Source organism: Grampus griseus, assembly GCF_964374135.1.
Source record: "Grampus griseus genome assembly, chromosome: 5".
Classification (NCBI taxonomy): domain Eukaryota; kingdom Metazoa; phylum Chordata; class Mammalia; order Artiodactyla; family Delphinidae; genus Grampus; species Grampus griseus.
In genome coordinates, this window is record NC_138998.1 from 59,403,064 (window position 1) to 59,475,152 (window position 72,089).

A 72,089-nucleotide genomic window follows, 5' to 3' on the forward strand; every position below is an offset into this window, starting at 1 on the left:
TGCTACCAACACCAAGTTCTATCAACTATAAAGTATTTTACTTATGAATTTTTAAATGTTCTTTATTCTCCCTTTAAACATTTTCAAATCTGGGCATTGGACAGACCACCCAAAACATCAGGAAGTGTGCCATTTGAGCGAGCAAGAGGAATCTGTCATTGGCTCTAAGGACACCCTGGAATAGGATGCCCAGTGTTTCCTGTAGCAGTTTCAAATGGCATCAGGTGCAGAGGCTCCAGGCAACACAGAAACATCAATCATCATTTGTGGTCCACTACAGATTATCTGTTAAGGAGATAATACATTTAGGCTTCCTCAGGCCAGGCCCAAAGAGGCCTCAGGCTACCATCAAGAAGGAAAGAACCCCTAAAAGGCATCCAGGTGGGTCACTGTGAGCTGGAGAACCTATGTATGAGGTACACTGTGGGTATCTTGGTTACTTTCCTTCATTAGCACAAATCTTCAGTATTTACTCTTCTTTTTAACTGCCCTGTACCTTTACGAATACTAGAGACTGAAAAACAGTCACTTTGTTCAGCCCTTCAAACTGTGGATGGGTGTGTTCTCAGAAAATTTTTCATCAAATATAAATTGAGGGCTTCCCTGGTGGTGCAGTGGTTGAGAGTCTGCCTGCCGATGCAGAGGACACGGGTTCATGCCCCGGTCCGGGAAGATCCCACATGCCGCGGAGCGGCTGGGCCCATGAGCCATGGCCGCTGAGCCTGTGCGTCCGGAGCCTGTGCTCCGCAACGGGAGAGGCCACAACAGTGAGAGGCCCGCGTACCGCAAATAAATAAATAAAATAAATTGAACTGATCAACAGTGAAGTTCATGTCACTATGTAGAGGAAAAGGAATTTATTAGGAGAATGGGATGTAGGAGATGAACTGGACAACACAAATGGTGTGTCTATGGATTTGGCAAAGCAGAAAATTCCTGAGAGCCGCCCTGTAAGTACAACTGAGTTCTTATTTGGAGGAAGATGAGGTCTTAGAGAAAAGAGGCATTGCCAGTGGTTGCTTTGAAGCCCTGCTTATAGGTTTAAGCAGTGAGGATCACAAGTCTTTGAGCCCAACTGCAACCATCCAGATTTGCCCATTACTTTATTTTTTAACCTGACTCAACAAGAAAAATGTGGTCATGAGAATGGGGAGGGGTGAAAAGATGAATCATACTCTTTGTATTCTGTTCCATCATTTGCCGCATTTCTAAAATACCAATATTCCCAGTCTCAAGAGGATGCATGAATCTTTTGCTCTATTCATCTTTCAACAAAAAAACTGATCATTTCCAATGGCTGAATAATTGCTGAAAAGGACTTCCAGTTTCTTGCACTTGTATCTTTATAAACTAACAACAGATGGAGTTCACTGACCCAGAAACTTGGATACTATTCCAAACTGTGCCACCCTGAGTGGCACAGAACATCTCTGTGTCTGTTTCCTTATCTGTAGAATCATGATATTATCTCACCTGCCAAATTCACAAGGTTGTTCAGAAGAATTAAGTGAGTTCATGACTATGAAAATGCCTTCAAAACTATGAAGCAAAAAATTAATTTAAAAAATTTTTTTAATTAAAAAAAATATGAAGCACCATAACAAATTCAAGGAACAGTGGCAATTGTGAAGGTGATAACGATGACAAGAGAGAATGCAGGTGGAAATTGTGTACATTTATGAAATTATGGCTTAATATTTGTCTTGTGGGTATTTTAATATTTGGGGGCATCCAAGATGCAGATGCCAATAAGTTTATAAGCACAATGGTGATACTTGAATGAAACATTCTAAATATACAATGTATACTTGTCAAAAGACAATTAATGATATGCATATTTCTATATTTACTAGCACTACCAAAGGTAACAAAGATGCTAATGCAAAGTGCTTAACATTTTGCAGCTTCTGGAAGTTATCTTTCCTTGCTTTGCCTACATGATCACACCTCCTCTTGAATAATGCTTGGGAAGACCTGGTGAGGATAATTTTTAGACAGTTAGTCTGACTGAAATACTATTCTGTCCTATTCAAGTCCTGGGGTTTCTGTCAGAGGGGGAAATAAGCATGCATCTCAGTATTATCACCCAAGAGATTCTACTTTTGACCCTCTGGTTCTGCCTCAGGTGGCTACTAAGTGATGGAAGGATGAAAAAGAGGAAGACTGTATAATAGTGAAAGCTAAAAATATGCCCTAACAGAAACTATAGTTTTCCTAGGATGAGGATAAAGATTTAACCTTGCAATATCAATTGCTAACCTATTAAACATGCAACCGCACTATAAAAACTTTGTCTTTCTGGATATCTGCACAAATCTCTGTCCACAGTACCCTCCCATCATTATCTAAGGTAAAGGAAAAGGACATAGATTTTTCTGCAAACTTCCATACTTTTAAGTTGCCTACCTGGAAATCTGCTATTTAAATAGGAAGCTATGTCCAGTTTAAGTAGCTGAAGTTGCCAGCAGAGCTTTAATGGATAAGACATTCAAGGACCAAAAGCACTGCCATTTGCCACATTTCTGAAATATTACGATTCCTAGTCTGGAGAGGATGCACGAATCTTTTCCATGTCCCAAATCTTGTTGTGCTGCTCTGAGATGAATGACAATGAATAACAATTATTTATACTCCACTTTCCTACTTAAGACACTCAAAATAAGGCTGGAGCAAGAAGAGCAATGCTATTCACTGAGAAATGAGAATTATAGCATTCTGGATGGATAGATATTTATTATCCCTATTTTCAGATAATTAAACAGAGGACAAGAGTACTCAGCTTACTCTGCAAATGGAGGGCAGGAGAAAGCCTGTACCCTAGTTTTCTTGTCCACCTTCAACATCCTGTCCTAGGATTTCAAGTGTTCTTGCTTTCCTCCTTTTGCCCATTATATTCCTTGTCTACAGGGGGCATTTTCAGCTCTGCCAGTAGTGCCTGTGAATCTGTGCTCTGGATGTCAGGACCCTGTCGAAGAAGTTTGCTAATTATCTTAACTCCCCCTGCTGGAGGGTTTAACTACAACCAAAGTCAAAACCCTCCTGTCATTTGAACACAGTTAACTGTTAAAAAATATTTGTCAAGTTAATCCACATAATAAAAGAAGCAGCATGAACTTTACATGAGAATGTAACTCACTATATTATAAATAAATTGGAGGCTTGATATTATTTTTAAAACTAGCCTTTGTGATTAGATTTGTAGAATATAAAATAGATACATTGGTCTAATTTTTCCTTTATTCTCCTTTTGTTCCCACACTCCTCATTTTGTGGTTTGCAATATTTCCCTTTATCTCTAAGCTCTAGACTTCTACTTAATAAGTACCAATAAAGATTGGATGTTATCCTTAAACAGTGGTAGCATTCCCACCTGCTAATTGCTTTATTTGTACTTACTGTTTCCGCCCTCTCATCAACAGGGGCTTTAGCATAAAGGGCAATGAAGTAGAACGTGATGAAGTCAACAGGAGCCAGCCGAATGAATGCTTCTATAATTACACAATAGCCTGGAGTAGCTCTTCTCAAATCAAATTATGAGCCTGGATTACCTAAAACTCTCAGGACACAGCCAAGGTTTTCATTTGTCTGCAGCCCTCTTTCCTCTTGCCTTTATTCTTCATAGACATTATCAAAGCTCCAACTCCAATGCAATACTCCAAAAGCAATGAGACATTGTGGAGAATGCCAGTTTTTTTAATGGTTTGTCTGACCCCATGTGTTTTATAACTGATTTTAAAATTTTTTAAAGAAAGAAATTTTTTTTTCATGTTTACAACCACCCCTGTCATTTGCATATCAAAGTTTATTCCAAGCTGAGCTTATTCATGATTCTTTGGCAAATATTTGCTCTTTGTCACTGTCCCAATCACCCATAAGGCAACCAGAACAAGAGTCACTGAGCCTTGGCAATGTTTGGATTCTTGTTTGAACACCTGACCATCCCCTTGGAGATGTACACTGCACTGGAAATAATATAGAATAAGAGGACCAGACTTGAGGTTAGGCCATCTAGAAGAAGAACTCAAATCTGCTGTTGACTAGCTGGGGGGCCTTGAACCAGTCTATTAACTTCTCATTTTCTCCATCTGAAACCCAAGGAAACTGAACTAGATAATCGCTAAGGTTCATTCTAGTTCTGTGGTTTCAGATATTCATAGTACTACATGGATGATATACACAAGAGACTTAGTACATATTTGATTACAGTAGCCAAGCAAAGCAAGATAATCTATTTCTAAAATGGTTTAATGTTTATTAAATCGAGATTTGGTGCACCCAAGATCAGGTCAAAAAGTGAACAAAACGTGGTAAGCGTTGGCTGGTTGATGGCTCCTGGAGCCTTCAAGGCTTAGCTTCAAGGCTTCGCTAAGATTCAAGGCTTAGCTCTGCCCAGCTCTATGTGGTGTTGGGTCAGTCCACCAAAACTTCTAAGAGCAGTGGGGTAGATGATCTCTAAGTCTTTTCCAACACTGAAATTATGGCTCAAACAGAAAAAAATCAAATTGCCACATTCCTATATGTAATATTCAGTGTATTTTACTATATATTCTTGAAGAGAATGGATATTGGTCTGAATAATTATGAAACATTCTCTGTTCCATATTACTCTGTATTGAAGAATTTACAGCTGGTTTGCAAATATGTATTTATAGTGGGCATCCTGATGGGTAGACAGGTAAGATTATAACCATCACAAAGGTAAGGGAATTTTTAGATATGGTCGTCATAGCAATGTGTTCAAGACTGAAACACCCAACCAGTAAGATATCAATAGAGCCACTCAATGCATGAAATGGCAATGGCCCCAATATGGACAAGGTCCTTGTGCTGGACCACTACTGTCTTCCGTGAAGTTAACTGAGATGGGAGGTAAAAGAACACCATTTGGGAATGCATTAGATTCACAGATTATGAAATAATTTAAAGCTTTCAAGTGCACAAATTATATACGAGGTAACAGGAATTTGATTTATGTACTCCAAGTCAAAGCTGAAGCCCTCATTCCAGAATTTTTCTGAAACACGTAAAGAACTTTTAAACCTACTTTGCAAACTTTGTAAACCTAGTTTACAAAAATATTAAGGTTAGCCCATTTGGGGTTTGCTCTTAACCATTGTTTCTCTCTTCTACCTGTTGTTGAAGCAGGTAAGGAAATAAATTTTACCAGGAGTTAATTATATAGTATTTGCTATTCTCCAATTATAATAGCCTCTCCTTTCTCACTCATCTACTTGCCATAAACAACACTACATATGACTTGTTGGCTTCATAAAGGTAGAAATTTACGTGTGTGTGTATATACACATGTAATATTTATACATATTTATACACATGTAATATTTATTTCACATACATACATACACACACATACAGCACACAAAAGGAAGTATTGCTTGGTTCAGGCTGTTCTTTTTTTTAAAATTTTTATTGGAGTGTAGTTGCTTTACAATGTTGTGTGAGTTTCTGCTGTACAATGAAGTGAATCAGCTATATGTATACATATAGCCCCTCTTCTTTGGATTTCCTTCCCACTTAGGTCACCAAAGAGGATTGAGTAGAGTTTCCTGTGCTATACAGTAGGTTCTCATTAGTTATCTATTTTATACATAGTAGTGTATATATGTCAATCCCAATCTCCCAATTCATCCCACCCCTCCTCTCCCCCTTGGTATCCATACCTTTGTTCTCTACGTCTGTGTCTCTATTTCTGCTTTGCAAATAAATTCATCTGTATCATTTCTCTAGATTCCACATATAAGCAATATTATACGATATTTGTTTTTCTCTTTTTCTCTTTCTGACTTACTTCACACTCTGTATGATAGTATCTAGGTCCATCTACATCTCTGCAAATGGCACAATTTTGTTCCTTTTTATGGCTGAGTAATATTCCATTGTCTATATGTAGCACATCTTCTTTATCCATTCCTCTGTAGATGGACATTTAGGTTGCTTCCATGACCTGGCTATTGTAAATAGTGCTGTAATGAACATTGCGGTGCATGTGTCTTTTCAAATTATGGTTTTCTCTGGGTATATGCCCAGAAGTGGGATTGCTGGGTCATATGGTAGTTCTATTTTTAGTTTTTTGAGGAACCTCCATACTGTTCTCCAGAGTGGCTGTATCAGTTTACATTCCCACCAACTCAGGCTGTCTTTTTTAAAAAAACAATGTATTGCTTTTTGTGCCTTCATTTCTAATTAGCAATTTACTCTCACAACTCTCTCCTAAGTAATCCTATAAAATTTTCTTGTATGGAATAATGATTAGACACTCACTATCTGAAGCCAGGCTATGGTTGAAATCTTGGTTCTATTTTTCCTTATCTGATAATCTTAGAAAATTGCTTAACCTCACTGTGCCTCAGTTTCATCATCCATAAAGTGGAGATAATAATGGCATCTACTTTGTAGGATTGTTTTGAGGATTAAATGAGTTTATATATGAAACAAATTTAGAATAGTACCTACCACATAAGAAGTATTAGACAATTGATATTATTACTACTATTAGTCTAGTTTATACTACAGAAACATATCTGCAGTTAAACTACTCTCCTCATTAAAAATCATCCAAGTATATAAGGTCTTCAAAATATAAAATCTCATATTCTATCTTCCCCTTTACCCCCACCATTCTCCATTAAAGTAGAAGTTTTATTACTGTTATTTTCCATGAATACTTATGTCAAGGAAAATTCTCAACTTAATTATTGACAGATACTGTCCAATAGAAGTTTCTTTGATGATGGAAACATTGTATATCTGCCTTGTCTAATACAGTAGTTACTAGCCCCGTACAGCTAATGAGCATTTGAAATGTGGCTAGTTTGACTAAGGAACTGAATATTTAATTATATTTAATTTGAATTTGAGTTAAAAGAGCCATATGGCTAATAGGGTTACTATGTTGGACAGTACCATTATGAACCATTTTGGAATCACACCTAGACTTGAATGCATGGTCCTGACACTTCCTACCTCTATGACATTTAATCTCCGGTTCAGTTTCTCAATATATAAAATAGAAGAGTAATATCTATCACCTAAAATAAATGTAATAATATTTGTAAAGGGCCTGGTGTAATACAGTTTATAAATATTAGTTTTCCTGATTATCTGCCCTCCTTTAGGTTGGTATGATTTGGAACAACTCTTAACAGGACCAGGCACAAAGCAGAGAGAACCTTTTAGCTCTTTTCAGACTTCAAAACACCATCCGCTCAATGTTCTCACTTGCTCCATTGTAACTGTTAATCTTGAGTAAAAATATGATGTTCTGTTTTGACAGAGACCCCTGAAAGTGCCTGAGCATCTCTCAAAAGGTATGAAACTAAAAGAATCCTCAGGACCCTCTCACACTCATAGAATCCCAGCAGGCTGTGGTCATGGAGAGCCCATTTATACATATTCCCCCGGATGGTGGCCACAATCCAGGTTGCCTCTTGTTGCCTCTGTCCAAAAGTAATCACTGTGGTCCAATGTGCCAATAATCTTGTGATCTGGCATCAATATTTTCATCATCAAAAAGAAAAAAAAAAAAACTCATCTCAAATAGTTGAGGGCTCCCAGGAGAACTTCCTTATATTGAAAACTCCTCACAATTACATTTCTATAAGGTGGCAGAAGAAATTTTCATGTACCACAGAAATAAAAGCACAGTCTCTTTCAGCACCTTCAAGGACATGGTCATCAGGGTCTGGAATACACAACCTCAGGGCCTCAGCCCTTTTCTAAGGTTGTCCTCTCTGGTAAGAAAAACTTTTCCTATCAAACCTTTTATTTGATGCTTTAAAGGTTTTAGCCAAGCTGGCTCCTTATGAGGCCCTGAGCATTAAGACTTTCTAGACATCCATTGCTTCATGAGACTAATGTATCCTGATTGTAATCCAAAAATAGGAAAGACTACATATCTACTCAACCATTATAACTTGTACGCCAGGTAAGTTGTGGTGAGGAGGAATTCACTGATGAGAAATATTGATTTCATCCAACTCTGGGCTACTATATATCTAAAGGGAAGAGAACCAAAACAAGCAAACAAACAAAAAGTCTAAATTATGTGACACAGTGCGGTGCTATGGCAAAAGCAATGGCTTGGTGTCATAAGGACCCAACTCCTCATCACTCAGTGACTGTGGGATCGGGATCTAGATACTTGATTTGTCAAGCCTTGGTGTCTGTAACATGGGGATAATATGACTTTATTTTGAAGATTATAAGGAGTAATTAGACAATTTTTAGAGGGCTTAGCACAATAACTACCATAGGATGGACAGTCAAAAAAGATTTGTCTTCTTCCCTCCTTCAATATTTGAAAATGCTATTATAATCATTCCATTGAGTGTCCGCAGTTAGCCCAGTCTATCCGAAAGTGTTTACTTAAATTTTTACCCAAATTTCAAAAATGAAATAACCATATATTAAGCCAGGATACCAATTTCAGCAAACTTTGATGAAGATTTAGGATTTAGTACTCCTAGGTCTCAAATAAATAAAGGTCAGGTAATAAGGATTTGATTTTTCCCTGATGCATGAATTAGACGAACAAGACATCCATAATATAGGCCTTGGGCATCACTTGCCTGCCTTACCACAATTTCTTCCTCACTGAGCAGCCTTTTATCATTGTCACAAAGAGTTCTCCACTATGGATCTTTTTTTTTTTTTTTTTTTTTTGCGGTACATGGGCCTCTCACTGTTGTGGCCTCTCCCGTTGAGGAGCACAGGCTCCGGACGCACAGGCTCAGCGGCCATGGCTCACGGGCCCAGCCGCTCCGCAGCACGTGGGATCTTCCCAGACCGGGGCATGAACCCATGTCTCCTGCATCATCAGGCGGACTCACCACTGTGCCACCAGGGAAGCCCTCCACTATGGATTTTGACTACATTAACCCTTTTCTCCTCTAAGACTTATTGCAAATAAGAAACAAGACCCTTGTGAATGGCTTCTAAAACCTCTTCTGGGTCACAATTACATCCAAGAAGACCTCACTTCCCGTGTTTCCATCTGCACCCCTTGACTGGCTCATCTCATACCAGCTTGACCATCATCTTATTCCTCTACTACACAAACGCACCTCTAAGCAGGCCTCAATGTTTTAGACAGAATTAAACATTGAATGTGAAGAATTGAAAGAAAACTATTTTTCAGGCCCATTTCAACTTTGCAATGTTTGATTTTAAAATCAATAAATTCAACTTTCTAAATCATCACATTCTCCCCCTCCCATCATAGCCATTCTATTACTTTCAGCAAGTGCTAAAAAGAGAATGCACACCCTCCATCCCCCATACACTTGCCTGCACAAAGTCTTAAACAGAATAGAAAGTAAACCTCTTCAGTTTCTCGTTACTTAAAACTGTGATTTGTAAGAAGTCTTCCTGATCCTTAGCCACTTCACTTGTAGAGCACCCAAGCCCAGTGAAGAACATGTAATTAGCACACCAGAAACACCTGTTAATTGATTGACAATGTTAATATTATTCATTCTTTTCATTTCACATACTTGTTCAGTGTTTTACCTGTTGTCTATTTATCCTCTTTTCCTACCTCCATTGTTGTTTTCTCTAAAACTACAACCTGCAAAGTGTAGGAGCCACGTTTCTTTGACTCACTGTGGATAATGGGCTGTAGAGAGACTCTTAAACAGGCTTTTCAATTGATTGATTAATAGAACGATTGATGGATGGATGGAGGAAAGGGTGAATGCATTACAGCATTCTCCATTTGCTATTACAACAGGCTAAATTTACCAAAGGGGTCCGTTCTTCCCCTGCTGCCTGAACAAAGCGCCAGAGGTAGGTGAGTGAGAGGGGTCAAGGAACAGATATCCCTACTGCACACAATAGACAAGGGCGTCTTACAGAGGATAGGACTGCTTCTTCTGCTAATTGCTGCAAAACATCTTTTGAGGCAAGGTGGTTATTTTCTATTATTTCTTGGTTATTTTCTTAGGATAACTTGTATTTTTTAAGTTATAAAAGGAAAGAAATCCAACTAACAAGCACTACACTTCTTTTTTTAACCCTACACTTTTTAACTTTGAGTCTCACTAAATGCAACTGATTCTCCTGCCATCAATAACTTATTTATTCGTTTTCTAGGCCAGAATACATTCAGTCTACAAATGGACTTTGTTTCATAAACCTAAACATGGACAAAAGAGATACACAAAATATTTAAATCTTTACAATGCCAGATTTAATTTAGAATGCATGTTAATTTTAAGTCCAAATTAATGATCTTGGGGCTCAAAAGTGTAATTTTTTTGGGGGGGCAAGATTGTTTTAGCCAGATAGAGGATCAGGTAGGACTAGACACATGGAAGCAAGCAATAGATCTCAGGGTTTTCATGAATTCTGGCTAGAATAGAGCTGTCTCTGCTTATGCTTATTTCTACCAGTACCACAGGTGACATGCAAGAGGGAACAGTTCCCTCAAGAGCTATGCCCTGTGATTACTTCCAGGACACTAACTAAAAATCCATCATTCTCTCTGCCACTAAAGAAAACACATCAGAATCTAATACGTGAATAAACTAGAATATAGTCAAATTACCTTTTAACTGTTCATTCATTCATTCAAAAATATGTATTGAGTACCCATTACATGCCAGGTATGGTTCTGGGCACTGCAGATATATAGGTGAGAAGATATACAAGTTCTCTGCTCTCATGAAGCTTACGTTCACACAGTTTTGTCCCTTCTTTGCTAATAATTAATTAATTGGATATAGTGCACCACTGGTACACTCATTCTGTTCTAAGGACTGTGGAGAGAACAAACAGAAGGAGAATCTGAGCTAATGGAGGGATATAACTCAATCCTCAACAAATCTTCAATGTCCTCTATGTAGGAGGGACTGGCCAGGATGGTACCTGTGGCCTCCCCTTTAGCACTGGGATCATCACAGTAATATGGCTCTATAATAACTCTAGAAATCTGCATTAACCATGAATGGTTAATGGAGACTTGTGGCTCTCAGTAGAAGCTGTCATAATATACCATTGCAGAAGAATATTCTATTTCACAATAAATTTATGTTAGATTGTTAATTTAAAAAGTAGTTTATAAAACACATGCAGTACAACACAATTTTGTTAAAACAGAAAGAGTAACTATGCAAGAAAAAGATGGCTAGAATACATAGCAACATGTTGGCCATTGATAGCTCTGGTTAGGATTGTGTGTACTGTACATGTGTGAATGCATGCAAATGTATGTGTGCTGGTGCTTTTCAATGTTTTCTAAATTTTCTACAGTGAAAGAGTTTACTAAATTCTCTACATAGGGAGACAATTTTTACCCCTCCTTCCAAAAAACTACATCAGATATTACTGCAACAGAAGGTGGGCTCTAATGACAGAGAAGCCAGCCTCCTGTCTAGGCAGCCTCCATTCGTAGCTTATGAGGTAATGTTGTTTGGCCTCGTCCACACTTGGAATAAAGCTCTTAAGTTTTTCTTGTCAAATTTAATTTGGGCCTCCTGGCCAGCAGCAACCTAGTGACCATGATTTTTTAAACCCTGCTATTAGGTATTTTATCACCTATGAATAGTCAGTAATTTTCACAATAGCACTTATTCTACTGAAATAAATTTTACATTCTTCACAATGTCATCAAAAGAAACTCATTACAATGGTATCAAACATAAGACATTTCAACAAATAAAAACTTTGTTAAAGGTGGGGGGGATTTCTAAATTAACCAAGGTGCTATCCTCACTTTAGGTAGATAGATAGATAGATAGACAGACAGACAGACAGATAGATAGATAGATAGATAGATAGATATAAAAAGCCTGCTATATATATATGTGGCCTGATAAAACAAAAGCAATGACATGGCATACCTTTTTCCATTTTAGTCTGTTTCTTCCAAACTGAATCATTCCCTCCACCCTCTCCTTGGGGAAAGTACAAGGCCATTCACCAGTGAAGAGAAAATAAATGTGTAAACTCAGAGAATCGGCTTGTCACAAATTGGCAAATACAGTTAATGGTTAATTATCTGCAAAGACTTCAGTCTTGTCACTTTTCAATTTTCTGGTCAGCATTTAAAAAAAGGAACCAACTCTAATTAGTAAAATAATTTTTCAGGTCTTTATAGAGCTGATTTTCTAGAAAGCTCTTGGAAAAGCTTGCTTTTGTGTTGTTTTCTTTTAAAGTAATATAATTCCCTTACTCCTATATGAGAGCTAACAGCACTGGCATGTTCAACCCATCCCCTAACCAGGAAAATATTTTTTAAAAGATAACTAATTTTTTAAGCACAGATCTAGGTGCTCCGAGTTTCTGCTGCCACTCATCTGTAAACCTGAATGGAAAAAAGAGAACGTAAACCTCCCAGAAAGAAAGTTGTATTTGAGAGTTAGTGTGAGATTTGCTTCCCCCATGTGAATGATCTCGGGATAATAACAGAGCCAGAGAAAATGATATGTATAGCTAACAGAGTCAAAACTATAGAAATATATGTGGATAGCCCAAATTAACTACTGGTTCCATTTAGAAAAGAATCGCCTCCCGAGACAAGAGAGGTTGAGTTCATCTCCCTGCCCCTCACTTCCTTACCCTTGAGCTTTTGGGGCCAGAAACGCTAACCTTAATTAATGGAAGATCCACTAGACTCCAGCCAAGGGTTTGGGTCCCAGGCCTGGGTCTCCTCCTGCGCCCCTCCCGGGAGTAACGAGCAAGCGGCCTTCATTACTGGCAGCTGAGGGGAAGGGTCACTGGGAATGGATTTGCAGGGCCCTCATTGAGCGATCACTCCATGCTGAGAGGAGCTGGCCATGCTCTCGGACACCTGGTCATTAACATTGCTAATTAGCAGCCATTAATCAGGGCGCTTGCTTTTTTTTGTTGTTGTTGCATGTCACCGGCTCAGAGGAACCAAGTGAATAAGAAGATTGTTTCATTACCTCCACAAGAGGTGGAATGAAAGCAGTTCCCATCAGCTCAAGATGAGATGGATTAAGGGAAAGGTTAGACAACAGTTTGAGATGAGGTGGGGGGGGGAGGTGGGGGGGGAGGTGGGGGAGGTAGGGATGGGGGGAACGGGGGTGGGGGCAGGGGGGGCGAGACCTGAGCTGTCTGCTAAGGGAAAACCAGTCACCTATAATTAATGAAATCTTCTGCAACCTAATTCTAATCACTGTGTGAGCGTTCCTCCAACAACCAAATTTTTGAACTTTAAGAGCTTTATTTTCTTCTGTTGGTGCAGGGAATTATCTTTAAGTCATTTTAATTCTGTCTGGAACTCAGTAAGTTCGATATTTCTGCCTTCCCATTCTAAAGTCTTTTTTTCCTTCTAAAAGATTACGACATAATTTAAAACTTTAAGTAGTTATAACTAAAGCACTTTTAGAATATCTTCATTATTTTACCCAAATGGTACACTCCAACCAAGAGTCAAAGGGTAATCAAAAAATAATAATTCTACAGTTTTTAGAATGGAAATAATAAAAAATAAGTAGTTTATTCTTACTCCTAAGTGCCCTAAAAGGCAAGAGGGAATGAAAAGACTCTATATTGATTTGTATATAATGACACTGAGAAGAATTAGCATGTCATTGAAAAGGGCTAAAGATTGTATGCGCCTGTGTGTAAATTGTTTTCTGTTGTTAATTCAAATGCAATATGATGAACATGTTAATGGAGCATTTTCTCTTCTGGAATGTGGGGCATCATGTGTGTATAGCGCATTATCTTAATTTCTGGGAAATGGAAACCTTGGTAACAGGTTGTGTGTCCCAGTGTTGTAGTTGTCACAATAATTTTTTATCTAGGAAAAAAATACTGTGAGAATACATATTTAATTAGCAGTTAGTTAGCTACTATGAATTCATTATTTATTAAAGTGTGCTCATCCAAGAGCTGCAAAGCAGATTTCCTTGACTTATGGGGGAAGTTCTCTTTATTAAACAGTGAGTACTTCATCCAGCTTTTTGCTATGTTTCTGCTCTGAGTCTCTCTGTGGTGGGTTACAGAATGTGGTTTTCAGTGGCACTAAGCAACTAGGAAGCAGAGATTGCCTAAGTATTTATTAGCACTGTGGCCTCATTTGGACACGTCTAATAAATATACATTTGCGCATATAATATGTACCCCTGCACTTTCAAAGCAAAATTATTCGTTTAATGTTTCCTACATTTCCAAACAATAAAAGGCGAAATCTCTTTTTGTACTAATTTGCTCTGTTTACGAAGAACTATGAAGTTGTTGGGGGAAAGAAGCAAGTATGTAAAGCTAATCTGAAGAGCATTTCAATTGGGTTGGAAATCCATAATATGATTTCTAGGACTTCATGGGAAAGTTGAACGCTCAAGGGGAAATTACACAAAGAACAGCTGAGAAAAAGTTGCATTCTGGCACAGAATCATGCAAATGGGGCACATTCTTCAGTTTTCTCATGACGGATTGCCTCTGAAACCTCTGAGCCAAGCTGCAGCAATGCTAATGAGGGAGATGCATCAATGAACAGTGTCATCCCAGGGGCTTCCAAAGGGGACAGGGGGGATGGAGAGGGGGCCCAAGAGGGAGCTGGAGGAGGAAGAAGGAAGAAAGAAAGAAAAAGGAAAAAGGGGGTGGGCGGAGGGGGGTTAGAAAAAGAAAAAGAAGGGAGAGCAGTTGAACTTTGAAGTATCTGTGCTAAACCATTAAAAAACAAAATTTCGCAGGTAGAGATGGAAGGTACAAAATGAACAGCACTACAATTTTATCCCTTTAAGATTTGAGAGAGTTTAAGAAATAAACTAGGATGGGAGACAGAAAACTTTTTAAACTATCTGCCTGTTGGACTAAAACCAAAATTAAAGTTGGGAGCTAAAATGCTGTACTAGAGAATAGCTTGTGGTTTCTTTATTAAGGACTCTAGACTATAATGGAAAAGACTGGGGACCATCTATGCCAGAAAAAAAAAAAAGTAGCACTTTTAAGACTTAACTTCTTTGTGGTTGCAGAGTTCTCATTTGAATATTGAAGAAAAATTGTAAATGCATACATTTGTAGCTCATTTACCACAAACGAAAGACAGTTTGCTTGTCATTCCAATTGTTTGGAAAGATTATTTTCTTTAAATGCATATACACAAAGATAATTTTTTAAGAATATTTCTCTTGAGATTAATAAATGATTGCTTTCGTTTCAGAGATCTATGAGCAGATTTCTCTTTCTTCAGTGGCTAAATCCATACATACCACTTGCTTCCATCTCCACCTACTGAATGCAAAATTATTACTAATTTACTTTGCGTTTTCCTTCCATTCTGGGCTTCCAATGCACTGCATTTCTCATGGAAATCAAATCAATAGCTATTTATTGAGCACTTATTATATTTAAGGCACTTTAAGTTACTTTTATAAAGAAACCTATAAATATATATGTAATACTGTTAAGTTTCAGCCCTTTTAAAGTGGTGTTAAGTTTCCAAACATGATGAATAACTCCCTTTATAATAATCCCACAATGAACACAGCCAATTTGGTATTGATGTCAATTGTGTGCTACACTTCCAAAATGTCCCACTAAAACTTACCCAGTGCTGGTTTAATCAAAGTATGGTTAAAATGTATTATATTTTTCCTTTCATTAGTTTATTTTATTAGCGTATGGTTTTAAAAATGTAAACAGCCGACAGTGCCCCTGTTTGCAAGCACCGTCATGTCAGTTCCTTTAGTTAAGTACATAAACAACTCAAATAGAAAAGAAATGGCTGCAGTTAAGTTTAAACTCTCTAATCAATAGGTATATAAGGAGCTCTGCATCAATACAGATTGATGCTAAGATCAGGTTCCCTTTATTCTTTTGCTCGATTTCAACCAATAGGAACTGCAAGATTCAAAATTAAAGCTGAAAAAAAAAATCCCTAACTCACTCTATTGTGTATTACAGTTCATATGGTATAGTTTCCAAGACCACCCACAGTTCTGAGACTGCTTAATGGAAGATTGCATCAGCTGCTGCACCTAATGACAACTAGATGAGTTAAGAATGAAGTGTTAGTATTCACAGTACTTGTGAGCATAAGACAGATTATTCACATCATTTCAAAGATAACCTTTGTAGCAAAATGCATTCATTCAAGTAACACATTTCTAACTAATCAGATACATTTTCTATTGAAATTAGCTTAAAAAATCAAATTTCTCAGAGAAAAAATTTAAATCTATTCCATTATAGGATCTGTTAACAGGTATTTAGACAATTTTAAATTATATATTAATGGAAAAAGCGTGTTTCTGGCATCTCACAGTGTCATTTAACAGAATAATTATGAACAATGCTACTAATTGGTAGTTCACTATTGTCCGTCATACACCTAAGAGAAGCCAGAGTGTCTCAAAAAATTTCCCTCTGAAAAATCTGTAAAGGCAGAGAGAACACATTTGAACCAAGACATCGGGGAGTAAAGAGTGAGACAGACCCTCTTCTTGCTCCCTGCCTTCTTTTCTAAAAAGGGACATTTCTTTGAAGTTTCTTGTTTTATTTATTAAATCCCTATGATTTTTACTCCACAATATAGCCATGTTCATTTTAATATAAAAAGGATTTAAATTATGAACTATTTAGTTTGCTTGCTTGCTTTTAAATCTTAGAGCAAAACTGATACTCCAGGAAGATGCACCATATTAATCCCCTGAAATACTGTTATCCAGGGTGAGATGGTACAGCAATCAATGAGCCTTCCTTGGGGCTAAAGACTCTGATTCTAAGCCCTACTCTATACTCACTGTGTGGCTTTGGGCATGTAAGTCCCTTAGTTGCTTCGGTCCTCTGATTCCTCGTGGAAAATGAGGAGGGTAGACTAGGTGTTGGTCTTTAAACTCTTTTCACTTTGGGGATGCTATAATAATTCTGGTAATGCATTTTGTTTTTTCAATGGAGAATAATGACTACTTAAAGATTAGTGTAGATTAATTCTGTGAGTCTTTTCCAATACAAGAATTTTAAGAAAGTATGGCCTCCGTATGTAAAATATAAAAAGAAAAACCTACTTACTCTTTTGGCAAATTTACTCCAAAACTTTAAACACCAAAACCGGGAAAAAATGACCTGTTTGTTTTTCCCTTTGTTTTTGTTTGTTCAATAAAACCATGGTTAACTGAGAATGAGTAATCATAACCCTTTATTAATTAAAGCTTTTTTTCTGGGAGTGTAATTCCAAAAGAAAGATGCCAAAAGAAACCTTGTAACAAATTTTCCTTTCATTAAAAAATGTCTACACACAGTTTTGTACAAAGTTATTCACTAGACTCAGTGTGCAACATACTCTACATCCTTAACTGTGGCGTTTTGGTTTTGAGCTCAGGCTCTGGAATCAACCCTGGGATGAAATCCTACCTCCACCATTTAGTTATGGCATTACTTATCCTCTCTAAGCCTCGTTGCTCTCATCTGTAAGATGAAGATGATAATAACATGTCATGTTTGAGGGGCAGGGATTAAATGAGATAATATATATCAAGTGCTCAGCCCAGTGTTTGGCCCCAAGTAAGTACTCCATTAATGTGATCATTTATTAATACTACTACCAGATGATTAGAATCAATGTTCCCCTTTACATTAAAGGCCCACTTCAAGGTAAGACAAGTACATGAAGCACACTGGAAATAAGAAAGTAATCGTAGTGGGAAGTAGCCACATGGCACAGGGAGATCAGCTTTTTGCTTTGTGACCACCTAGAGGGGTGGGATAGGGAGGGTGGGAGGGAGATGCAAGAGAGAGGAGATATGGGGATATATGTATAGCTGATTCACTTTGTTATACAGCAGAAACTAACACACCACTGTAAAGCAATTATACTCCAATAAAGATGTTAAGTAAAAATATATAAAATAAAATAAAATAACATCTAGGGAACAACAGAGCTACTGAAATAAATAAATAAATAAATAAAAATAAAAACCATAGCTTTCCAAAAAAAAAAAAGAAAGTAATTTTAACTTAGCCAAATAGTGTCCAGATTATCTTCCAAAAATACCTCCTTCAATCAAAACCAAAATGATTTCCATGAGTGCTACCCCTCTCCTCTGCATGATCCCACTCCCAAGCCACTACTATGGCGCTCAGCCAGTATTGAACAGTCCTCTCTGCTGGCCCAGTCACGACCTGCACATTCAGAATCAGTCGCTAGAGATCATTGCAAGGTTACCTCCCATCCTAGGTGACAAATGTAATCCACTCACCTGTACCCTCAGGCTCCGCCTGGCCCGGTTCAACCTCACCTTTGTACCATTACTTATGTGCCCACTCCACCCAGCACAGTCTCTTTCTTCCCACGTTTCAGTTTGTGCTTTTCACTCCTTCAGTAGCTCCCTATTTCATTCAGCATCAAGCCTAAATTCCACATTGCCCTCCAGACCCTTCTTCACTTCTTCAGCCTCAATTTCCATCTCTGCCCTCCATTCACCACCCAACCTCCAGCTATGCTGAACTACTGGAAGTTCTCAAAACTGCCCACATTAATTTTCACCTCCAGGTCTTCAGGGGTTCTCTTTCTTTTTGTATAGTCTTTCTCTTTCTCCCAGAACCTCTCCCTTCAGACTCCCCATAGCTAATTACTCTTTAGTATTAAGTTCTCAGCTTATATGGGAGCCTTTCCTGACTGGGGAAGATTTGGTTAGGGGCTGCTCATGTTTCCATGACATTCCAATCCTTACCCTTATCAGAATTTTTATCAAATATCATAGCAATAGGCTATGTCCTTGTTTGTCCTACTCCAAATAAAAAAATTCCTTGACAGCGCGGGCTGGTTTACCACTCTCAGGCCTGAGCACGGAGCCTTTCACATATTAAGTCCTTAGAAAATATCTGTCAAATAGATTTCTTTTATATCTATCATAGTACTTTATCTAATCATCTGCAGTGTCCAATATAAAACAGGTTATATGTCATGTTGATTGATTATAAAAGTCATTTTTAATAAATTGCATCAACATTAGAAACTGCCATTAACCAGCCAACCACAGAAGGGATATGGCCCTGATGAAACACGCCAACACTCACCTTCTCACCATACTGTCCTGGAGAATAAATAAAAACATGGACATTGCAGAGAGGTCCTTGAAGGTCTACTAAACTTAGATTGAAGAAATATTCGCTAGATGATTTATGCATCTTCAAGGCTGTCCTTTCCAACCTAAAGGCTGGAGAATGGGGTCAGGGGGTGGGGTGGGCGGTAGAGTTGTGGGGAGATAAAGAGCACAGAACCACTCAGAATAACTGGGAAGATTTACATCCTGAAATCATAATTGGTTGTATGGAAGAGTTTGGGACATAAACCTCTCAAAAATATTTTGTTTATAATTAAGAAAAATTGTGAGGTTTTCCAACCCCTGTACCTCTGTAGAGTGTGGGTGGGTGTGTGGAGGTGAGATGGGCAGTCCTCTTCATTGTCTTATGACTCACACTAATTCTTTAAGAAGTGCTTTTCTTTATAGCCTCAACTCTGATTTTAGCTGGGGTTTTTACCCAGCCAGACCCTCTCGTACATCACATGCCAGCAAAGGAAAATCTCAGCTACCTCAGCTCTCATCACAAACACTTTTTTCTGGAACATCCATCTCACTTCACTTTTGACCTTATGCCCATTCCACTTTGTCCAGACTTTCGATCCTATCTTGGCTTCCATTTCTGGCTCCCATTACGGATCCTGGAACTTGGTTTTTCTTAAGTTTTCCCCCTTGATGTTCTTTTAGAACTTTGGTTCCTTATGCTCAATGTTTCATTAATCCAGTAGTAGACACAAATTCCCCTTAAAGAGTAGGGTTTCTTGTCACTCTTTTACTAGAAATATATATTTCATATACATCAAGAGCCAACTTAAATAATAGTCCTCCTAGAACCAAATATCCATAATGGATTTTGGACCACCTGAGCCCTCAGCCCCCAATGGGCTGGTATTTCCCAAAGTGCAGGGCATGTGCTGTGCGTGGGTACGCTGCCGGAGACGAGCAGATGCGGGTGGTACACTGGCATGGCCTTGAATACCAGTAGTGCACACAGTGAGCGGGAAAGTTATTCTCCTGTTGGTTCTCTTTCGATCCTTCTGATTACAGTAAGAATAAAAAGGCCCAGTGCTAATCCTGAACACCTTTCCTGTACTATGCAATACCTCTAACACAAATGAACTTAACAGTTTCCACTTTTTTACTTTAACAGTTATGTTTGTATGGCTTATCACATGAATTTACTATTTATAGTAGTGGTATATTATAGTTTCCTTTGCTAGTAAACTACATTTAAAAGGTAAGTCCATATAAAGAAAATATTATTTAAATAATAGTACAGGTAGTGTGTAACCATAAAAAAAAAATGACAGTGGTCATGAATTGCTGAATTTGGTAAACCATAAAAAATACACCAAAGTTGTAGATCAAAATTAAATTTAGGCATTAGTAATAGTTTGTATATCTTTGAACCTCAAAGTACCAGGTTTTCTTTAAATTGGCAATAAAAACACTTTCATTAATTCTCTAAGCATTTCTTAAGGGAATTAAAAAAAATAAAATCTCTTCATACTTTCATCCCTGGCCCTTTCTTCCTCAAAACCATGAAATGATTGTTCCATAGACTACAGCACTCATGGGTCAACCAAAAAAGAAAAAAGAACCTTTAGTCCCATAATTACCAAAGGAATAAGCAGAACCTTGAGAAAACAAGCTGGTGTTCAAGAAAATAATTTTCATTGCCAGCATCTAACCACTGGCCTCTTTCTTAAGAAGAGGATGAGGCCCACAGGATAATAAAAGGCCTATAGAATCACATAAAAGTTCCACATGTGCTACTCCCTAAGTGGCCTCTAAGGGGGTAAGGCCTGGAAGGGGGTAGGGGAACAGGGCTAAGAGCAAGACAAAAAAAAAAAAAATCTTGCTTCTAGAGAAGCAGCTCATCTTACACAAAAACCTAATTAACATGACAGGTTCCTGTTTGCAGAAGAGCTTGTTATCAGTGAAAAACAACAACAACAACAATAATAATAATCGTAATAATAATAATAAGATGAGCCCTAGCAGTCGGGGTTTCTGCAATTACAGTGTGAATTGCATGAGAGGATTATATGAAGTGCTCTTGGCTTAGAAGGGGGAAGTAAAACGCTTCAGCTTGCGAGGCACAAGCAGCTGCTTGGGGGCCGTGCACCTGCCGTTTCCAAGGCTGTTTTCACCTCGAGAGGAAAACAGGCCCCTTCTCTTTTCCTTTCACAGCCCCCAATCCAAAAACCACCTCTAAGAAGTGGGGAGAATAAAATGGAGAGGAGAGAAAGGCGGAAGAAAATAAAACTGAAAAAGTTCGTCCATAACGGCAAGTGCGGCTCCCCCACTTAGAAAATCGCGGAGCTGGAGAGCACAGGGAAAGGTTGGGGGTGGGAGGGAGGAGGGTGACAAGTGGGAGGGAATGACTTCATTTTAATGCAGCAACAGACAGCGCGCGATCTGATATTGGCAAAGTTTCAAGGAAAATGGGGGGCGAGGGGGCGGGAGAAGAAGAAAGGACTCTTTTACTGTTTCAGGCGGCTAAGTCTTCCCGAGGAGCATAAGCTCAGCTCGACATTCTGGGAATAGCAATGAGGCACACACAACAATCAAAACACACTATAAATCTGTTTGATGATTCAAACACATCATGCATCTGCACCCACAAAATAGAGCTTCAATTAAATAACCTTGCAGATTTGAACAGGAAAAGAAGGGAGAGCGTGAGGATTTTTAATTAGTAACTCCCAATACAAGCAGTTCTGTAAAAATTAGGTGTTTGCAGTACACTTTATTCTAAACTGAGTTGTAAGCGTGTTTGCTGCTAGAGAGCACCGGACAGCTCCTCCCTAACGTTGGCTCGAAGCTGTGTTTTCCTTCCTTAGCAAGACTAGAGGAAGTTGCTTCAAGGAGGCCTTTACCAAAGGAGTGAAAAGAGCCTACATGAGGCTTTTTCATACTCATTCACACAGATACATGCATCTCCACAGACCTTTTCCAGTATTTCAGGAAAACTCCATATGGTTTATTAAAACAAAACAAAACACACACACACACAAAAGAGAAAAGGAATAAAAGCCCACGTCTCACATCAGGTCGTTATACAAACTACAACTTCTGTTCCCCAGAATTTTTACTTACAGGATTTCTCTTTCTATGGTAGGGATAAATTATTCCACTACACAATTACTACTTGGTTTATGAGCACGTGACCTATCATATATGTTTGTATCCACACTATAGAATAACACACAGTTAGCTGTGAATGATGTGCTTGAGTGCCCCAGAAAAGGCCTTTTTTTGTTGTTAGAGAGACCCAGATTCATTTATTTCCGACTGACTTCCAAATAAGCTTGGCCTGGTCTCTGCTTGCTTTAAAAAATCAAAAGGAAATAATTCATATTGAAAAGTAGGAAAGCATTTGTGAGGCTCTCTCTTTGGAACCTTAGAAACACTTCTTTCATTTATTGAAAATGTATTCTACCTGTCAGCCTAAGCAGAAATTCAGAGGAATGGCAACAAGTTTTTGAAAATTCCTAGACTATACTCCCCACCCTCCATGAAAGGATCCAAATGTATCAGTTATCTGACAAAATATAAATAAAATCTATTTGAAATACAAGCATTTTTCTCAACATGAATCTCTGAGGTTAATACAAAAACTAGTAGAACAAGAAAGCCAAATGTACAAATTAGTAAAACATGAAAATTAATTAAATCATTCTTTAGGGTCTGAAAATATAAATGAATCACAGAAAGGGAGACTAGAGTTCAAGAGTAGGAGCATGAAACTAAAAATGTCTCACCACACTTATATTTTCAAAGAGTAATTTAAGCAGTTGGGGGGCTTGAACCATAGTGGCAGTTATACTGCTTAGAAAGCATCCAACTTTGGGGCAAAATCAGAGTTCTAAAGGAATGCAAGGCAGGGACATTGGGTATACCACCCATCAGTCCCAGTGAAAACAATGCCCCTTTTAAAAGCCTGCAAGCCTTAGGTAAAACACGAAATAAAGGATGGACAATTGTTTTCATCACGGAAGTGGGAATTACCTGCATGTAATCTGTAGAATCAGCAAAGTACGGGGGCTCTACCTACGACCCCTCTGTCAGTTTCCCCTCAGTAAATGGGGAAAGCTTTGCCTCCCACTCAGAATGAGGCGAGATTCGGGGCAAATTCTTCCCTAGTGGAAATGAGGAAGGGACTGGGAGGCAAGGGACCTGGAAGGCAAGAGTCTCAACCCCAAATCAGTGTGGCCTTGAGGACATAACTTGCTCTCTCGGGCCTCAGCATGTTCATCTATGAAAGGAGAAAGCTGAATCATTAGATAGTCTCGAAGATGTCATCTGATTCCAAACTCCTGTGATTCCACGGGTAGAACCAGACAAGACTGACAATACATTTTGCACTAAGTGGTAGACAAGGAGATTTCGATTCCTCTCCCACTGCCAAGATTAAAATTCCTAAAGAGGTGAATCCCAATAACTCACAGCTTCAATGGAAGCTCTTCAGTTAGGCTGAGTAACCTCAACAGAGTCTAAAAGAATAAAAGGAGGGCTTCCCTGCTGGCGCAGTGGTTAAGAATCTGCCTGCCAATACAGGGGGCACGGGTTCGAGTCCTTGTCCGGGAAGATCCCATATGCCGCGGAGCAACTAAGCCCGTGTGCCACAATTGCTGAGCCTGTGCTCTGGAGCCCACGAGCCACAACTACTGAGCCCAAGTGCCACAACTACTGAAGCCTGTGCACCTAGAGCCTATGCTCCACAACAAGAGAAGCCACCAGAGTGAGAAGCCCGTGCACCGCAACAAAGAGTAGCCCCTGCTCGCCACAACTGGAGAAAGCCCACACACAGCAACAAAGATCCAATACAGCCAAAAATAAATAAATAAATTTATAAAAAAGAAAAAAAAAAGAATAAAAGGAAATTGTCTGTTATGGAGTCCCTGGAAGTTCTGACCACTCACCCATCTTTAAAGCCACCGTATTTTTCAAGGCGCATCATGTGAGGCTAGGGTCAGAATAACAGTGGAAAATGGGTGAGAGCCAAGTTTTTGGACTGTTCATTACCCCTCCCCCCAAACTCAAATTCACATTCCACAGTGAGACACTGCTATTAACGGGAGTGTTTCCTATCAGGTGCTAGGAGACAAAACAGTGAAACACTACAGCGTTACCTTACCTCCCACCTAGCCAGACTTCATCCATCCCTCAAGCTTCCGTTTTCCTTCAAGAAGATTTTGCAGACCATTTCACGTTAATCTTTCTCCTTTACAAATTGGTACCATACATAGTATAGAATTCATCTGACATTAATTATGCCTTGTGACATCTCATATTTTTATTTTAACTTTTAAAGCAGCACTTCCTCAAATATGATATTACTTCAGTGCTCCTCAGTATGATTCTGTGGTCAGAATCTGTTACATGCTAGATAAAACAAAGTTGAGCAAATTTTACAGCAAAATGTCTCAGGGCAATTAATTAATTAATTGATGTGCATCGTGACACTCCAAGTGGTACAGACAGCATGTGGTCTTCCCAAGCTTACTTTAAAATAAAATGCCTTTATTGGAACCCTCCTACACTGTTGGCACTGTTGGTGGGAATGCAAACTGGTGCAGCCACTATGGGAAACAGTCTGGAGGTTTCTTAAACAGGACTTCCATATGATCCAGCAACTTCACTCCTGGGCATATATCCAGAAAAGATGACAACTCTAATTCAAAAAGGTACGTGCACCCCAATGTTCATGGCAGCACTATTTACAATAGCCAAGACATGGAAGCTAAGTGACCATCAACAGATGAATGGATAAAGAAGATGTGGCATATAAATATATATACACAATAGAATACTAGCCATAAAAAAGAACGAAATATTGCCATTTGCAGCAACATGGATGGACCTAGATTTATCATACTAAGTGAAGTAAGTCAGACAGAGAAAGATAAGTATTATGTGATATTACTTATATGTGGAATCTAAAAAAATAATACAAATGAACTTATTTACAAAACAGAACCAGACTTCCAGACAAAGAAAAAAACTTACGGTTACCAAAGGGAAAGTGGGAGTGGGGGATAAATTAGGAGTATGGGATTAACAGATACACACTACTACAGATACTGAAACAGATAATCAACAAGGATTTACTATATAGCACAGGGAACTATATTCAATATCTTGTAATAACCTATAATGGAAAAGAATCTGAAAAAGAATTTATATATATAACTGAATCACTTTGCTGTACACCTGAAACTAACACAATATTGTAAATCAACTATACTTCAATTTTTTAAAAAATCTTTATCAGAAATATTGCCCAATCTCTATAATAAGATTTCATTTAAGAATTAAGATTCAAAAGTTCAGTTATTCATTAATGCCACAAATATTTACTGAGTACCCACCTGGTAGGAGAAAAAACGGTTAGGAATTTAGAAAGCTTTCTCCATGGGGTGACATCAGAAGTGAGGATGGGAGGGTGTTATCGAATTACTGACATACGTATAACAATTCACAATTTATCAAGTTTTTTCTCGTATACTTTTTTATATATATTCTCATATACATTTTATACCACTGCCACATATTACATATCTCAAATTTATTTCTGCTTTAATTTGCCCTTCTGAGAAAGTACATTTCCTTTAGAGTTTTCCCATACACTTTTCCTATCTGTGAAATACTTCTATCCCAAGCTCAGATGATAGTGAAAGGCAAATGAAGTTTGGGCCTCCTATATGTGTCTTTTTTTTTTCCATATATTCCTTAGGGCAAAACTGATTAAGCAGTATCTATGAACTTCTCAAGATAAGAACAGGTAATCTTTTTCAAATTCGTGTGATTTAAACATTGAAAGCGCTGTGATCAGTACAAATCACATGAAGGAACTTTTTGTTTGTGGCTGGTAAAGGTTTGAAGTGGGATTCCTCGGTGGAATAACAACAGAGAGACCTTGGACCCTGGAAAGAAGCCAGCTTGACAAAGACAAGGTAGTTTTTCCTGATGAAAACCCTTAAAGACGCTGCCACTGAAGCTCGCCTCGTTGGCTAGTGGGTATTGCTAATCTTTCAGCCTACGTGATAAGATAAGTTACAGCACATTCTGAACATAGACCATCCAAATGCATTTGATAAAAACCTGTGGTTTATTGGGATTCTGTAATATTTATGCCATTATCAGTTCCCACCCATATATAAACATGATGGGTCACCTACATGGGACACACCTCTGATTGCTCGTTTAAAATAGAAATAAAATAGCCTGCATTCTTCCTTTCTAGGATAATTTATGAGAAAGAATATAAGGTAGGTCCTTCCCGTCCCTACCAGGTACAGGAAAGTAGGATCCTTCCTCCTCTCCCATTCCTTCCTACCTAGCTATACAGAGAAATTTTCTTTGGATTTTTAAAATCAAGCATAGGAAACCTGGTGGCGGGAGGTGGTGGGAGGATGGGACGGGGGAAGGGAGGGGCAGTGTGGGGGAAACATAGCTGCTGTGCATGTGGCAGGCTCCCCAGTCATTCTGTAGTGAAGAGAGCGCTAAACTAGTAGTCAAACAACCTGGCCCAGCTCGACCTCTTACTAACTGTGTGACACTTTCCTTGTCTTCAAATGGAATAATAATGTCCTTCCAGTGTCATCCCCAGGGTGCTTAAGAGGTTCAAATGAATTGAAACAGGTGAAAGCCTAAAGCACCAAGAGCAGTATCCACAGCCTCTCCTCACTATGTATGCCATTTGGTCAAGAGCTTGGGCCCAGAGTCCACCTGAGTTAGAATCCTGCATCTGCCTGATAGCAGCTGTATGACCCTGGGCAAGTTCCACTCTCTGAGCCTCATGTTCTTCATCTATAAAGTGGGGAGTACTAATCCTCAAAGCATTGTGAGGATTTAATGAGATCATAAATGTCGCACTCTGACGGTGTCTGGAATAGAGGTCTCTCAATGAGCACAGGCTCATATCATTAGTGAAGAGCTACTGCCATGTGGATCACCTTACTGCTACAGTGTGGGAGAATGAGACTCATCAAGTGTGCTTGGCACCCCCATCAGATACAAAATTCGTATGTCACTTCCTCCTTAGAGCCTTTCCTCACTACCCCACCCCTGTCCAAGTTCATTAGCCGCTCTCCCATAGCACCTGTTTCAAATATTCTATTATACCTTCTAAGCACCATTTTGTAATGTATTTACTTACACGTGTCCTCTATTAGATTGTAAGAAACTTGATGGCAGGACTCTGCCCTATTCAACTCAGAATCCCCTGTGCCTAAGACAGCGCCTACATCATACACAGTAAGCACTTAATAAATGCTTATGGAATTGGAAATATGAATATATAATGTTCTGCTGCAAGTCAACCCCCAAATAAGTGATGGAGACACAAACACAGAGATGACATGATACAGGGTAAGAAAGAGCAACATACTGGGGGTGTAGGACAGCCTTAGCTCTTGCATTCTCTTCCATTCACTCTGTTGTATTAACTTATGCAGATCTGGTGCCTCTGCTACTCAGTTCAAGCAAATACTCATAACTCAGTTGTTTTACTGGCCTTGTAAGGCCAATAAAAATGAAGTGTAACAGTCTGGGAAGTAAATTTTTAAAATTCAGTTAATTCCACCTTTCTCCAGGTTCTGCATCCTTAATACAATGTCACAAAATCCTGTACTCCAAACCGACAAGAACAAACATAAACTGTCTCAGAATCAGGAGATTAAAGCAGGGACTAGGACTAGATGAAGTTGATGGCTTCCCATCAACAAATAGTATGATTTCCAGATAGAACTGCAAGACCCTCAAAAATGTTTACCCATAAATCTTTCCCTCCTTCCAAACTAGCTTGAAATTCTTGCCATTGTAAGTTTATGCACATGTGTGTGGTGGGTGTAAGTGTGGGCTGGACACGGCATCTTCAGAAAACCCTTGCAAAAATACCTGTTATCTTTTCACTTGCCTTTTCTCATTAGCATATTAGCATCATGCATGGGAATATTCCTTGTAAATCATAAAAAATTATCATTATTAACACAATAATTTATCAGGTCAACTTTCTGGACCCACTGAAGACAACCTGGCCTCAGGGAAAGAGAAATTGGAAAGGATTTTAGTCACAGGCATCAGATTGCTGTGGGACTGGAACCAGGGGAAGCCTGGAGAAGGTAGACCAGGGAGAAGTGACTTAATTAGAGCCTGGCGCTGGGCAGCTGGGGAGGAAGAGTAATAATGGAAATCAATGTCAGCATTCAATCCTGTTGTCCCAGAGTCTACTCATTGTTCCTTTTGTTGTTGTTGTTTTTAAGTAAGGCTTAGTGAGTACTGAGAATGTGCTAGCACTAGGACAGGTATTGGTATACAGTGGTGTGAATGCAGATAAAGTACCTCCCCTTACGATGCACACAATCCTAGTGTGAGAGACAAACATTACACAAGCAGGCATACTGACTAATACTTCATTTTAAAACATGCTAAGAGCTAAAAGGGAAAAGAACAGTGGATTATGAGAGAATGAGGTAGTCTACCTTTTGGATTGAATGCAAAAGTAAATTTACCCTGAAACGAATGAAGTTTAAGCTTGAAATCCTCTTAGTTACATGGGCTCCGTCCAAGACTTTAGAGATGGTGGGAAGGGAAGCCTACAGTGTGCTCATATAGCTGTATGTTTTTGTAAATTTTGCAAATGTGAGATATTTTAACTGCAATCAGTTAAGACCTCTGTCTCTTTCCATTCTGATTTCCTCTGTCATATTTCCCCTTACATTGTGTGAAGATGGGCATCTGGGGAATCTAGTTAGGGGAAAAATTGAGATGGGGGGCACATCTCAATTGGGTTTGATGGGACATGTTAAAAAAGTGTAGTTAAGTTACTGCAAGCATCTCAGTATAAGAAAGGTTTCCAGGAACAGTCCTCCTAGCCTTTTCACTAATTCATACAGCAGGATGACACAAGCATGCAGGCCTAGAGGGTGTCCCCTGATATGACTGTGTCCTCCACTGCCTGGCACCAGAAGTAGATAGGTAGTGAGGGAGAAACCAGATATGAAATGCAGGGAGCAAGATAGAGCTTTTGCCCTGTGTGAAAATATTACTACTAAACATTTGCATACCATTACTAATAAAAATGTTATGAAGCTGAAATAAACTTTTCTAAACCGTCAATAATAAAAAGCAAAACTTGATTACTATGGAGGAAAACTAAACTTTCTATTCTCACCATAGAAAATATTACAGTATCATTGTCATATGGAAGGACAATCAAAAGATAGGTAGCCATGTCAATTATGTCTCAGTAAAAAAAAAAAATGTAGCCAAAGAATGTAGGGAAAAAACAATTAAAGCATTATTTATGGTACTACTTCCTTTTTTTTTTTTTTTTTTTGCAGTACGCGGGCCTCTCACTGTTGTGGCCTCTCCTGTTGCGGAGCACGGGCTCCGGACGCGCAGGCTCAGCGGCCATGGCTCACGGGCCCAGCCGTTCCACAGCATGTGGGATATTCCCGGACCAGGGCACGAACCCGTGTCCCCTGCATCGGCAGGCAGACTCTCAACCACTGCGCCACCAGGGAAGCCCCTACTTACATTTTTTAATTCATCATTTTTTGTGATGTCTTTTCTTATCTAAATAAACATTCACTTTTGAGAATAAATTTCTATTCATAATTTTTTTTCCTTAAGAAAAATTCCCAAATTATATAAGCTTCAGGCCCCACAAAATCTGCCCCTGGTCACAGCTTCTCGGTGGAGATGACATTTCAGCTGACACCCAAGGAAAGTGAAGAAAACATCCACAAGGAAAGAAAATCCAGGGCCATGGAAAGAGCATGTGGAAAGGCCTGGGGATAGGATGAGCTTACAGAGTTCACACGTAAGACCACAAATCCTATTTATTTCCAACAACACTTGTTTTATTATAAAAATAATGCATGTTCATTGTAGTAAATTAGAAAAGCTCAGAGAAGCACAAAGAAGAAAAAAAAGAACCACCAGACGCATACCAATTTTTTACTGGAAAAACAAGATTGCTCCAGTTATACCACAAGGCTGTGAATCACAAAGGATGGCTCTAGAATGATCTGGAACCTGACAGATTTTTAGAGCATGGTGCGAATATAAAGAATCTGGTCATTCTCACCATCATCATGACCATCATCATCATTATCAATGCCCAGTCAGGAAAACACATTAAAAATACCCTCTTTTAAATGTTTTGCCAAGGTCATCTGGCTACGGAAATATACATAGCACCTTTGTGGCAGTAAAGACATAGGTGAAGGGGGGTCCCTTGGGATTCCTAATTAAGTGAATACTTATTGTTCTGCTGCCCAGCACCCTCCCTTATTCTAGAAACAGCCCCTCTTCTTTTAGGGAATTGACCCTACTACTGCTTCAATCTTATGACTCTGATAGAAAGTGATGATCACTGCTTCTCCTCCCAACTCCCAACCTTAATTAATGAGCTTGGGAATGAGCACAGATTTGGGCCAATCTGAATTCGAACCCATGATCTTCTAGCTGGAGCTCAGAGAGGACTGGCCCCCTCTGTGACGGTACAGATGGGAGATGTGGGCCTGAGAGCAGCAGAAGGCCATGTTTCAAGCCAAACAAAAGTTGGTCTGAGAAAATAAGGCTGAGGATCTGGGAGAGGAGCAGAGAAGAAAAATGAAAAATGTCCTGGTGACCATACCCAGAGCGTTTCTGTTTCTAGGCATCTCTGAGACCAAGCTGCCCTTACCTGCTGATTGGCTAGGTGAAATAGTAAATCTCCCTCTTGCTCAAGTTAGTTCAAGTTGTGTACCTGCCACTTGGAACCAAATTATCCCCAATATGCTAAATGTGAATGCCTCCTGTGGCTCTTTATCATGTATAAGTCACTAGGCTGGATTCAGGGTTACTAATAAAGTAGAAAGGGGCAAGAACTAACATATACTGAGTGCCCAGTGCATTTCAGGAACTATATACAAATTACTTAATTTCATCCTTACAGCAACTCTAGGAAGTATTTGCTTTTATGAAATTGAGTTTTAGTGTGGTTGGCAACTTGTTCACGTACTCACAAGAAGTAACAGAGGCAAAATTTGAACTTAGACCTGACTGCATATCCCAGTTTTATTCCTCTTCTACATGTTGCCCGTTATGGGACCTTATAACACAATTTAGAAGAGAAATAATTCATACAAATAAGATAACGAGATATGAGCAGATACAAACAAGGAGTGGCAAAAGAGAGAAGGATTGAGTATGGACTGACCCACGGTCCAAAGGACCACCCAGTTCTAGGTACCAAATTGGAATCTTGAAGCCCTATTACTGCTTTTAAATCCTGTCCTTGCCATGAACCTAAAAATGTCATTGTTACTAGATAAGTGCTCCTCACTTAAATATGTTCAGATCTATAAGCTGGAGGTAGAAAATAAAATCTTCAAAGACTTGGCAATTTTACTGGAGTAATGTTTAACTAAGTCTATAATAAAATGTGGAAGGATCAGCAAAATACAGCCATCCAAAGACACGGCAGGGAAAATGGGTCTGAACCACAGCAGAAATTACTTAAGTCCTTTATATGGGGAAACTGTTAGCTGATAGTAAGGGCTGTTAAACAATGAAATGGGTTACCAGGGCAAGCTCAGGAATCTCCTCATCTACAGGCCTTTAAAATAGTAAAATTTTCTTGGTCTGAATGGCTTTACGTGTGGTCTTCCTTGAAGCAGGGTGGGATTAGGGAGCTACAGAGGGAGGGATGACCCTCTAATTCCCTTCCCAAGGTCTGGGATTCTCCCTACCTGACTGTCGTCACCTGGAGGAAGGGGCTCAGCCATTCGATAACCTGCCCCCTCTCTCCTAGTTCTTGCCTACCTTAGTAATGCACTCATTCACAACTGCTGTAGAAATGATTGAAATATTTAGACATAATGGAGGAAGTTTAATAGGGTCCAGTGGGAAACCCAGGTGTTTAGATCAGCTTAAAAATAATAACCACCTCCCCTGCCGGGGGCCTTCTATTCACAATCAGCTCTGCTTTTATTCTTAACCATAAAGGCTACCTCAGACAGGAAATTATTCACGTGATTGGTCTTTACAAGTGCTGTTGGGTTTAAACTGAGGGCTGTAGAGGTCATTAGTGGGCAGCCATGTGATTAACCTTTGCTAGCCCGTTGCTTTTCACACTTTGTTAACAGCTTCCATTATTGCCCCTCTGAGTCTTGAGGAAGCTGTTTATTGACAGTATTAAAAATACATAGCTACAAATTCTTAAGAGCCTTGTGTTAAAGGAAAAAAAAAAAATAGCCCTCCCAACATCTTATAGCCAGCTGACTGGGGAAATGGGAAACCTCTAATTTGCCATCAAGGTTTATCAAGAACTGCATTAGCTCAATGGTATTCCCTGATACTGCTCCTTTCTTTCATATTTATACATGTGATGGTGACACCAGAGAATTTTAAAATTTGAGGAGGAAGCTGTAAAACCTCTGGATGTATTTGAGGTTTGGACTCTGTTATTTCTGAGGAAATTAGGTTATATGTGTTTGGGGAGGAGAAAAGGAAAGGGGTTGATAAGAAAAAATGTCTCTCCTAAGGCAAAGTCAAGCCCTCACCCATGTAAAATGACCAAGAGTTTCAGAAAGGATTTTTGTGTGTGATTCAGTTCTCATTCTGATGGGAATAAATGATGGCTGTTTCAGTTCTCACCCCTTTCCTCACCCCCACCCTGGGCTGTAAAATAAATGTCTTGGGAGGCATTTCCTAGAATTGTTTATGCAAGAAAGACCATATTGATGTCTCTCAACCAGTGATATGCCTAAACCCTACTTAAAGGATGGCATTCTTCAAATGATCCTCAGTCTATGACCCCTCCCACTGCCCCCATGACCTTCCTGCGAGAATTGAATGGCCTTTCTATGACCCCTCACCTCAGCATAAGAATTCTTCCCAAGCACTTTCTTTTTACTTTCTGAATTCCAATGAAGAATTTAACTCCCTGATTCAGAAGTATCTAAGGCTTTCCCTCTCCTAGGTCAGAATTCACATTCAAGGGGGGAAAAGGCCCAGAAGATGATTCTTCAAGAGATTTATTCCCTGGTTATATATATGCATATATAGTACATTATATATATATATATACACACACACACAATGCATAATACATATGACATATGTGTGTGTATATGTGTGTGTATATACATAAAATAAATGAGTAGGAAAGGAAATCATTAGAATTCCATATAAAATTTCTGTGCTCAAGAGATTACGAGAAAGGGACAATGTACAAAAAGAGAGATGATTCTCCTTCAATTGCCTTGAATTTTTGTTTGTTTATTTCTATTTTGATGCTATTGCTCAAACTTATTCAGATGCTGTTTAAAATGTGCAGCTATAGACCCAAACTCTTTTTCTGAGAATAATCACAGGGCAAGTATTATTTCTCTCAAAGAAAAATATGAATTAATTAACATTCCAATTAAAAGAAAACAAGCATAGTAAGTGGGACTACTGCCTTCTCCCAGAACTGTTACATGCTATAATGATCTCTGATGTCTGTGTGAATTGTTCTGAAGCTAGACTTTAGTTCCTGCATATACACTGGTCAAAAAACAAACAAAAAGCGTTCGATTTCCTTTTTTAAATACCTTTATAACTTTTAAAACTAAAAGACCACACATTCCTATATTTCATGATGGAAGGGTAGAGAGGAAATTGTTGCTAGGATAAGACTTTGTATTTTATGTCAAATTGTATCTGGAAGCTCATTTTAAAAGTGGAATTATAACCCGCCCACCCCACCCCCCCACCAAAAGCAGGGATTTGAGATGAAAATGCCAAAATAACTTTAATTATAGGTTTGTTGGGGGGTGTGACATTAAAATATCAGTCAGTGGAAAACTTCACATTGTTAACGTGTCACTCAAAAGATTTGAAATTTGTGTTATACCATTACTATTTATTTGTACCTCTTGCTAGATAAGAGCCCAAATCACTGTAACAGTGGTCCAACATTTTCAAATTTCTTTTAAAATCATAGTTAAATATAAATCACTGTAGGCTCTTAATGTAAAACCTTGGTTCCACTTATTACAGATTTTCAAAATTGGGCTGAATCACATGATTTTTTAATATAGAAAAATAACAAAATTCAATTTGACCTACAATCTATTTTTTTTTCCACAAAATTCAAAATAATATTATGGCACTAAGGAAAACACATATAATAGCCTCTAACATCAAGCTAGTATTTCTTAACCTAGACTTATTGTAGACAATAATTGGTTTTCTCTGCTCCCTTTCCCAAGCTGCATGAGAAAGGAAACCATGGAAACTGGGCCACCATAAAGCAATGTTTTCTAACCTCGGCCAAGCTCTCACTGATCCTCAGGAATGGTTTTACACATCCCTTGTTGACTAATGATTATAAGAAACCACAATGGCTGTTTGAAACATCCATCCTCAAGGGCCCGCCCCTTGACTCCCTTCAACTTAATCTCACTCATGGGGGATGACCTTCAGTCCTACTTCACTGAGGAAGGTCAGGCAGCATGAGCCCCTTGCACTGGTCCTTGACCAAACTAGACCCAGGCCTTGACCTGCCTGGCTGGCCTAGCTGGGCCCAGCCTGTGCAGTTCTCTTAAGTTCTCTCCACCCCTGCCCTCCACCCTCACAAGGCAACGCCAACTTGACAGTTCATCTTTAAGGCCTAGGTGTTGCTGCCTGGTCCCAGCTAACCTTGATCTGGAGTCTATTACAACTCTTAACAGCATCTTCTATCTCTTCTGCCAATGGCCCCACCCCTATGTCTGAGAACACGGCCAGCTCTCCCTTATTCTTATAAATTTCCTTTGAGAGCTCTCCTTCTACCACCATTTCCACTTCTCCAAGGCTTTATCCTTGGCCTTCGTCCTTAGTTCTCTCTTTTACAATCTCTCTTCGCTGTCTTCTTTGGTAATCTCATCAAATCCAGAGCTTCTACTCTGATCTTTAAGCAATGAATTCCTCAATCCCTATACTTACTTTTTTTTTGGCTGTGTTGGGTCTTCGTTGTTGCACGCAGGCTTTCTCTAGCTGCGGCGAGCGGGGGGCCACTCTTCGTTGCAGCGCGCGGGCTTCTCATTGCTGTGGCTTCTCTTGTTGTGGAGCATGGGCTCTAGGCTCGCGGGCCTCAGTAGTCATGGCACGTGAGCTCAGTAGTCATGTCTCACAGGCTCTAGAGCGCAGGCTCAGTAGTTTTGGCGCACAGGCTTAGTTGTTCCGTGGCATGTGGGATCTTCCCGGACCAGGGCTCGAACCCATGTCCCCTGCATTGGCAGGAGGATTCTTTACCGCTGCGCCACCAGGGGAGTCCCCTATACTCACATTTTTAACTTTCAGAGCCATTGATTAATTCCTCAAACTAAAATCCTCCTTCCCCATCAAATTAGCCCTTCTATTCAACTTCCTCATTTCAATAGATATGTCATTAACGTCACAGAGCCATGGGTGTTTCTTCTCTCTCCATGGCAAATGAATTGTCATGACACATACAATGAAACTATAAGTATTACATCCTTTCCATGGCCAAAAATTTTCTATGTAATCTCTGTGACATTGCACCCCTATATTCTCCCCTGGCTCACCATGATTTAGCCATTCTGCCCTTCTTTCTGCTTCTCAAACCCACCAAGTTTGTTCTCTCCTTGGAGTTTTATGCATTATCTTGTCTACTCCTGGAAATTTCTACCCCCCCAGATCATTCCAGGCTGGCTCTGTCATCAGGCCAAAATGTCACTTCATCAAAGAGATGGTCCCAGAAACGCTGTCATATCACACTGTTTATATTTTTCCCATAACAACTTTCATGACTGTTCAATCAGTTAGGATTAAAAAATGATGAGTAGCTAAACTACAGTAGTGACAATAGACGAAAGAAAGGACAGGCTTGAGAAGTGATTAAGAAGCAAAACGAAGAGAATTTGATGACATTTATAGAAGTAGCAAGGGTGAGAGTATAATGGATTATTCCCAAATTTCTGACATGGGGGACCAAGTATATGGTGGAGTTATTAAGCAGAATCAAAAATACACGACAAAGAACTGATTTTGGAAGAGAGACAGTCGGTTCGGTTTAGGATGTACTTAAGTTGCGGTGTCTGCATGCAGACTGAAAGATTTACATGAGGCAATTGGAAATATGGGTCCAGAGCTCATGGGAAGGCATTTAAAACTATATGAATAGAAGTCATGGGATATGAAGAGTAAGAGCAGAAGAGGAACCCAGAGACCACTGGAGAGCACCAATGTGAAAGGGAAGAGACTCATGAAATAGAAGGACAGCAAGGTAAGAAGGGAATTGCGGAAGCCAAGCAGGAGTTTCAAGAATGAGGGGGAAATCAACAGTGTAAAACCGTAGGTATGTTGCCTAATATAAGAAGTTTAACATGCCAGTGGATTTGGCAAGTATGTCATCAATGAATTTAGCAAGGGCAGTTTCAGAGGCAAGGTGGAAGCAAATGTCAGGCCACATTAGGTTGTAGAGTATAGCAGCCAACGCAAGGCGAAAAAAGAGACTTCAGGTGAGTCTCAAGCTGTTGGAGGGGAAAAGAGAAAACGCAATAGTTAACGGGGAATACAGCTGGACTCTTTCTTTTTAATGATTAGAAAGACTTAGTTGTGATGCTATATTGAGAAGAAAAAAATGGCAACTTGAGAGAGAAAGAGATTTTCAAGGTCTCCCTGACTGACACTGGCTAGTCATTTCTAGTCTTATCTCTCACTACTCTCCACCTCACCTATAATGCCCCCAAACTGGAGCTTCGACACTGGAGGAAGGCACTGGAAGTGGTGGAGGTAGACAAAAGACCTAGGATCCCTGCCTCATCATTATGCTCCCAGCCAGCTCCAAATACCTAAACTACAACTGATGGATGATTCAGCATCTCTCCAGGTGTGGCGCTATATGTCTACCCCACCCAGACTGCATACTGCTTGGCATTCAGAGGGTGGTTAAGGAATAGTGCATGTACCTTGGAAGAGAAAACACTCCATGTGTCTTCAACTTAAAATGTTGAAGTTTCGTCCTTCCCCAAAGCTCTGTGTTCTAAACACACACAGTGTATCTCTGCATCAAAATGCATTGAAGATTCTTAGTACACCGTAAATAAATTTCAAACTTTCAGTGACAAAATTATTTAATGCCCATTAATATCATTCCTAATTAGAGGAGAAAAAGGAAAGGAAAACTAGTCTTTACAAATAATTCAGTATTCATCTTGCTCTCATGACACCCACGCTTCTCAGAAAAGCATCACAATCTTTTTTATAATCCTCTTTCATCTTGAGACTTCTTGATCTGAGCCTGTTTAATTGGCTTTGAAATAATAGCTACTGACATGACACCTGAAGCATGTCACCTGGCTGTGTGACTTTGAGCAAGTCATTTTACTTCTCAGAATGTAAATATCTTACCCCATCTACTTTCAGCTCAGTTACTTCATGAGATCAACTCTCACATTATGCCCTTATCGCTCACTCTATTACAGGTGAGATATACTGCAAACCTATTGGAAAAATCTTTTAGGATATATAGGAAGATTCCCATTTCAGTTTCTAAGGCATAGCAGAGAGTTGGAACTTAGAGCTTTCAGGGAGCTTACAAGGTCTTTCATAAGGGAAAGATCAAATAATGTTACTGTAAACTGCTATTGTAATTCATTCTACCATAAAGATTACCTCTGTTGTACTAGCAAGTTCAGCAAGACCTTGGGTTATCAGCCAAATAAATGCCACTTCAGTAAGTTATTGCTGCCTGGGGCCAGCTTTAACTTGCATCATCAACTTTTTTCCTGTCTAAAATTCTACTGTAAGTTTTACATTCATAAACCCTGTTCCCCCTGGCTTTATTCCTTGCCCTCTTATGACTTTCCCCCTCTTCCTCATTGGTAAAGAGAGCCCCATTGTGTGTAGTGACACCAGAGAGCTTCACCCAGTGATGTAAAAGAGTCACATTCAAATAGTATTTTAGGTAAAACAACCGCAAAAGCCCACTGAACATGTCCTTACTTTGTGAAAATTGTTGCCTGCATCTTTGCACCACAATTCTGGGAATTCAATTCAAAAGAGATGTATTCAAAAGTATATGACTTTGGCTCCCATGTATGATCATGAGACAACAGAGGAACACTAAACTTTGTGACAATTTTTCAAATTTGTGGTTCTATGAAAAATTTCACCAATTTTCCATCACTTGAACTGAATTCAAAATGGATTCAGAAAATGTGGTACTTGTCTAAATGAAAATAAATGTTGTTTCAGCAGTCTTTTTTTTCCCCTTTAAATTGATGGTTAAGTGTACAACAAAAGGAGAAGACAACAAACAACATATACATACTCGTCTGAAAAAGCCAAAAGAAAATGCCACCCACATACACAGAATACCACACACAGAGGATGACTATTGAGTACTGATGACATTTTTTCTACCCCATACAAATTACTCTTGCTAAAGTGCATCCAGCTTGTTTTCTTGCCAGTGTTTCCCTCCATTATGTTGTCAGGTGTAGATTAAAGACACATTCTAGGAGCATTCTTCATAAGACCATCTCTCTCAGTGCTACTTAAACATGGCCTCTCATGTACATCCTCTGCGTCACTGGCCTTTGATAATCAGTAAAGTATCTCTGCCTGAAGAAAAATGAGTAGAATAAGCCTCTTCTAGGAAAAATCAATGAGTGTAAGTAGGTAATGGACATTGAGGGTACAAAGCTCAGAAACCTAATACAAATTCTCCTTAAGGACATAACATTCTCCTGTAACATGAGAATGACTGGCATGACCCTAATATATCCCCCTTGCATCTTAAGTGATTCTAGAGCAACTTTCACTAAGTTGTTTGAACTGATGCCTTTAAAGCATTATCTCAGTCCCTCATGTTAATAAAGAGAAACCTGATTAATCCCACATGGCAGATGATACTGATTTGAGGAGGGGATTCTTGTACTTACATTGAGTAGGAGTGTGCCCCATGTTTGAGAACTGGTAACTCAGCAGAGAAGGAAAATATGAAGTTCTCCTACGAACTATGAAGTTCTGAGTTCTCCACGTTGCCTCCTTTGCTTAACTCATTCTCTCCTTCTAATTCCATGCTAAGCATTTATTCATTAATTTGACAAATATTTGTTGGATACCTCACATTTGCCAGATACCGTTCTATGCAATGGAAATACAGTAATGAACAAAACAGACAAATTCCTGCTTATATTCTTCATCTCTCTCTCAGGCTTATGTATCAAGCTAAAGTAGAGCTGTCTTCTTCCTCCCAAATCTTGCTGATCTGCACTTTCACTTAGGAAGGGGGTCAGTTGTCTGAGAAGGAAAACCCTCTCATTTATTAGAGTAATCAAAAGTCATCAACAATCATATACTCATTCACTCAACAATTACTGATAAGCATCCCCTAGATGCCAGGATGTAGGCTTCAAACTGGGAACAGCAAGATGAAAACCACACGGTCCTTGGCTTGACAGGGATTATACATTTTTGCAATGTCTTTTATGTGAACAAATTAACAATTAATAGTTTTAAATTGAATTTGAATTTTTGAAGTCTGCGGATAGCTGAGAATTACTTGCTTTTCTTTTTTCCCAGGCCCAGTACTTCTCCTGATGCACTTAAGTATAGACTCTAGGGATAATGATCATATTCAAAAATATGCTACTGCCCAACTTGAAACGGGTAAGCTAGACTTGGACGTGCATCTGAGTGTTCTCACTCCATTTTCAATAATCACAACTCCTGCTATGTTTCAATTAGCTACAGTAACTGAAATTAATATTCCATTACACTTCTTTTGATCATGCTTTAATTTAACCAACAATAATGACCAGGGCATAAAACAGTCCAAGTCCTTTGTTTAGGGTTTGGTAGCAGAACCATCTGCCTGACCTCAACCCTTTGGGGAATGGACATTCAGAAAGTATTTACATGGCGCCTCAATTTTGTTATTTTCCTGTTGCTTTTTTTGGTCTATGCGGCTTTGTTTACTCACTACCTGTGGCGGGTGAGGCTAGAGTCAGGGGTTTTGCTTTACTTCTGGAATTATGGCATTTGAGAGTGTTGCCCCATTTGTCATCCATTATGCCTCTTTTCTGTTAAGTATTTATTCTGGTCAAAATGTACACAAAAATTAATAAATTTTTCTTTTCTCTTTTCTGGTTGTATGTATGTATATGCATGTGAATCAGCAGATAAATAGACAGCTACTTTAAAGTGCTGATATCTAGACATCCCACCTGAAGTGGTAGGTTGACAATCATCTGTAATCCAAATGCCCCGTGGGAGGCATGCAAGTCCCTGGTGGTGGCTCTCTGTCATTTCTCACCAGGTGAACATAGTGTGGCTTTGAGCCAGACACTCCTGAGAGCAAATCCTGGCTTCACCTCTTAGCACTGTGTGACTGGTTACTTCTTAACATCTCTGAGCCTGTCTGCTCATCTACACAATGGAAGTAATACATGTTACTGACCTTGCTGGCTGCGTTATGAAAATTAGAGATGATATATGTGTTGAAAAGAACATAGAATCTCTATTAAAGGCATTTAATAACTGGCAGGCATCACTAGCATTATCACCATTATTCTTCCAAATTCTCCTCCATTCTTTCCCTCGTTCCCATCCCCTGACCTCTCATTTCCCTCTCTTCTTTTCTTCTTGCTTTCTCATTCTCCTTTTCTCTACTCTCTCCTGCCAGTGCCTCGGCTCTGTGAGTGGTGCCCAAACAGCCTCCAGCAACACTCAGAGACAAAGGTGTTGCAGATTCTTGTTCCCCATGACCAGCCAGAGAAGAAATACCAGAGAGAATGCCATCTAGGAAATACTACCTCGCGTAGAAAGATATCCAGTGCATCCAATCAATGCAGTGTAGCTGAAGTTACCCTATTGTCTGAAAATGCTGAGTTTCTTTTATGCATGTAATATCAAGCCCCACAAATTTAACATTCCTTCGTTCATTTATTTATTCCTCTAGAAAGTATATTAAAGATATGTCATGTGCTAGATCTTCTGCTAAAATTGAAGCTATGAAAGGTTTGTTTCTTATCTTTGTATCAACACACTCTATAGATATTTGTTGAATAAATAGCAAGTGAACGATGAACAACCCAAAGTTTCCAGTTATGAAGACACAGAAAAGAAAAAAAATAAAATCCGTATTCATGAATGTAGGTCATGTACACATACTGTAGCTTCTTTTTCAATTAAAATGAGTCAGCAACCTCTATGTGTCAGGTTCTGAACTGGATGCTAAGATACAAAGATGAAAAGATAAGATATGGTCCCTGCTTATCATTCATTCATTCACTTGGTTAACATTTTCAAATACCTACTTTGTGCCAGGAATGGACTAGGGGCTGCAGACACAGCCCTGATCAAGGTAAACATGGAAACTGATCTCATGAAACTTATTTCCTAGTATGGAAAATATAAAAGAAAACAAACATAACCCCCCCAAAAGGAGAAAATAATTACAAATTATGAGGAGAGCCATCAATGAGACAACAATGGACTGAGATGGACAGGACATCTACTTCAGATACTTTAGTGGGAGACAGAAAAGTAATCTGATAGTTACAATTCACTACTTGCTTATCTGCACATCAACCTATAGGTTTGTTATTCTCTCCTTCATTCCCAACAAGTTTTGAAGAAGCAATAAAATATTCTAAGAACAGTAAAGGAGCACACAGTACAATGTGAACGCAGCTGAATGAGCAACCCAAACTCTATGGGATCCCAATATTAACACAGAAACACAGGAGGGCAACTAATACACTTAGCAGAAAGGCCAAAAAAAAAAAAAAAAAAAATGCACGAAGAGGCAAGTAATGGGGTGGAGTTGGTGGGGAGCCACCTAATTCCAGCTCAGGCCAGTAGGAGTTGTAGCAGCTCTTACTGGGTAATGTAGTCAAAGTGTCACTGTGGCACCCAGACTTTGCATCTGCATGTGTGGTTTCTCAGTACTATCTTAATGGCCCTGAAAACTTCCAGGGCCTGGTCCCTGAGTTTGCTGCTTGTCCTGCTGCTGAAAGAGCGCTGACTTGGCATCAAAGGACGCAAGCTCATCATCCATTTCGGCTACTCATGAGCTGTGCGACCAGGAGCAGGTCACTTCCTAGCTCCAATCTCAGCTTCCTCTCCTATACAATGGGTGTATTTGTCAGAGCACAGCTATAGACAGCAAAATTCACTCCAACTTGTTAAAACAAAAAGGAGTTTATTACTAAGTATGAGTAGCTTTCTAAATCACTGTAAGGGCTAGATGATCAGGCTCCAGGCTGAGTTTCCTGGTACAGCTTCCAGCTGCTAGAACCACTTAACCTCTGGCATCTTCCTTGCTAGCAATATAGATGCCTCAAGCCTAATCTCTCCCCCTATATTTAACCCTGTGACAAATCCAAGTCTCACGAGAGTACGAGTGATACAACTAAAATTGCATCCAAAATCATAGCTGCAGGGGCATGTAGGAAATGTCATTCTTAATTGTACAGCCTCTGTACACCAGGAAGACACACCAGAAGGGGTCGGAACAGGTAGAGCAAGCCAGTCCCCACAATTTGCCACGAAGGACAACAGCGCATCCCTCACAGGGTTTTTACAAGGAGTGGTGGCTGTGAAGATGTTTCCACTTAATAAACACTGGCTTGCCCTGTTCAGCATTCCTTGTGCCCTAACACTGGGTCCCAAAGATACTGAGTCCAGCGCTACAACCCCAGACACCTTCCAATGCCCTGTGGCTGGAACTTGCTTCCAGCAAACCACCCCTCCTGTCTGATGGACGTTGCTGGCTTACAGCATGGCTCTACCCAGAAACAGAAAGGTCTCTGCCCCCCAGCAAATCAAAGCCCACAAGGTAGAGCGGTGAGTCTGGATTTGAGCCTTGAGAGAGTTCTGTCAAATCCAGAAGGGGGAAACTAATTTTGCCTGGAAGGGTTAGCATTAACCACTGTTAACCATTTGGAGGACTTCCCTGGTGGTGCAGTGGTTAAGAATCCACCTGCCAATGCAGGGGACACGGGTTCGAGCCCTAGTCTGGGAAGATGCCACATGCCGTGGAGCAACTAAGCCCGTGCACCGCAACTACTGAGCCTGCGCTCTAGAGCCCATGAGCCACAACTACTGAGCCCTCATGCCACAACTACTGAAGCCCGCATGCCTAGAGCCTGTGCTCCACAACAACAGAAGCCACAGCAATGAGAAGCCCGCACACCAGAATGAAGAGTAGCCCTCACTTGCCACAACTAAAGCCCTCGCACAGCAACGAAGACCCAACACAGCCAAAAATAAAAATTAAAAAAACCATTTGGAACCATTTCCTTCCAAGGAAATCCTAACCAAAAGAAAGCTGGTGTAGCAAAATTATCAAACAAAATTGACTTTAAGGTAAAAAGCATTATTAAAAATAAAAATGGTCACTACATAATAATAAAAGCTTCAACTCACAGGAACATATAACAATTTTAAACTCTTAGGTATGTTACACCTTCACAATGTGTGAATACAAAATTGAGCTATCTGTTAAGAAAAATTTATATGTTCACACACTTTAACACACTTCTCTCAGTAATTGATAGATCAAGTGAATAAAGAACAGCAAGGATATAGATCTGAACACAAATAACAAGCCTGATGCAAAGGACATATTATGGAAATCTGCATCCAACTACTTGTTGAACATACAAGGGCTATTTACAAAAATGAACCATGCCTTAGGCTGTAGAGCAAGTCTAATAAATTTCAAAGGCTCTCTATAGGCCACATCTTGTGGCAGCAATGCAATAAACACAACTTTTCAAAAAGAACAAAATAAAAATCTATTTCATTAGAAATTTTTAAATACATTTTAAATAATTCAGGACAAAAAAGAAATCATAATGGAACTTAGATTATTATATAATGTTTCAAAAGAATGACATGAAAAATTAGCATATCAAAAATTGAGGGATGCAGCTGAAGCATTTCTTGAAAAAAAAATAGGTTTAAATGCCTACAGTAGAAAAATAAAGGCTCAAAATTAATGAGTAAAACATATAACATGAAATTAGAAATTATTTAGAATTTAAAAAAGCCGAAGTGGGGGGTCACTGAAAAAACTAATAAAATTGAAAGTTTTCTAGTAATGTTAATAAAGAAAAAAGAGAGAAAGAATAAGTAAACAATATTAATGAAGAGGCCATAGCTACAGATGCTATATTAATTTAAAAGATATTAAATTGAGAGTATGAATAATTCTATGCTAATATATTTTAAAACATAGATGAAATAGATACATTCTACAAATATGCAATTTAGCAAAAGTGAATGGAGAATTTTTTTAAATTTAAATCAGAGAAAATCTGAATAGGTGTATAAAAGTATAAAAGTATGTTTTGCCCTAAAAATGCAAGGTTGGTTTGACACTAGAAAATATTCATAACAGATAATGGTTTATGTACCCACATTAATAAGTAAAAGAAGAGAAATAATCTCCATAGATGTAGAAAATTCATCAGAATAGATGTAGGAAAAACATTTGAAATAAATGCAAATCCACTTATGATCTGCAAATCCCTTAGCAAACTAGGCATAAAAGGACTCTTTTTAACCTAATAGAGGGTAACTACAAGTGCCTACTGCAAATGTCATACTTAATGTTGAAATGTTGGAAATATGAAAGATAAAAACGTATTTCCTCTGAAATATGTTCACACCTCTATTATAGCTCTTATTATGAATTGCAATGATCTATTGACATTTTTGTCCTCCCCTCTCCCAGCTCGCCCGACCCTGCACCCAGTGCTCCGTACAGTTCCTAGCACACAGCAGGCATACCATTCATGTTTGTTGAATGAATGGATGAATGAATAAAGCAGAGCTCCTTCGTGCTAAAATGCAGGTTGCATAAAGGTCACCAGGTAAGTTCTGATTCCCCAGCTGTATCCATTTAGCACTCAAGGACTCTTTGAATGCAATCTGAGTACTGTAAATGTGTTGCCCTATGATATTTAAGACATTCCAGATGGCTCTTGAACCTTCCCAACTCTACTGTGTAAACATCATGTCCCCAACTTGTTTTCATTTACTTACCCCTTCTGAGAATCAATTCTTCCCCTTGTAAATGGAAGTAACAATAATAGTATGTTTGCCTCGCAGGGTTGTTGTGAGAACCAAATGAATGTTCATGAAACAGGAAACAGTGCTGGTCGTCTAGTAAGTATACAATAAATGTTGCCTATGGTTGTAATTATTAATAACATGAGGGCTATTTCAGATTTCCATGGTATCTAGTATAGCGCTTTGTACATAAAAGCAACTTCTCAAAAAATGTTTGCTAAATAAACGAATGACCAGTCTGTGATGCTGAAATATACTGGTGGCCTTTATGCAATTTGCATTCACTCCATTCATTCATTCATTCAAATTGAATTGCAGGCCCGCTGCATGTCAGATGCTATACTGAGCACTGGGAATACAGATATGATTAATCATTAAGATATTAATTAAGATAAGATTCTAGCCTTTGAGGAACTCACAGCATAAATTTATTTTAATTTGAAAAATCTGCATTGGCAGCTCTGTTTTTATGCCTACCTCTCATAAGCAAGGTACATTGACCCTTGTCAAGATGGAGTCAGCATGGAGAAAAATCAAGCTATATCAAACTCAATTGGCCGTAGTGGTTGGTCTTAAAAGGCAACCCAGAGAATCAAGGCTATTGTATTCAAAACAGAGTCATGAGCTGAAGCATGACTCAGAAAATTATTGGCAACTGAAGGTCCCAACTCAAGGGTGGGCGACAGCCATGAGGGATGGTATATAGGGTACCAAATGGAAGTCACCAGCAGAAGACATGTCCCATGCATCAAGGTCCCAACACATCAACACGTGGGAGAATGAATTTGGGAGAAGAAACAATATGAGGAAGGTAATAAAGAGCAACGTCCTTCCTTAGGAAGAGAGATATCAGGAGCTAGAAAGGTAATCTAAGCCTCAAACTCCAGAAAAAAAGTTTCACATACCACTAAGTTATCAGGCAGACTGAGGAAATTGGTATAATAATGTCATACGGTTTTATATTGGTTAAAAATTTTTTAAATACCCTATAGGATACAATAGATTTTTGTCATGTTTTCCAGCTGCTCAGCACCTTTTGAGAGCCCTGCAACTTGGAAAACATTTTGCCTTATGAGTTTCAACTCCTCAAGGTAGAAACTAGAAAACAAGTCTCCCCAGCAACTTAGCTGCTAAGATGTATGCCTGAGACCTAGGATCCACCTATCAAACTCAACCATGAGAGACTTGTTTCAAAAGAAAGAAGGCCTGTGAAATTCACCTTCTATAGAACATGTGGCAAATGTGTCCAAGTCTTGGAGGGCAGAAAAGGTGAAGGTCCTGGTGTCTATTCCCTATGGAGTTGAGGCATAGGCTATCAGGAGTGGTACTTTTGCCAGTGACGGGCCTTGTAGCATAACTGCCCATTGTTTCCAGTTGTGTAGCATTCGAGCCAGAGTCTCCAGTCCACCAGGAGGTTGGGGAGATTTTCTCCTTAAACCAGCTTCACTGGATTCTTACAACCAACAATCCTGACAGATATAATTCGTTAGACCAATATCTGAGAGAGACCGACCCCTGAGGAGGGACAGAAAGTGCTGTCATCTGGGACTGATATGGATACCCAGGACCACCCGGGGTCACTAAATGCCGGAAGCCACTGATGGCAAAGGAGTAAGTGCAAGCTCCATCAGCTGCACCTGGATCACTGAACGCTGTTTCTGTAGAACATGGCTTAACTCAGGGGTTGGCAGGCCGTATACTGCTTTCTCTCTCAAGAAATCTCAGGAATGGGAGCCGGCCTGCCGTCTGCTGGGTGGAAGGGAGAACCAGGAAGGGAGAAGACGATGAGAAGCTGGTGAAATGCGGCCAACTGTAGCTGTCTCCACCCAACTTCAGAGCCATCTCCATTTCTCTCCAGCTGAACTCACTGCCAATATTCTAAGAGTTCTCCCGGCAACTAGGTATTTCCAAGAAATGACAACACAAAGAAGGGAAAAGGGAAGGAGAATTTTTCTCATTTATGACCAGAGAACTGCCCTTACTGCTTATAGAGAATGAGTTTTTTGCTTTCTTCTTATTCCTGTGGCTGCTATGAACTCTCAAGATACATTTGCTCTAAGAAACATCACTTCATTTCTCCCCCTTGATATCAAAGGCTCATACTGCTCATACTCCAGTGGTAGGATGGCTAAAGACTCCTCTTCTTAGAGTAATCCCTGAGCTAAGCACTGGGGTATAAAGATGAAGAAGGCCCAGCTTCTGCCCTCAGGGTGCTGGGTTGAGTGGGAGACACACAGATATACCACAATAGAATATCCAAGCATAATAGATGCATAGACAAAATGTTACCAAGTCATGCTCGCCTTCAACACAGGTGAGAGGAGGGAAGCCTTTTGAAAGCTTTACAGAAACGAGTGCCATTTTGGCCTTTCTGCATGAATAGAATTTTGATGAAAAGAATGAAGACATCCCAGGAAGAGGAAGCCACATAAACATAGGCATGGAAGTATGGAATTGCAAGTCGTGTTCAGGAAACATTGAATACTTGCTGGCATAGAGCATAATGTGTGTGTGATAGAGGAAAGGGGTGCTGGGAGGACAGACTGTTCTCTGGGCTTCTTTCTCGGTTAGAAAGAGCCAGATATTATGCTTGTTGATTGAATGATTATGGCACAAAGTCACAAAAAGTTGAAATAGAGTAAGAACAAAACAAAAATCCAGAAACTTCACCTCAATATTTCATCCACTGAACTCTTCAAAAGTCTCTGACAGAGCTCCTAATATTGCTTGGTAAATATGATTTTTTTAAATGGGGGTGAGGTTCTTTGATAAGATGTAAGAAAAGTACTTTAATTCAGTTAAACATCAGCATAATGATGGTGAACAACTCACTGGAGACTGAAGTGCTACTAAATTATAAACGAGAAAGATGTTGTAAAAGGGAAAGAGTCAAACTTGGAACGCTGACTTTATGCTCTGGACCCTGAAATGGCTAAATTTTCAGGATACTCCAATTTCCTCTTGACTGGTTCACACACTTCTAGTTCCTTCTCTATCTCACCCTAAGCCCTCTTTGCCTCCCAGAAAGTGGGAAATGCCCCTCTTAAACAGATCAAATGAAACAGGGAGAGAAACTATATATTTTAGTCTGAATCCCTCATCAGCTCAGAAAGAAGGCAGCATTGACCTAACTTAGCACCATATACCTTACCTTTCAGCTGGTACCTTTGTGTACCCTCGGCTGATGCCAGCAACTCAGCCCCACGTCTCCCACTCAGCTCTCCCAGGCTTCTTAGAACTCGGATTCCCAAGACAAAGCACAATTGAGGCCCAGTTAGTGCTCAAGTTTACTGAGAATTAAGCCATAGGCAGATACCATCAAAACACATTTCACTTGTGACCTTTCACAGCCAGCGAATTGGAAGGATTTTCCTTTGCCGGGATTGAATTTAAAACGACTTCCCAGGAGCAAAAGGTCAGCCTGGGGAATCATGATATCCAGTTAAACACAGCTAAATAGAACATTTTAGCATGACAATAAATGGAGTTATATTTAGCTGATTTGGGAAACTATCTGGCCAAGGGAAAAGGAGGAGTACAGAGATTCTTCATCTACCACCCCCCCTCCTACAGATGGAAAAGGTAATGGAGTAGTGCAGACAAGCACAAAGGTGAAGAATTTTACTAAATCTGTCCAGTGAGACCGTTTTTGCTTTCCCAACATTTACCATGTTCTGAGTAGGACGTTTTGGTTGAATTGCATAAAGGCTATATTGTCCTCTTGACACACACATGAAATTCCTATTAGCACGACTGGAGCAAGATGGGCTCCAAAGGGAGAACATACCCTCAAATAACTTTCTAGGCAGCTTTGATTTCTAGATATGTATAAGGTGAAAGCACATTAGCCAAACTAGCTTTGATAACAAATGCATTCTTTTTTAACAAGGAAAGACTGAAGGGAAAAAATAGTTGGCACTCATCTGCCCTTAACTTGAAATGCCCCATGCTATTTTGAAATAGCCTTATATTTTGCTGTTGTTAACTAACAGATGGTTTTGTTAGCTGATGACTGTTTCTCTAAATAACTCCTGACAATAAAAGGCTGTGACATATGAGAGCAAAATGGGGACCATAAGTGGTAGCCTTTTACCTCTAGAATCTTACCTTGTCGTCCATCCTGAAATTTGATGTGTGTAATTGCAGCCACTGGGAAGGTGTGGAGTGCTATAGCATCACAGATCTGCCAATAGTTAGAAGAGATTATAGGTGTATGTTGTTTTCTTAGAAGGGAAGAAAATATATTTAATTGAAACCAATTTAGAAATCAGGATCCCTGTTAGTTTAGAGTGAGAACGTTTTCAATGAAATACTGTTTCATTCTGGCTATGAGAGATCCACAACTTTCCTCTCCCAGGCTCAGTGTGCTATTTGATAGGGAATCCAATGTTTGTTCTTGTCCCCCAAGACCCTATCTACTACACAATGAAATGGTACTCTAGGTGAATATAATCCATAGTGATTTAGCAAAAACCATCAGCCACAGCCTTGTGGAATTCATCTAACATTGTTTCACTTAGAGTGGCCGATCTCTCTGCTTATAAGGTCTTTTTCATATGAAACTGCCTTCTTTCATTCTATCTTTTTAAAAATATCACCTGGTCTTTTTACTTATCTTTTATTCTGCCTTTGGGCAGTCCAAAACGGGCATGGCCTAACCTGGTTGGGCATAATATTGGCCACTTTCCAATCTCCAGCTGAGGAAAAGGTATGGCCAAAGGGCGTTACTAAATTCACAGAACTGATACTCAGGCCTCAAGCCCTTGGTTCCTAAAGGTCTATTTGGTCCAGACACTTTGAATCTACCCTCAACCTGGGAAGACCTTTATATCATATAAATAAGAATAAAGCCTTTGTACAATTCAACAAACAGGTCCTACATAGAACATGGTAAATGTTAGGAAAGTTCCCATCTTACCTCTCCAACTTCATCTTGCTCTTTTCTCCTAATTTATTGCTGACCTCTTATTGTTCTCTTAATACCTTTACCTAGCCGCTACAGTGTGGCACACTGATCTGTTATGCCCAGAATCCAAAGACAGCTCCATTTCCTGCTTATTGATTTAATCTCTCACCCTTGGTTCCAAAGGTTCCATGATGATTGTAGCCTACCACTAAAATGAATCAACTCAATCTTTATTCTTTCCCCATAGATGATCTCTCATCCAAGTCTGTGACCACACATTATCACCCTAGGACCATAACTCTATTCCCCTCTAGGACCATAACTCATTCCAAAAAGTCCATGTCTTCCAGAGGCCTGGATAAGCATAGATTACCTGAGACATCTCCTTTTAGATACAGCTAGAATATTGTTGCAGTAATCCCATCATTGAGATGACAAGATGATGGTGAACTAAAGTATGGTAGTAACAGTAGGAAGGAAGAAAAATAGTCATATTCAAAATATATTTTTGACAAGACTTGATAACTGATGAACAAAAGGGAATAAAAAGAGGAAAAGACCGAGGGTGACTTTCAGATTTCTGACTTGGAAAACGTGTTGAATGCTGGATGTGAGCAAAGAATAGGGGTAAAGAGTTTGAGATCTGAAAATCATTGAAACAAGGGTGACATAGGCACATGTCTTGTGTTTATCCCATTATTATTATTTTTTATTTGGTTGCACTGGGTCATAGTTGCAGCACGCAGGATTTTCGTTGCCACGTGCAGGATCTTCACTGCAGCATGTGGGATCTTTTTAGTTGCAGCATGGGGGATCTTTAGTTGTGGCATGCGAACTCTCAGTTGCAGCATTTGGGATCTAGTCCCCTGACCAGGGATGGAACCCCTGCATTGGGAGCATGGAGTCTTAGCCACTGGACCACCAGGGAAGTCCCTATCCCATTATTTATGAATGCTCTTATGTGAAATATGCATATCTTTAATTTGAATAAATTGTCAAAAAGTAGAATAGGGGGCTTCCCTGGTGGCGCAGTGGTTGAGAGTCCGCCTGCCGATGCAGGGGACAAGGGTTCGTGCCCCGGTCCGGGAAGATCCCACATGCCGCGGAGCGGCTGGGCCCATGAGCCATGGCCACTGAGCCTGCGCGTCCACAGCCTGTGCTCCGCAACGGGAGAGGCCACAACAGTGAGAGGCCCGTGTACTGCAAAAAAAAAAAAAAAAAGTAGAATAGGGAAATCTTTATAAAATCACAGAATTTCGAATCCCAGTTCCCTTCTCTGTAAATGGTGATGACAGTATTTACCCAGGATACTGGTAAAAATAGAACACACTTTTTACAAACCACCTGATACAGTGCGTAGCACAGTATACTCAATAAACAGTAGCTGCTATTGTACCTATGATTTGGAATGGCTTACTACACATGATCTGAAGATCAAGTTGGTAACTCGCAAACTGAAAACTGAACCAACAATGGAGTGTTGAAGAATGCAGACAACACCCAACCTGGACTGCGATCCATGGAATCTCTGCTATTATGTATTGCTTACCTAGCACTTCAGCCCAGCAAATTTCAAGGTCAGTCATTATCATTTCCTAAACACAGGAAATGAGAAAAGCCCTTCACAGATGGGGAAAACACAGCACACTTGCTGGTAGGAATCACACAGTTCAGCTCAAACAAGTTCAAATATTTGATGTCCGAAAGTCATTGTCTATGCACAAATCTCTATACCAAGACATCAAAGAAAACAACCCAAAGGTACCTCTGACCTTCTTCCTTATGAAGACAGAGGCTGAGTAACTAGGTTGTATATACAGGATATGCAACCTCAGATAATCTTGGGGGCAGGGTGGTAAAGTTATGCAGGCCTTTCCCTCAAAGAATGTCTTATGCGCTCGCTTTCTGAAAATGACAAATTGTGAGTAATCTTTTTCACATAAAAATAACTCTGAAAATGACTGTACATATAAACAAATAAAACAAATAGAAGAACAAAATGTGCCTCAAAAACAAAAGAGCCTGTTCTGTGAATAAAAAGGACCCACATTTTCCCCACACCCTTTGTTACTGACTGAAATCTTCTCTAAGTAAACTGATCATGTCATCATGCAAATAATTGTCAGAAATCACCTACCATGGTTAGAGTGGAAGCTACTGGCAACCCACAAAGAAAAGTGCATCAGTTACGATTATCTGGTTGCAGGTGACAGAAACAGACTCTGGTTAACTTAAGCAAAGTAACAATAATAATTAACAAAAATAAAATAAATTATAGACCCTAATGAAAAAGTGAACAATCAGGCGTTGGGAGCAATAGGATCAAAGATGCTCCAAGAAATTAGGAAAGAGGCACTAACAGAGTATCTCTTCAAGGGATGGCCATTGGAAGGACCCATTTCAATGCTTTGTGTCAATGTCCCCTCAATGAAGACTCAAACTCCTGGGAGGATAGGGTTAATCTTATCTCAGACACGTGTCCAAACAGTGCACATGACTCTCCCACTAGAACAGCATGGAAGGAGGGAAGTGAAGTCCCCAGAAGGAAAATTGGAATGTTAGTAACAAAGAAAGGGGAAAGGCTGCTGGGTGGATCAACCCCACAGGTTCCACCATAGCCTGTCTCAGAAAATATTGGTTCTAAACAGAAACAAGCCTTGGCTTAGGAAACCCATACAAGCAATTCGATTCACACGGCCAGTGCAGCATAAAAACTTACATTATTCAAACTTTTTAATTTAGAAAGAAATCTGATGTAAGAGCTCATACTCTTAAAAATATATTTCCCAGCTCTGCCGCTGAAAGCATTTCACCTACAGCAATAGCAGCACCTGTGTACACAACTTGCCGTTAGGAGAACTCATAAAGCGCAGATTACAATTTCAAATCACACTCAAAGGAACCAGGACTCCTTGGAAGATACCCGGCTTCATGTCTTAGGACAGAAAAAATTGGGATGGTGATGGTACCTCCTATGGTTATAGCAGAACAAGACTTTTTCTAGGATGACAGAATGTGCTGAAACGACAACAGATCAGCTGAAAGAGCAGCTACTCACCAAGCCGTGAAGATTCAAACATCCAAACCAAAATATAATAACAGTTACGGTTAATTAGAACAGTTGAGTCTGTGGAAGGCAGGATTCATTACGCCACAGAAACAGAAACGTCCATTTAGAAGGCGTCCCGGGAGACGTAAGGGGCGGTGCGCAGGCGCTTCATCGGCTATTGGTGGCGCGCGCACCATCACGTCTGCGTCAGGAGAGCGATCCGCTGAGCACGTGATCTCGGCTGAGGCAGCGCAGCTGTGTGGGCCGCTGCCCGGGCAAGCGTCTTCTTGGTCTTTGGTCCATTCCTCTGTCGTTACGGGGAATAAACCTCTCTCGAAACTGACTAGCCCACTCCCGGAAAGGGAACAGATATTTAAGATCCTTTCATTTTCCTTCCACTGGAAACGGAGCCCAGAGTCGGCGGCGTCCGCGGGTGGCGGTTTTGTCAGGTGTCTGTCACCTTGAAAAATGGCTGATAGAGAGGACAGTTGCTCTGGTGGACATGGACTGTTTTTTGTTTGTTTTTGTTCAAGTGGAGCAGCAGCAAAATCCTCATTTGAGGACTAAAACTTGTGCGGTTGTACAGTACAAATCATGGAAGTCTGGTGGAGTAATTGCAGTACGTTATGAAGCTTGTGTGCTTGGGCTCACTAGAAATATGTGGGCAGATGATGCTAAGAAGTTATGTCCAGATCATCTGCTGTCACGAGTTCGTGCGTCCTGTGGGAAAAGCTGACCTCACCGAATACCGGGAAGCCAGTGTGGAAGTGATGGAGATAAGGTCTCATTTTGCTGCGACTGAACGTGCCAGCCTTGACAAGGCTTACGGAGACCTGACCAGTGGTGTACGAGAGAGACTACGAAAGCTCCAGGGTCAGCCTGTCTCAGCCGACTTGTTGCCGAGCACCTACACTGAAGGGTCGCCCCAAGGCCCTACAGCAGCAGAAGGGACTGTTCAGAAAGGTACTTCCATAACATCATATTGTTTCTGCTTCCTGCCTTTGCAACCTGCTTTATTTGGTCACTCTGATCCTTCTTGGATTGATTGAAAGGAAATTTAAACTACAACCTGAATGAATAACAAGGACTCACGTGGAAGGATGTACAGATTCTCTCATCTTTCCAGGTAAGTGGATGTTGAGCTGTGAAAGAGGTCATCCATTAACTTTGTTTATGATGTACTTTGTTGAACAAATTCTCTTAGCCCATCAGTTTTTCACCTTGTGGTTGTGCACTTTGAATATCGTTTTAGAAATCCATTTCTATCAGAATTTCCTAAAGACATTTATTTCTCTACATGTTTCTTCTATTTGCCTTACAGCTTCTTTTTAGGTATTTCAACCGTATGGAGTTTAGCTTTTTATTTGATTTAAGGTAGGGAGCCACCTTAATTATTATTCTTATCTCGAGTTGGTTTTCCCAACATTTATTAAACAGTCCATTCTTTCTTAACTTCTTATATGTAATTGGGTCTGTTTCTGTAGTATCCCATTAATCTGTCTACTTCTGCTCCAGAAATTATTTTTATTACTGTTCACAGTATTTCATAATATTTGATAAGGACTCCCCTCTGCTTTTGTTTTTCAAAATTGTCTTGGCTATTTATGCACATTTATTGTTCAGTATGTGTTTTAGAATACATTAGTTGAATTCCTTAAAAATCTTGTTGGAATTACATTGAATTTACATATTTAGAGAAGATAGTTACCTTAATGTTAAATTTTTTCATCCATGAACATATTTCAGCAATTTTTTAGGTCTTCATTTATGTCCCTTTTAGTGATTTTTAAGTTAAAAATTTTGATTTATAGTTCTGCTTCTTTTGAGATCTGGAATTCAGTATGTTTTCCTTTTTCTTTCTCATCTAAACTTTTAATTGATATAATATACATAAAGTATACAGACTGTAAGTGTACACTTTGGCTAATTTTCACAAAGTAAGCCCACTTATATAAGCAGCACCCAGATCAAAAAACACCAGAACTCTAGAAGCCACCCTTACCTACCCTCCCAGTCATCATCCTTCCCTACATTATCCCCTCTCTCTTACATTACCACTATCTTGATTTCTATTTAGCTTATTTCTGAACTTTATAAAATTGAAATCATGCAGTATATACTTGAGTATGGCTTCCTTCACTCAACATTGTCTTTGTGAGATTCATCCATTTTGTTGTATATAGTTGAGTTTGTTTACTCTCATTGCTCTGTAGTATTCCATTGTATGAATATACCACAATTTACCCTTATGATGGATATTTGGGTTGTTTCCAGTTTGGGACTACTAGGAATAGTGCTGCTATAAATATTCTTGTAAATATCTTTTGGTGAACAAATGTATGCATTTCTGTTGGGTATATGACTAAAAGTGCTCATTTGTGGGGTTTGCCTATATTCAGCTTTAGTTTGCCTGTAGTCACTTTTACTAGATACTACTAAAAATTTTCCAAAATGGTAGTACTGATTTATAATTCCACTAGCAGCATATGAGAGTTCTAGTTGTTCCACATGTTTGTCAACACTTACTTTTTTCTCTTCTGTATTTTAGCCATTTTGATAGGTGTATAGTTATATCATATTATGGTTTTAGTTTGCATATTCCTGGTATTAATGAAATTGAGTACCTTTTTGTCAGTTTGATGACCATTCTTCTTTCATGAAATGCCTGTTTAAGTATTTGCCCTTTTTTTTTTTTTGGTTGTCTCATTCAACTATAGGACTTTATATATTCTGGATACGAGTCATTATCAAATATACGTATTACAATATCTTCTGATTTGTGGCTTGTTTTTCAGTCTGTTAATAGTGGCTTTTGATGTATAGAAGGTTCTTAATTTTAATTTGGTCCAATTTATCTTTCTTTTTCTTTTATGGATAGTATTTTTTAATGTCCTGTTTAAGAAATCTTTACCTACCTCAAGTTCATGAAAAAACTCTCCTATATTATTTTAGAAGCTTTATTGTCTTGCCTTTTACAGTTACATTTGCAATCCATTGTGTGTGTGACCGTGAGGTAGGGATCAAGATTCCTTTTTTTATTATATGGGTATCCAATTATAATATCTTTATTATTAAAGCTTTACTTTTTTCCATAAAGGTCTTCTGCATTCATTATGTTAGTTCCTAGATGCTTTAATTTTTTTGTTGCTATAGTGAGTTTGCTTATTTATTATATTTTCCACTTGGTTAGTGATATGTAGGGGAATGATAAATGATTTTTTTTGTAAGTTCATCTTTATTTACTTTATCTACCTGACAAAAACTTGAGATATAATCTGCATGAAAGTCTTTTAATAAATAAAATGTAGTTGATGGTTAAAAATATTTTCTTAGACTAGAATAAAATTAGGACAATTAAAAACTTGCTTTTGTGATAATATTAGATTATGATAGTTCTAGATACCAGATATAAGAGAATCTGGGTCTTATTTGCTTTTAATCAAATATTATGAAAGTGGAATTCAGCTGGATATCCCAGAGCAAAGAATTCTGCATTTAGATGCTTTTCAACAGGGTGTCTACACCTTCTTGAAAAAATTTTCTAGTACTTTTGATAATGGTTAGATTCAAAACAATGTATCTATTCTCCTCTTCAGTTGTAATGCGTACTTTTAGAACTATTATTTTGTAACATTATTCTTATTTAGAAGAGCTCTTTCAGTAAATCTTTGAATGTTGGACATTAATCAAAAGGATACAAATCTGTAGCAAGTTAACTCTGTGGGGAACTTGTAAGGGAAATCTGTTATTACTTGTAGAAGCAATACAGATTCATCCAGAAAAAAACTCCAAGAGAATATAGCTTATTTCTAGTAACAGTGGTAGATTTTCCATGGGCTCCGTGTTTTAAAGTAAGAATAAATAATAAAAAAATGGTGTACAAAAGTAATTGTAATGTGAAGATGGTATTTTTATTTATGTTAATAAGTAGTGAAATATTGATATGAGTAAATATTTTTTCTTACTTCTATAAGTATATGTATATTTTTAATGTACACCTATGTACTTGTTTCTATGTGTGCAGAAATGAGTGAACACAGGAAACTTGAATAAGTCAAATAGATCCAGAAAAGTTAATTACAGTACCAACAACAAGGACTGAAAAACACCAGTGGCCACAGATAATAACCAACTAGAAATACACAACAAAAATTTTTAGAAAGGGGCGGACAGTGTGTTACATAATGAATAATTAGACCAAAATCCCAAAGAAAAGAATTAACTGAACAAGCTTGATCCCTTGATGTCTAGTAGAGAAAACCTCTAGGTGACCTTACTAATTAAAATTAAATACTGATTTGATATATAATTTGGTTCCAGTAATACTAAAACTAGTTTAATATATCAAAGTGGCAAGATAATACCCAATTTAGGGAAAAAAGGAGACAATCCAAATTTGGCAATAAAAAAGATACAAATGGTATTGAGTATTTTTTTTACATGCACAATTCCCTGCAATATGAAAGACACCAGCCTCTCCAAAACCAAGTCAAACCTGTGGTCAACCACATATTTCGACAGCCCAAATTTTTTCTTTCTTTTCCACTGTGCTGTGCTGATAATGTATCAGCCTTCCTTAATCCTGTCCAAGTTGAGATGTGCTTTGCCTTCACTGAGATTAAGGTACAGTCTCCAAATCTACTACCATCTACAGGTTTTCTTTCATTAGAAACATATTATTAATTATTCTGATGGAAGGAGAGTGGGAAGAAAGAAAAAAAATTTAAGAAAGGAGATAGAGAAAGAGGGAAGGAAGGGAGGGAGGAAGGAAGAAAAGAAGGAAGGAAGGGGAAAGGGGAGAAGGAAGCGGAGGGAGGGAGGGAAGCAGAGGAAGGACATAAAGTAACCTTCTGAGACACCAAGTTGCTAAGCATTAGGAGATACTCATGAGCTACACAACCTTATGGGATAATAGATAAGTGAGAAACAATAATCATTTAATTGGTTTCCTTATAAATATAGATTAGATTCTATTCAAAACAAAAATCTTGTTTGCCTTGTTCATTCCTATATCACTATTATCTAGAACAAAAGTGCTTGGCACATAGTAAATGCTCAAAAATATTTGTAAAATAAATTGAATAGATGAATGAATTCATGAGTGTGGGTACTCAGGTCCAATTTTGCCATGATGGTTGCTCAACATGTTAGTTAGTGTTAAGCTGTGGCAGTTCAGGTACTCCTGGAAGCAGATACAGAGATGGACCTAGAAGAGCAAGAAATATATTGGGGGAAATAAATTGGTGTCAATAGTAGGAAGGAAAAGACTTTGTATCCCAATGCTGTTTTGTCACTTGTGAATGGAGAGAGGAAAGGAAGGAGGATTGGGTAGGAAGAGCCTCAGACTGCAATGTAGCTCAAGAAAGTCCCAGTCAGGCCAATGGGGAAGCCAAAAGCAAAGATTAGAGAAGTCCCATATGGGGCCAAAATGACCTGGCTCTACAGTACTTGGTGCACAGAACCCCTCCTGGGCTGTTACTGGCTGTGAGCAGCCCTGGAAGAGCATGAATTTGGAGTTGAAGACTGTGGAGGATCCCAAATTTGCAATATCTGGAGGCTCTCTGCTAATTACACTCTTAAACAGATTCTTTCTTGATAGGGGATTGAGTGGCATACCTCCATGGCCATAGAAACCAAAAGGCTCCCTGTTTCTAATGTTGAGTAGATCAGATTCAGTATCAACACTAAATCTTCTCTCCTCATTCCTACCATGAACTCTGTGAACTTTTTCTCCTTGAATACAGAAGATTATCCCTTTCTTCCCATTCAATGTCTGCACGGATTTGAAACCTTTCACTTATGCAAATGTCTCTTTTGCCAAGAGAGTTGACAGATGTCAACTTTTTAAATTACACATAGAAAGGGCAACTCTATTGCCAACCATCAAAGACTACAAAGTCATTCCATCGTTTTACAAATATCCCTCACTTAAGTGGTAAACGTTCAGTAAATGTCCATATCTAGCTTGTAAACCAATGCTGGCATCCCTTTGCATCCATACCTAATTCTAGGACACTTCTTCCCTATATTAGTTCAAAATAAGGGATAAGACACATATACAAATAAGTATGGTATATATTTTATAGGTGTATAATTTTTAAATATGCAAAATATATGTCACATAACACTATAATGTGGATAGTGAAAAGTGCTAATGAAGTACAAACATATGCAATAGAAGTTCAGAGAAAGGAAAGATTACTTCAAACTGGGAGGACTGGAGGAGAGTTTCATGGAGAAGATGTCATTTACTCTGGGTCTTTAAAGATGAGTAAAATTTGTACATGTAGAGATGAGGTAAATGACGTTGGCAGAGAGAATCACATGCACAAGAGCATGGAACCAAGAAAGTACAACCTTGTAAAAAACAAAAACTCAGAACATAATAGTTTTCATAGCAGTAGGATCAATTAACTGACAAGTTTCAGGCAGCTCTTAGTTCCTAAGTTTGAAATCTAAGATACTGTCAGCCTGCTAATCACTAGTAGATGTACTGTTATTATTGTCTGTTCATAAGTTTGACATCAGAAAAATACACTTGAGCATAAATCTGACCATTGTCTCTTGGCCATCAGGACCATCCTGCCTTGAGGACACATTTTATTAGCATGTACAACGTATGCTAAAAGACTGAACTGAAGACACCCATAAAGTGTAGCTATTGCATGACAGAGTGTTTAAAAATAAGTTTAAGGTGTCATTAGTTCAAGTGGTGGTTCTGACACCAAATAGCTGCTCTTTGACTGATCTAAGAATGAACACATTCTCTCTATACAGTGTTCCATTAGCGATTTTAATTGCATGCTAAGCTTTATAATTTGTTGCTGTCATTTAGGTTCATGTACTGTACTAATATTTATTCTGCATATTATGTAACACCTTATTAAGTTTATTGCCCGCTTTCTATAAATTTTTTTTATCAGACTTCATGTGAGAAGCTAACTTACGTATCTATTAAAAGTAGTCCTTGAGTTACAGGTTCTCTTAGTATTCTGAACAGAGTTTTTAAATTAAGTCTGTGGAAGGAAAAAGGAGATGGTTTGCTTCCCAAATAGGAAATAAAACCTGTATATACATCCTATTACACAATATCTATGCCCTGAGGACCATGAATAATATAAATGGTGACTACTTGGTTTGTCTTTTTCATGCCCTCCATGGAGTTTTCTCTGACAAATGGGACCTGAATACGTACCTTCCTTTAATTCACATTCAATAAGTGAATGGCCATTCACTTTGCTTAGCACAATGTCTTAGACCTTAAAGCTTAATGAAAATTTTTAGTGAAATAAATAAATATGTAATAATTAAGGTCTACTTCCTAAACATCTCCTCCATAACATTATATCACATAGTATATGCTCAATAAATCACAGTGATGGTAGAGACACAAATTCAAAATATAATTGGAGAACAACAGCAAACTCCTCATGACCATCTCAGCACATATCCTTGTCTCTCCTTTCATTCTTTCTCTACCTTTCTAAACTTAACTCTGTGGACTGCTCAAGCTCAAGATGGTGGAGTAGAAGGACATGGGTTCACCCCTCCTTACAGAAACATCAAAATCACAACTAACTGCTGAACAACCATCCACAGAAAAATGTTGGAACCTACCAAAAAAGATACCCTATAGCCAAAGCCAAAGAAGAAGCCACAACGAGACAGTAGGAGGGATTCAATCATGATAAGATCAAATCTCATACCCACTGGGTGGGTGACCCACAGACTGGAGAGCAATTGTACCATGGAGGCCTTTCCACAGGAGTGAAAGTCCTGAGCTCGATATCACGCTTCCCAGCCTGGGGATCCAGCAACAGGAGGAGGAGCCCCTAGAGAATCTGGCTTTGTTAGCCAGCAGAGTTTGAGCGCAGGAAATCCATGACTGGGGGAAATAGAGACTCCACTCCTGGTGGGTGCACACAAGGTCCCATGCACACCAGAACCCAGGGGGAAGAAAAGGTGACCTGATAAGAGACTGGGCCAGACCTACCTGTTGGTATTGGAGGGTCTCCTGTGGAGGTAGGGGGGTGGCTGCTGCTCACTGAAGGGACAAAGACACTGGCAGTGGCAATTCTAGGGAGTACTCATTGGCATGAGCCCTCCTGGAGGCCGCCATTAGCTTCACCCAACAGCCTATAGGCTCCAGTCTTGGGACACCTCAGGCCAAACAACCAACAGGGCAGGAACACAGCCCCACCCATCAGCAGATGGCCTGCTTAAAGTTTTCCTGAGCACAGTCTTGCCCACCAGAGGGACAAGACCCACCTCCACTTACCAGTGGAATTCAGCCCATCAGGAAGCCTGCACAAGCCTCTTACACAGCTCATCCACCAGAGAGCAGACAGTAAAAGCAAGAAGAACTACAGTCCTGCGGCCTGCAGAATGGAAACCACAATCACAGAAAGTTAGACAAAATGAGACAACAGAGGAATATGTCCCAGAGGAAGAAACAAGATAAAACGCCAGAAGAACAACTAAGTGAAATGGACATAGGCAACCTGCCGGAAAAAGAATTCACAATAATGATAGTGAAGATGATCCAAGACCTCAGAAAAAGAATGGAGGTGAGGACTGAGAAGATGCAAGAAATGTTTAACAAAGTCATGGAAAAAAAACAAACAGAAATGAACAATATAATAACTGAAATGAAAAATACACTAGAAGGAATCAATAGCAGAATAACTGAAGCAGAAGAACGGGTAAGTGACCTGGAAGACAGAATGATGGAAATCACTGCCACAGAACAGAATAAAGGAAAAAGAATGAAAATAAATGAAGACAGTCTAAGAGACCTCTGGGACAACATTAAACGTACCAACATCACATTATAGGGGTCCCAGAAGGGGAAGAGAGAGAAAGCACCTGAGAAAATATTTGAAGATAAAATAGCTGAAAAATTCCCTAACATGGGAAAGGAAAGAGTCACCCAAGTCCAGGAAGTGCAAGGAGTCCAAGACAGGATAAACTCAAGGAGGAACACAAGACACAGAGTAGTCAAATCAACAAAGACTAAAGACAAAGAAAAACTTTTAAAAGCAGCAAGGGAAAAGCAACAAATAACATAAAAGGGAATTCCCATAAGGTTATCAGCTGATTTCTCAGCAGAAACTCTGCAGGCCAGAAGGGAATAGCATGATATATTTAAAGTGATGAAAAGGAATAACCTACAACCAAGAATATTCTACCCAGCAAGGCTCTCATTCAGTTTCGATGGAGAAATCGAAAGCTTTACAGACAAGCAAAAACTAAGAGAATTCACCACCAGACCAGCTTTGCAACAAACGCTAAAGGAACTTCTCTAAGCAGAAAAAAGAAAAAGAAAGAAAGCCACAGCTAGAAACAGGAAAATTACTAATGGAAAAGCTCACCAGTAAAGGCAAACATACAATAAAGGTAGGAAATCATCCACACACAAATATTATATCAAAACCAGCAATTGTGAGGAGAGCACAAATGCAGGCTGTTGGAAATGCATATGAAATTAAAAGACCAGCAACTTAAAACAATCTTGTTTATATACAGACTGCTATATCAAAACCTCATGGTAACCACAAACTGAAAATCTACAATTGATACACACACAAAAAGAAAAAAGAATCCAAACATAACACTAAAGTTAGTCATCAAATCACAAGAAAAGAGAACAAAAGAGGAAGGGAACAAAAACAAACCCCAAACAATTAACAAAATGACAAGAAGAACATACATATCAATAATTACCTTAAACATAAATGAATTAAATGCTCCAATCAAAAGACTTAGACTGACTGAATGGATACGAAAACAAGACCTGTATATATACTCTCTACAAGGTAGCCACTTCAGATCTAGGGACACATACAGACTGAAAGTGAAGGGATGGAAAAAGGTATTCCATGAAAATGGAAATCAAAAGAAAGCTGAAGTAGCAATACTCATATCAGACAAAATGGACATTAAAATAAAGACTGTTACAAGAGACAAAGAAGGATACTATGTAATGTTCAAGGGAATAGTCCAAGAAGAGGATATAATAATTGTAAATATATATGCACCCAACATAGGAGCACCTCAATATATAAGGCAAATACCAACAGCCATAAAGGGAGAAATTGATAATAGCACAATAATAGTGGGGGACTTTAGCATCCCACTTTCACCAGTAGACAGGTCATCCAGACAGAAAATTCATAAGGAAACACAGGCCTTAAATGACACATTAGACCAGATGGACTTAACTGCTATTTATAGAACATTCCATACAATAGCAGCACGATACACATTCTTCTCAAGTGCACATGGAACATTCTCCAGGATTGAGCACATGCTGAGCCACAAATCGAGCCTCAGTAAATTTAAGAAAATTGAAATCATATCAAGCATATTTTCTGACCACAACACTATAAGTTTAGAAATCAACTATGAGAAAAAAAACTAAAAAACACAAACACATGGAGCCTAAAAACTGTGCAACCAGTGGATCACTGAAGAAATCAAAGAGGAAATAAAAAAATACCTAGAGACAAATGAAAATGAAAGCCCCATGATCCAAAACCTATGGGATGCAGCAAAAGCAGTTCTAAGTGGGAAGGTTATAGCAATACAATCTTAACTCAGGAAACAAGAAAAATTACAAACAACCTAACCTTACACCTAAAGCAACTAGACAAAGAAGAACAAACAAAACCTATAGTTAGCAGAAGGAAAGAAATCATAAAGATCAGAGCAGAAATAAATGGCATAGAGACCAAGAAAACAATAGAAAAGATCAATGAAACTAAAAGCTGGTTCTTTGAAAAGATAAACAAAATTGATAAGCTGTTAGCAAGACTCATCAAGAAAAAAAGGGAGAGGGTTCAAACCAATAAAATTAGAAATGAAAAGGAGAAGTTACAACAGATACCACAGAAATACAAAGCATCCTAAGAGACTACTACAAGCAACTATATGCCAATAAAATGAACAACCTGGAAGAAATGGACAAATTCTTAGAAAAGTACAATATCCCAAGACTGAACCAGGAAGAAAAAGAAAATATGAACAGACCAATCACAAGTACTGAAATTGAACCTGTGATTTTAAAACTCCCAACAAACAAAAGTGCAAGACCAGATGGCTTCACAGGTAACTTCTATCAAACATTTAGAGAAGAGTTAACACCTGTCCTCCTCAAACTATTCCAAAAAATTTCAGAAGAAGGACTACTCCCAGACTCATTCTATGAGGACATCATCACCCTGATACCAAAACCAGACAAAGATACCACACAAATACACAAAAATTATAGGCCAGTATCACCAACAATCATAGACGCAAAAACCTTAGTAAAATACTAGCAATCCTAATCCAACAATACATTAAATGGATCGTACACCATGATCAAGTGGGATTTATCCCAGGGAGGAAAGGATTTTTCAATATCCACAAATCAATCATTGTGATATACCACATCAGCAAATTGAAGTATAAAAACCATATGATCATCTCAATAGATGCAGAAAAAGCTTTTGACAAAATTCAACACCCATTTATGGTAAAAAAAAAAAAAAAAAAAAAAAAGCTCTCCAGAAAGTGGGCGTAGAGGGAACACACCTCAATGTAATAAAGGCCATATATGACAAACCTACAGCTAACATCATACTCAATGGTGAAAAGCTGAAAGCATTTCCTTTAAGATCAGGAACAATACAAGAATGTCTACTCTCACCACTTTTATTCAACATAGTTTTGGAAGGCCTAGCCACAGCAATCAGAGAAGAAAAGGATATAAAAAGAATCCAAATTGGAAAAGTAGAAGTAAAACTGTCACTGTTTGCAAATGACATGATACTATACGTAGAGAATCCTAACGATGCTACTGGAAAACTACTAGAGATCATCAATAAATTTGGTAAAGTTGCAGGATACAAAATTAATACACAGAAATCTGTTGCATTTCTATACTGTGAGCTCCAGAGTCAGATATACCTGGGTTTGAACCCCAGCTCTTCTGTCATATATGTTATTCAACCTCTCTGTGCCTCTGATTCTTGAGCTATGAAATAAGGTAATAATACATATTTTATAAGGTCATTGTTAGGGTTAAATGGAAAAATGTATATAAAGCATCTTGTACAAAGTAAGTACTCAATAAATGGTTGTTTTATTCCTAAATTATTTCATTTCTTTTTCTTATTTTCACTCAATATCCTTTAAAATTGCCCTAGAATAATCTGTTCCATACACGTACAGCAACAACATTCCTAGAAAACTCTTGTCATGTCACTTCATCATCGTTATGTATAGCAACCTTCAAATCAGTCAGAGAAGAGAGGGCCAATTAAAACAAGCATAGGTTTTCTTAGAACACAACTTAGGGAAGTGACATGTCTGATATACAGTGCATGTTTCAGATGGTGAGTTTTACATGTTAAAATAAAAGAACCCAGAGTCTGAGTTGTGAATAAATTACTGCTACTTTAAAATGCCTTTTTAAAGTCTTGCGTTTCTTATCACTTCTGATGAGTAAAAATAGTAGACAAGTGGAGAGGGGACAGGGAAGAAATTAAATTGATGGTGTTAATTTATGAGCTTGTTTCATTTGTTGTTGAAAAACAATATCAACATAGAAGGGGTGGGGCTTCCCTGGTGGCACAGTGGTTTAGAATCTGCCTGCCAATGCAGGGGACACGGGTTCGAGCCCTGGTCCGGGAAGATCCCACATGCCGCGGAACAACTAAGCCCATGTGCCACAACTACTGAGCCTGCGCTCTAGAGCCCAGGAGCCACAACTGCTGAGCCCTCATGCCACACCTACTGAAGCCCACACACCTAGAGCCCATGCTCCGCAACAAGAGAAGCCACCACAATGAGAAGCCCACGTGCCGCAACTAGGGAAAGCCTGCACACAGCAACGAAGACCCAATGCAGCCAAAAATAAATAAATTTATTTTTAAAAACAACATAGAAGGGGGCTTCCCTGGTGGCACAGTGGTAGAGAGTCCGCCTGCCGATGCAGGGGACACGGGTTCGTGCCCCGGTCCGGGAAGATCCCACATGCCGCGGAGTGGCTGGGCCCGTGAGCCATGGCCGCTGAGCCTGCGCGTCCGGAGCCTGTGCTCCGCAATGGGAGAGGCCACAACAGTGAGAGGCCCGCGTACCGAAAAAAAAAACATAGAAGGAGTAAGGAAGTACAAGAGGGAATGCGAGATGCATTTGCCATTGCAGTATATCAGGGTATCAGTATCTGTAGCTCATTTTTTAAAGTCACTGAAAATACACAGTTTTAGAGAATAAATGCAGAACTTCCCATCAAGAAGCTTATACCAAATAAATTAATATTTTGATTAACACAAATATAAAGATGTATTCAGAGGAGAAGCATAGGTTAATTTCCCACCCCAGATGCCCAACACAGGTCAGAGGTGAGAGTGGGGCCCAAAGAGAAGAAAATTTCAAACCTGAATGTATTGTCAGTAATAAACCAGAAGTCTTTTGAACATGTCATATAATCCAACATAATTTCTCCAAGATATATACTCACTTCATGTCCTTTTAGATCTATATAAAGCAGCAGAGAGAAACAAATTCTTGGTTTATTCAAATCAGTGTAAGTTGGTTGATTTTCCTACCTGTCTCCTTGAAGTAAAGAAAAAGCAATTAGATGATTTCTGAAAAATTAAACCATAGTTACTAAAATCTTAAAAATGAGTCCTGCTTTATATGTTTGTTTTTGTTGTGGTTGTTTTATGATACTGTTGTTTAAAAGGAAATCTACTTTTTAAAACATGTCCAGGATGATCTGAGAATGAGTGAGATAGATCCAATTAAGACCTCATTACAATGGAACATAATGTCTTCAAAGAAAAACTCCAGGCACACCTAGCCAAACATTAGGGATTCTTTTTCCCAGAGGGTGGAACCGTCTGTGAAGGTAAAGAAAAAAGATCTATATTCTCAAGGTCAATGAACCAGAGGTGCAAATATAGCTAACGATGTGTTTTTACAACAAGTCCCTGTTTTTCCTTTCATCCTTACTGAGACCATGGTCATTTTGACATTTCCATATTTGATGCTAACCTAACAGCTAATGTGTGTTTTTAAATGGAATAGCTAAAGAATTTTAGAATAGAAGTTTTACCACAATGCAGCTTTTATACTTTCAACTATTGTTTGATCTTTTTGCAAGGAAAACTTCTTATGAACTCTAAAGTATTCTTTCATCTATTCCACTTTAGGTGACCTGTTCATTTTATTTTTACCTTCATCATGCATATCCATCACCAAAAAATATATGCTTTATTTGTTTTATCCAGTCACAGCATTTCATTTTCAATTTGAGCTTACATGCTCCCTGAATGTACATAATGTCCAAAAGATAGATTTGCATGTCTTACCTCATTTGTAATTAGGGTTATTAGCAGCAAAATATCCAGGAAAGATTTTGTGTAAGCTAGGTTCTGGGCTCCTTGGCAACAGATAAAAAAAAAAAAGGAAATCCAGGACATCTCCTTCACAACAATCTCCTTCCATCTTATAGTCTTTTGTTGAGTCTTTTCATTTTAGATTTTCTTCCCCAGAAACTAGGTAGATACGCCTGCTGGCATCCATAGAGCCTTTTGTTAATACTGTAATGACAGAAGTAGACCATTGAAAGGTGTGCTTGAAGTATGCAATTTCCAGTTTCTTTTGAGTGATTCAATATACACTCTTTGCTTTCAGTTCAGACCAAACACAATCAAAAGTATACCTCTAGAAATTACAGATTTTATGCTTTCCAATTCCACATTTCCCAATTTTCATACAACTGGAAATCAGGAGGTTATCAATATTACACCAAGGAAAATGTGGGAAGGAGGGTATCTCCTTTCTTTTTTAATAATCCATAAGAACTCCATTACATTCATGGTGATTTTTCTTAATCCCATTTTTACCATGATACCAAACCATCATGATACCACTTCATTGTATAAGGTACCCAAAGTATTGTATGCAGCAACCAGGAAACACACTCTGGCCATACTGCCAGAGTAATTTTTACTATCCAAATATAATGATATGAATACTTAGAAGTGGAGATCAGCATATTGATTCCAAAATGGGTTTTGCTGTATGTCTCCAAGAACTTCAAAACCTAACACTTAATTCTGGAAATTAATGTGCTAATCATTTTTTCAATGATTAGAAAAAAATGCCTAATAAATGGACACATAGTTAATATTTTTAACCTCTGATTTTATTTTATTTTATTTTATTTTATTTTATTTTATTTTTGGTTAACCAGCTTATTCTCACATTGAAGGGGAAATCGACACTGATTACTGGGATCCAGAGGAGTCCCTAGTCAAAGATATTCCCCTTTAAAGTGATGCTTAACATTTTGTTGTTTAAGGATCATCCCCATCTACTCAGTGGTAGCAGTTCATATTAACAGTCATTTATGATGGAATGTGTTTTAGAGGATTTTAGAGAAGATTTTATCAAAGAAAAGGGCAAAAATGCTTGAATGCACTAGGAAATTGAGAAGACCTGGGAATTTGGTGTTGATAGCGTAGCAGCTCCTAAGTTTTTCACCTCCAATGACCTATTTTATTATGTACATTGTTCACCAAGTATAACCCAGAAATTTCTATGGTAGTATAATGGCTAATCAGATCTTCTCATTGAATGTTTGATGAAGCTTTAGGAAGCTTATCAAACCCTAGTGAATTTGGGATTAAGTGCACATGGAAGGTTGGAGATTAGAGATAATTTATTACCAATTTAATGTCTTTAAGAGTTACTGAATTACTTAATTTTCCATTTATACTTGAGTCAATTCTGGTAATTTACATTTTTCTAAATCATTCACTTCATTTAAAATTTCAAAGTTATTGATTTAAAGCTATTTGTATTAGTCACAAGATTTCTTTAAATCTCCGTAATTATATCTCTTTTGACCTTAGTATTGTTTTAAGTTGTACCTCTACCTTTTGATTTTCTTGATCAGTCTTTCTAGATTAGTCTTTTTTTAAAGTACTCATAAAACATTTATAAAATTTGCCATCCAGTAGGTTACATAGGATAATCAAAATAGAAAAAATGGATCTCATAAAGATGAGTACTTAGAAAATAATGTGTTCTTTATATATATATTTTTAACATCTTTATTGGAGTATAATTGCTTTACAATGTTGTGTTAGTTTCTGCTGTATAACAAAGTGAATCACCTATATGTATACATATATCCCCATATCCCCTCCCTCTTGCGTCTCCCTCCCACCTTCCCTATCCCTAGGTGGTCACAAAGCACCGAGCTGATCTCCCTATGCTATGCTATGTGGCTGATCTCCGCATGCTATGCTATGAGACTGCTTCCCACTAGCTATCTATTTTACATTTGGTAGTATATATAAGTCCATGCCACTCTCTTACTTCGTCCCAGCTTCCCCTTCCCCCTCCCTGTGTCCTCAAGTCCATTCCCTACGTCTGCGTCTTTATTCTTACCCTGCCCCTAGGTTCATCAGAACAATTTTTTTTTTTTTTAGATTCCATATATATGTATTAGCATACGGTATTGGTTTTTCTCTTTCTGACTTACTTCACTCTGTATGACAGACTCTAGGTCCATCCACCTCACTACAAATAACTCAGTTTCGTTTCTTTTTATGGCTGAGTAATATTCCATTGTATATATGTGCCACACCTTCTTTATCCATTCATCTGTCGATGGACACTTAGGTTGCTTCCATGTCCTGGCTATTGTAAATAGAGCTGCAATGAACATTGTGGTACATGACTCTTTTTGAATTATGGTTTTCTCAGGGTGTATGCCCAGTAGTGGGATTGCTGGGTCATATGGTAGTTCTATTTTTAGTTCTTTAAGGAACCTCCATATTGTTCTCCATAGTGGCTGTATCAATTTACATTCCCACCAACAGTGAAGAGGGTTCCCTTTTCTCCACACCCTCTCTAGCATTTATTGTTTGTAGATTTTTTAATGATGGCTGTTCTGACTGGTGTGAGGTGATACCTCACTGTAGTTTTGATTTGCATTTCTCTAATGGTTAGTGATGTTGAGCATCCTTTCATGTGTTTGTTGGCAATCTGTATATCTTCTTTGGAGAAATGTCTATTTAGGTCTTCTGCCCATTTTTGGTTTGGGTTTTTTGTTTTTTTGATTTTGAGCTGCTTGTATATTTTGGAGATTAATCCTTTGTCAATTGCTTTGCTTGCAAATATTTTCTCCCATTCTGAGGGTTGTCTTTTCGTCTTGTTTATGGTTTCCTTTGCTGTGCAAAAGCTATTTTCATTAGGTCCCATTTGTTTATTTTTGTTTTTATTTCCATTTTTCTAGGAGGTGGGTCAAAAAGAATCTTGCTGTGATTTATGTCAGAGTGTTCTTCTTATGTTTTCCTCTAAGAGTTTTATTATTATTTTTAATTGAAGTATAGTTGCTATAAAATATTATATGTTACAGGTTTGCAATATAGTGATTTACAGTTTTTTAAAGGTTACACTTCATTTATAGTTTTTTTTAGTATCTTTGCTGCAGTATAATTGCTTTACATTGTTGTGTTAGTTTCTGCTGTATAACAAAGTGTACACTTCATTTATAGTTATTAAAAAATATTGGCTATATTCTCCGTGTTGTACAATATATTCTTTTTTTTCAATTTTATAGTTGATGCATTTATTCTTTTTTTAAACCAATTTTTTAATTGATGTATAGTTAATTTGCAATGTTGTGTTAGTTTCAGGTGTACAACAAAGTAATTCAGACATACGTACATAAGTCCTTGTTGTTTATCTATTTTATATATAGTAGTGTGTATATGTTAATCCCAAACTCCTAATTTATCTCTCCCCGACCTTTGCCCTTTAGTAACAATAAGTATATTCTCTATGTCTGTGAGTCTATTTCTGTGTTGTAAATAAGTTCATTTGTATCAGGACTTCCCTGGCAGTCCAGTGGGTAAGACTATGCTTCCACTGCAGGGGGTGGGTTCAATCCCTGGTTGGGAAACTAAGATCCCACATGCCCTACAGTGAGGCCAAAAAAGTTCATTTGTCTCATTTTTTTAGATTCCACATGTAAGTGATATCATATGATATTTGTCTTTCTCTGTCTGATTTACTTCACTTAATATGATAATCTCTAGGTCCATCCATGTTGCTACAAATGGCATTATTTCATTTTTTTTATGGCTGAGTAACATTCCATTGTGTATGTATACCACATCTTTATCCATTCATCTGTGGATGGACACTTAGGTTGCTTCTATGTCTTGGCTATTGTAAATAGTGCTGCTATGAACATTGGAGTGAATACAACTTTTTGAGTTAGAGTTTTCTGCAAATGTATGCCCAGGGGTGGAATTGCAGGATCATATGGTAACTCTATTTTTAATTTTTTTAAGGAACCTCCATACTGTTTTCCGTAGTGGCTGTAACCAATTTACATTTCCACGAACAGTGTAGGAGGGTTCCTTTTTCTCCACATCCTCTCCAGCATTTGTTATTTGTAGACTTTTTATAATGATGGCCATTCTGACTGGTGTGAGGTGATACCTCACTGTAGTTTTGATTTGCATTTCTCTAATATTAGTGATGTTGAGCATCTTTTCATGTGTCTGTTGGCTGTCTGTATGTCTTCTTTGGAGAAATGTCTGTTTAGGTCTTCTGCCCATTTTTTTATTGGGTTGTTGGGTTTTTTTTATATGAAGCTGTATGAGCTGTTTGTATATTCTGGAAATTAATCCCTTGTCTATCGCATCATTTGCAAATATTTTCTCCCAGTCCATAGGTTGTCTTTTTGTTCTCTTGATAGTTTCCTTTGCTGTGCAAAAGCTTTTAAGTTTAATTTGGTCCCATTTGTTTATTTTTATCTCCATTACTCTAGGAGACATATCCAAAAAAATTTTGCCGCGATTTATGTCAAAGAGTGTTCTGCCTGTGTTTTCCTCTAGGAGTTTTATAGTATCTGGTCTTACATTTAGGTCTTTAATCCATTTTGAGTTTATTTTTGTATATGGTGTTAGAGAACATTCTAATTTCATTCTTTCACATGTAGCTGTCCAGTTTTCCCAGCACCACTTATTGAAGAGAC